Raw genomic sequence first — 72,089 nt, forward strand, 5'->3', positions numbered from 1 at the left:
ATAAATTTCGGCCAAAAATGTGACATTATTGGGTAAAAATTCATATATTTAACCTATTTTACCTCACATTTTCCACGTCATATTTCCTTTTTAACGGTCTATCTGTCCTATGTAGGGGTGGAAACGATTTCTAGGGACCCATAGGCATCTTCCCAGCAAGTTTCAAGAAATTTTATTTTTTGGCCAAATTTGAAAAAAATGTAAGGGGTTAGCCTTACTTTTTTTTTTGATTTTGGCCAAAAAATTGAATTTTCTCCAAATTTCTCAGAATTGCTTAAGGATGCTCTGGGAGCATGATTTAATATTCAGACCGGAAAAATTTGCTAAATTTTGGCCAAAATTGTGACATTATTGGGTAAAAATTCATATATTTGAGCTATTTTGCCTCTAATTTTCGACGTCATATTTCCTTTTTAACGGTCTATCTGTCCAATGTAGGAGTGGAAACGTGTTCTAGGGACCCTGAGGCATCTTCCCAGCAGTTTTCAAGAAATTTCATTTTCTGGCCAAAATTTAAACAAATGTAAGGGGTTAGCCTTCCTTTTTTTTCGATTTTGGCCAAAAAATTAATTTCCTCCAAATTTCTCAGAATTGCTTAAGAATGCTCTGGGAGCATGATTTAATATTCAGACCGGCAAAATTTGCTAAATTTCGGCCAAAATTGTGACATTATTGGGTAAAAATTCATATATTTGACCTTTTTACCTCAAATTGTTGACGTAATATTTCCTTTTTAAAGACCTATCTGTCCAGTGTAGCAGTGGAAACGTGTTATAGGGACCCTGAGGCATCTGCCCAGCAAGTTTCAAGGAATTTCATTTTGTGGCCGATAATTTCGGTCAAAATTAGTGAAAATTATTAATTTTTGTCTCAATAAGTCGATGATTTTTGCCCAAATCTTTAATATGTTTAGTGTTTGAAGGTCGATTGATGATTCTCTTGCATCCAAAGAATTTCTGATTTGTTTGGCGAAAAAAGTCAATTTTTGGCCAAATTTGATCAAAAAGTAAGGCTAACCCCTTGCAATTTTTTCAATTTTGGCCGAAAAATGAAAGTGCTTGAAACTTGTAGGGAAGATGCCAGAGGGTCTCTAGAGCACATTCGAACTGGATTTTTGGACAGATTGGGCGTTTTCAAGAAAATAAGAGTCGATTATTTCGGTCAAAATTAGTCAAATTATTAATTTTTGTCTCGATAAAGGTCGGTGAATTTTGCCCAAATCTTCAAAAAGTTTAGTTTTTGAAGGTCGATTAATGATCGTCTTGCATCCAAAGACATTTCTGAGTATTTTGGAGAAAAGTCAATTTGTGTTCAAATTTGATCAAAAAGTAAGGCTAACCCTTTGCAATTTTTTCAATTTTGGCCGAAAAATGAAATTGCTTAAATTTGCAAGGAAGGTTCCTAAGTATCCCTTGAGCACATTCGAACTGGAATTTTGACAGATTGGGCATTTTACAGAAAATTTGCGTCGATAATTCCGGTCATAATTAAGAAAAATTATTAATTTTTGTCTCAATATGTCGATGATTTTTTGCATAAATCTTTAATATGTTTAGTGTTTGAATGTCGTTAGATGTTCCTCTTGCATCCAAAGAAAGTTCTGAGTAATTTGGAGAAAAGTTAATTTTTGGCTGAATTTGATCAAAAAGGAAAGCTAACCCCTTGCAATATTTCTGAGATTTGAGATGTCGGGCTGGACTTTGTGCAAAAGTGAGGCAATTGTTCTGTTTGGACAGCCACTGCAGCCCATCGCCAAGTTTGTATCCGTGTCGTGACACAAGACACTGTTTAGGGAGAGAAAAACAATATTTCGTTTAAATCTTCTGTCTAGTTTGTCTTCTTTTCATGACGAATCATCTGGCCACAATTCGATTCAATGCTCCAATTAATTTTTGAGATAGCATGTCGACGTGAACTATCGTTCCTGTGCAAAAAGTGAGGCAAATGTTCTGTTCGGACTGCCACTGCAGCCCATCGCCAAGTTTTTCTCCGTGTCGCGACACAAGATACTGTTTAGGGAGAGAAAAACAATATTTCGTTTAAATCTTCTGTCTATTTTGTCTTCTTTTCATGAACAATCATCTAGGAAAAAAATTCAATTCAATGCTCCAATTAATTTTGGAGATAGCACGTCGACGTGAACTATCGTTCCTGTGCAATTCAATGCTCCAATTAATTTTTGAGATAGCATGTCGTCGTGGACTATCGTTCCTGTGCAAAAGTGAGGCAAATGTTCTGTTTGGACTGCCACTGCAGCCCATCGCCAAGATTTGCTACGTGTTGCGACACAAGACACTGTTTGGGGAGAGAAAAACAATATTTCGTTTACATCTTCTGTCTATTTTGTCTTCTTTTCGTGACCAATCATCTGGCCACAATTCAATTCAATGCTCCAATTAATTTTTGAGATAGCATGTCGTCGTGGACTATCGTTCCTGTGCAAAAGTGAGACAAATGTTCTGTTTGGACTGCCACTGCAGCCAATCGCAAAGTTTTTCTTCGTGTTGCGACACAAGATACTGTTTAGGGAGGGAAAAACAATATTTCGTTTAAATCTTCTGTCTATTTTGTCTTCTTTTCATGACCAATCATCTTGAAAAAAATCCATTCAATGCTTCAATTAATTTTTGAGATAGCACGTCGTCGTGGACTATCGTTCCTGTGCAAAAGTGAGGCAAATGTTCTGTTTGGACTGCCACTGCAGCCCATTGCCAAGTTTTGCTACGTGTTGCGACACAAGACACTGTTACGGAGAGAAAAACAATATTTCGTTTATATCTTCTGTCTAGTTTGTCTTCTTTTCGAGATCAATCATCTGGCCAAAATTAAATTCAATGCTCCAATTAATTTTTGAGACAGCGTGTCGTCGTGGACTATCGTTAGTGTGCAAAAGTAAGGCAAATGTTCTCTTTGGACTGCCACTGCAGCCCATCGCCAAGATTTGCTACGTGTTGCGACACAATACACTGTTTAGGGTGAGAAAAACAATATTTCGTTTAAATCTTCTGTCTATTTTGTCTTCTTTTCGAGATCAATCATCTGGCCAAAATTCAATTCAATGCTCCGATTAATTTTTGAGATAGCATGTCGTCGTGGACTATTGTTCCTGTGCAAAAGTGAGGCAAATGTTCTGTTTGGACAGCCACTGCAGCCCATCGCCAAGTTTTGCTACGTGTTGCGACACAAGACACTGTTTGGGAAGAGAAAAACAATATTTCGTTTAAATCTTCTGTCTATTTTGTCTTCTTTTCATGACCAATCATCTGGCCACAATTCAATTTAATGCTACAAATAATTTTTGAGATAGCCTGTCGCATGGTGTACTATAAAGGACACCTACATGTATCTGTTGTCGTCGTGCGTGTGGGGAGCTCCGTCGTGCCTGTGAGCAGGTCCGTCGTGTTTGTGGAGAAGTCCGTCGTGTTTGTGAGCAGAGCGTCGTGCGTGTGACCGTCCCGTCGTGCCTGTGAGTTAAACCGTCGTGCCTGTAAGTTAAGCCGTCGGGCCTGTGAGTAAAGCCATCGTGCCTGTGAGTAAATCCGTCGTGTTTGTGAGTAAAGCCGTCGTGTTTGTGAGTAATGCCGTCGAGCCTGTGAGTAAAGCCGTCGTGCGTATGAGTAAAACCCTCATGCCTGTGAGTAAAACTGTCGTGCCTGTGAGTAAAGTTTAATCACAGGCACGACGGTTTTACTCACAAACACGACGGACCTCCCCACACGCACGACGGACCTGCTCACAAGCACGACGGAGCCCCCCACACGCTCGACGCACTGCTCACAAACACGACGGACCTCTCCACAAACACGACGGACCTGCTCACAGGCGCGACGGTTTTACTCACACGCAAGACGCTCTTCGCACAATCACGACGGACCTCTCCACAAACACGACGAACCTAGTTTGTCTTAAAAGAAGTAAGCCTAACCCCTTGCAATTTTTTTTTTCAATTTTGGCCGAAAAATGAAATTGCTTGAAACTTGCAGGAAAGAGGCCTTTTAAAGGGATTGGGCGTCTTAAAGAAAGATTGCCTCGATAAGTTAGATCAAAATTAGTGAAAATTACTAATTTTTGTCTCAATAAGTCGGTGATTTTTGCCCAAATCTTCAATATGTTTTGTGTTTGAATGTCGATTGATGTTCCTCTTGCATCCAAAGACATTTCTGAGTTGTTTTGGAGAAAAGTCAATTTTTGGTCAAATTTGATTAAAAAAAATAAGGCTAACCCCTTACAAATATTTTAAATTTTGGCCGAAAAATTTATTTGCTTGAAACTTGCAGGGAAGATGCCTAAGGGTCCCTGGAGCACATTCGAACTGGAATTTTTGACAGATTGGGCCTTTTAAAGAAAGTTTGCGTCCATAATTTGGGTCAAAACACTTCAAACACTAAACATATTGAAAATTTTGGCAAAAATCACCGACTTATTGAGACAAAAATGAATAATTTGCACTAATTTTGACCTGAATTATCGACGCAAATTTTCTTTAAAACACTCAATTTGTCCAAAATTCCGGTTCGAATGTGCTCTTAGAGACCCTCAGGCATCTTCCTTGCAAGTTTCAAGCAATTTCATTTTTTTGGCCAAAATTGAAAAAAATTGCCAGGGGTTAGCCTTACTTTTTGATCAAATTTGTCCAAAATTTGACTTTTCTCCAAACAACTCAGAAATGTCTTTGGATGCAAGAGGAACATCAATTGGCCTTCAAACACTAAACATATTGAAGATTTGGGCAAAAATCACCGACTTATTGAGACAAAAATTAATAATTTTCACTAATTTTGACCTAAATTAAAGACGCAAACTTTCTTTAAAACGCCCAATCTGTCCAAAATTCCAGTTCGAATATGCTGTAGGGACAATCAGGCATTTTCCCTGCAATTTCATTTTCAGCCAAAATTTGAAAAAATCGCAAGGTGTTAGCCTTTCTTTTTGATGTATTGTATTGTTTGAGTATTAATTGATGTTCGTCTTGCATCCACAGGAATTTGTGCGCTATTTCGAGAAAAAATATATTTTAGCCAAATTTGTGTAACACTTCAAGGTTAACCCCTTGCAATATTTTCAATTTTGGCCAAAAAATGAGATTGTTTGAAAGTTTCAGGAAAGATGCGTACAGTCTCACTCGATTTGGGGACAAAATGTGCCATTAAAAAGAAACCATACGCTGAAACCTTGGGTAAATTTCAGTCCAACATGTGATTTCATTTCTCGATACATAAATGCTTTTCGCCCGAATCTTTAATTCTACAGGTGTTTGAGTATTGATTGATTGATGAGTAAATATGCAAGGCTTGCAATATTTTTAATTGGGGCAAAAAATTGAAATTGTGTGAAAAAAATGCAGGAAAGATGCATAAAGGGCCCTTAAACACATCCCGGCTTTATTTGGGGACAGAGATGTGCAAGATAAGAGAAAACCTACACCGAAACTTATGTCAATTTCAGTCAAAAATATGATTTTATTTCTTAACAAATCGATATTTTTGCCTATATATTCTATCCCATAGTTGTTTGAGTATTGATTGATGTTCCTCTTGCATCCAAAGGAATTTGTGCACAATTTGGAGAAAAGGCAATTTTTGGCCAAATTTGAGTAAAAATGCAAGGCTAACCCCTTGCAATATTTTCAATATTGGAAAAAAATGAAATTGTATGAAAGTTGCAGGAAAGATGCAAATTAGTGCGCTTTTTTGGAGACATGTAAATTTTTTTGCCGAATTTGAGCAAAATTCAAGGCTAATCTTGCAATTATTTCAATTTTTGGCCCAAAAAATCAAATTGTATGAAGGTTGCAAGGAAGATGCCTACAGGGCCCTAAACATTTCCAATTTATTTTTAGACAGATGTGTCAAAGAAAAGAAACCATACGCTGAAAACTTTGGTAAATTTCAGTCAATAATATGATTCTATTTCTCAATAATATTAAATATTCATTGATTGATGACAGAGACCTTTGTTTCGCTTTTAATACTACCGTAGACCTGCCGAGCAGATGTCAATTTTAAAACTTAACCAAATTACATTTAAAAAAAAGAGGATTAAAAAAAAATCAAAAAGTTATGTGCTGGCCAAGCTTTCGGGGATCGGTCTGAGCCATAACAATGCCCCAGCCAATCCCTTAGTTCTCTTCCGGGGTCTCGGCGTCCCCGACCAATACACACTTCCTTCCCTGTCCATCCATGTAACCCCGGAGGGCCAGGCACCATGTAAAAGCAAAGAGCTAAGGGAGGAACAGGGCGGCCCCTAAGCCCTGATCCCCCGAGTGGACCACATGCCCTGAACCTGTACGAAGGCGCCAACCTGGAACTCGCGGACAGTACCAGCCGCAGTGCTTACCGATTAAGCTAAGGTACAGTTGGTGATTTACGACGGGAAATTAAACATCTTATAATGACTGAATGCGCGCGTTGAACAGCAAAAAAGACACCGACGGGATTCGAACCCGGGCTCCGCGATTCGTGGTCGACGAATTGTACCACTAGGCCATTCGACCTCCTTAGAGTTCTTCTCAAAAGTATTTGTCTTAAATAGTCGGACAAACATGGAACATTGCTGTGTACATGACTACATATGTTTTGGGCAATAATGCCAACTGTTTTCATTTGTTTGCAAAATTGTATACGGTAGCTTCGTTTGTATAACAGCAGGCATGCAACTGGGAAATCACCAAAAAAAAGAGGAAATGCAAATTTTTCCCAGACTTTGTACAGTGTTTTTCTATATTTAATGGCACACATGGGAAGTAAAAAAAGAGGAAATCAGCTGATCCGAGGAAAAGTTGCATGCCTGACTTATCAATACGAACAATAAAAACTATTATTCTGTAGGCTTTTTTGAAAAAGGCACCAGGTGCGTTCAGGGGTGGATGCTGGGATTTTGGCAGGGGGGGGGGGATGAGATGTTCATATCCGATTGTTGCTCAATTTTTTAGAGGAGGTAAACCGGTGACTTTGGGGAGAAATTTATATCAAAAGATGATCACCTGTAATAGTAGTCCTGAAGCCCATCGCCATTTTGAAAACAGACGCCTGCGCTCCATTGCAAAATAGTGTCATTTCATCCAAATTCCACACTCATACGAGCTCGCAGTCCTCTGCACGGTTTCCACCCTTCCTTTTGACAAGCCCTCAAGTTTATGGCACTCAAAATACTTTAAAAAACCATAGAATTTGATGGCATGCAAACCACGATTTGGCCGGCGTAGGCAATTTGGGGCCTATGTTTGGCCTGCAACCTTTAAATACCAGCATTTTTGTTATTTTCCCCAGACACTTTTAGGCGAAGGAAGGATCAAAAAATCATATTTTACAGAACACTATTTTTTTCTCTGATCGGACATCATCTTTGGAATGGATGCATGGGCGTCGCCAGGTTTTTTTTCTAGAGGCGGGCAAATCACACCCCCCCCCTCCAAATCCCTATAATTTCCAGCAATTTCCCGATTTATCATTTTTTCGAGGGTGGGCAGGGACATTTGCCCCTACCCATCCCATTAATTAACAACAATAATTATGACTTTTCGGGGGGACGCCCCTCCCCCCGCGACGCCCATGAATGGATGTCTCAAAATAGGAACACCAACATTTCAAAATCTATCATTGATGAACAGTCACGATGATGTGCTCACGAACAAAAGTGTTGAAACATAAAAGTTAAATAAATGTCTATGGATTACATACAGTTTTATTGGCAATCCCATCTCGATTGTGCATACATGTGATATTCCATATGCACAGGCTATTAGTAGTATTACACTGTATACATAAAAGGTTAAGCATAAAAAGGTGTAACATTGAACAATGAAAACTCAAAATGGTTAACCTTTCTAATTTTCGTAGACTGGACTTCAGAATGCGTACAGGTCACACACGAGATCCATGATCATTTTGTGGATTATCATTTTTGTTTTATTTTTGGTTTAAATTTCAAAGCTCTGCCTAAGTAGAAATTTAACTACTGGTTAAGTTTAAGTTGTGATATTTTTTTCCATGGTTCCCTAGTAAAAAGTACGATTTGATACAGGATAACAAATGCTGGTTATCAATGAAATCTCATAACATTTCACGATTGATTGAAAATTGAAACATTGAAACAAGATTTGTGGGTTATTTTTTTTTTTTCACACAGGCAAGGCTTTAATTACAAAACGAAATAATCAAGACAATCATAAATAATACAAAAATCCCTTAGCCAACTCAATAAAAATTCCCCCCAAAATGAAGTTAACTCTGGTCAACTGCATCTTAGAGATATCGGGGCGCTTTGTTACATAAACAGTTCGACTCAGTCGAACAGTGGCCGTTGAAATTTCACTGCAGAGTTTCTATCCGACCAAATTTTGCTGGGATTATTTTTGGAGTCTCTTTTTTAAATCTTGAGTGCTTGTGTTCTAACACATTACATTTGGAGTGGAAAACAAAACCTGGTGATCAAAAAGAACACATTACTAATTGCAGTGTCACACTTTCATTGCGTTTATTAAACTGACATAACTTTTAACATCTAAAAGAATCACTTTCCAAAATTGTACAAAACAGAGAAAGGATTTTGCATGAGACTAGAGGTCAGAAAGTGACTTGGTACCTATCACTTCTGCGAATTATGTTTGTGAGGTTGCGTTTTTATGTCATTGCCCGAAACTTACTTTACATGATCCAGCTGCTTGTGTACATATCGTGTTTTAGAAACAGATCTGAAAGAGGGGGAGGGGGGGGGGGACGAAACATTTATCAAACGAATACAAATTATGCAGTGCAAAATTACGAGACAATTTTAAACTGGTCATGACAACAGAATGAAAAGACTGCTTTAAAGTTGTCCTGGTGCAGTATTATAGAGAATATTGTTACAAGTCTATTCTCTCAAAAGAGTGTGTTATATCAAGTGAACAAGAAAGCGGTTAATTAATACTGTCCTTCAGCCTTAACAGCGTTAAGCAGAGTTAACAGAGTTAAGCACATCAGTTAAGCACATCAGTTTGTTGACTGCAATGTAGTATATATGGGTCATTATATGCTTCCTGATAGCTCCGATCTTTGTGATATCGTCGTGTCAGTGCAACAAGGTGGTATGTCCATTCTGCAACAAAGTCGTATCTCGCGTGTATATGCTCCGTGCAACAACGTCGTATCTCAACGTCCATTGACTTTGCGTGTACATCCGGGTTATTTTCAGCCACATACGACCTTTTGACATTCTGAAACTTGCGTTTCGCATTTATGCCATTTTAGGAGATACGACCTTGTTGCACTAACGTGATGATATATGCCATTCAAGTATCATTCAAAATGACTTCAATCTCCTTTTTACTTGTTGGATAGCTAGTCTGCTTGACACAATTACTCTTGGAAAAGAAGACATAAAAGAGTGCAGTCAAATAAGCCAGTAATATCTGGTGCCCCTGACTTGCACATTTTAACTTTGAATTCTCCAGACCAAAGTGACTGTTGCTATATCACATGATTCGGGGCAAGCCTTACGCTAGTAACCCCCAGCTCTGGCATGGTCTGGTGTCTGTGCGCCATTCTCACCCATTGTGAACAATGTATTGATGCCGAGCGTCTCTTACGTAACTATGCAAAAGCTTGCCCCGAATCATGTGATGTATAGCAACAGTGCCTTTAATCTGGGGAATTCAAAGTTAAAACGTGCCAAGCATTATGAGCAATTCAGTGTACCAGATATTATTTAAAGTTAACTCTCAAAGGGTATAGGTTATTCGCAAAAGGCTTATTACGAAGTCGTACATGTAAGGAAAGAAGTGGACCCCAAATTTTACCCCCCATGTCCAACATTATTAGGACTAAGCCACTAATACATGTGACACTTTTTAAGAAATTAGGTCCATTAGGCTACCTACATACTTCCCTCTGCGACCATGACACAAGCAACTGCATTGCTTCTCCAAACAGAAAAAAAAAAAAAAATCAATGCTGTTTTGAGGGACTCTGATTCTTAAAAATGAGTGTCAGTGGCCAACTTAATCACTCACAAATGCTCCAGAAAAAATTTTTTGGATGTCTACTTTTTCTTTTTATTAAACCTAAAAGTGTTTCCATAGACAGACTGAAACAATGTTGTGGGTCATCACGGATATCCTGCTCCTTTATGGTTTTTTTTGCAAACATGCCTATTGGACTTGCAGTTTCATACGTCTTTACTTCAATTTATATTTAGAGGTAAAAAAATTGTTACAAGTACTTGAAAAAAAATGTAAGTGCACTGAGTATAGTGGACAATTCACAAGTAGAAAGAACAATGGGCATTGCAAATGCTTGTGACAAAGCTACAAATGACTTTAAAAATGACAGGACTTATTTTTTTTTTAGTAACTTTAGGTGTTACTCTTGGCTTTATATGGGAGTTGACTTCTACTCTTTGACCTTCTCTGACCTTTCCAATGTACTGTGGCAAAGGTCGTGGGTCAATATAACACAGCATGTCTTTTCAACTGGATACAATTTCTGTAGCTAAGCATCCCTCAACAGATCACAAAAGAAGAACCTTATTTAGGGTATTATTACACAGTTTTCTTTCCTATTGTCAAAAACCTGCCACCACATGATCTGAAATCTGCACTACTCTAGTCCCAAAACGGGAACAATGAAACATAAATTCACGTGAAAATTTAGTGTGCTCAATCATGACAATTAAAAAAAAAATTACACAACAAAATGTTTTACTTTAACTCTGTATGACAGAGAGCATGAGCCATTCCTTGCCATTAAAAAAAGAACACAAGGAATGCGCTCACACCAGAGTAATTTTTCATCGTATCTGTGTCTACTTTTTTTTTATACACAATGTATTTCCCCCGCCCCGTTTTGCACCGAAGCGAAACGTTCCCCGACAGCCATTTTGTCAAACCATCATCTACGACGCCGGACGTTTCTCCGAGTATTTCTTCGTGTGATCTTCCGCATTTTTGAGAAACTTCTTCTTGTCTTTTGTGTACTCTTCTGCTAGGTCGCCACGCAGCGGGTGTTCCGGCTCGGGGTCGTGGACGAGGGCCACTAGTGCCTGAATTACTGTGAAGAGGAAGAAAACAAAAAGTACAAAAAAACCACAAGATTATAGAAACATCAACAAAAAGTCTTCTACTGCTAACTGTGTGAACCCATCAGGACACAAAATCAAGGGCACGGGCACAGAGATCACATGCCCATATTAGTCTTTCTTATTCTTAATCTTACTGATCTCCAAATCCGCCCAGCTGGTCGCCCACTGCTTCACTTCAAGGATGTGTGCAGGAAAGACCTAAAGCTGACTGAAATTGACACAGACAACTGGGAGACAATCTCAGATGACCGCGACACCTGGCGCAGAACAGTCAGAAAGGGAGAGGCGAGAAGAAACACCCAACTGGCAGAAAAGAGAAGCCTAAGCAAAGTCAACAGTAGAACCCACCACCCTCTTCAGACTTCACATGCAGTTGGTGTGGAAGAGAATGACACGCCAGAGTAGATCTGCAGAGCCACTAACGGAGTTGCTTACAACAGGATTGACTGCTAAGGGCTACCATTGTCTTTCAAGACAGATGCCACAACAACTGATCTCCACTAGATTAACAAGTGGTGCCCTCAGATAAAAACTGATCAGCCAGTTGAACCAAGCCCTGCAGGCTCTGTGTTCAAGTGGTAAAACATCTGCACTAAAAAGCGGGAAGTCGTTGGTTCGATTCCCACCCGAGTGTTAAGGTTATGATATTTTTTTTCACCTACAAGCTCTCAGATAGTACTGTTTCTACAGCGCTTAATAAAAATTACAAAGGTGAAGGGCTAAACCCACTAGACCACCATTGTAGTTTTCGTCACTGAAAGCATTAGATCAATGATTAAATCTGTGGCTCAACCCGGCAGAAGGTGAAATTAAACAAAAACTGCTCAGACAACCTAACATAATCAATTTTCCACGGTCCAATGAAGACGGTTATATTCCCACACTAACTTGGAATGAGCTTACACATAAATAGACTGAGCACACAATTTTTGGAGTTCAGACAAATATGGTTCATGGTCAGAAAAAGTTTAACCCTAACCACCCCAACTCCATCAAAATCCATCCCCCCATTTTGGTGGATTTTGGGGGACTTGGTCCAGAACGCCTGGCGTGACTAAATATTGATGGAGTATGATGGACTTGTGCCTAATGGCCTGAAACAGTGCTAGGGGTATCCGATTGATTTTGCCTAGCTTCCTGTACTGCTATTGTGATAACAGCCATGTGTAGCAAGTCCATGAATGTCAACCAGTGCGTCAGTGGTGGATTCCATTATGTCATTTACAGTTTTGTATTGGACGCACAGTGATTGATCGATTTTGATGGACTTGGTCCAGTTCCTAGTAAAAGACGCTAGGGAGTTAGGGTTAATGTAAAATCAGTAATTTCAAAATCTTGAAATGGTATTGAAGCTAGGACGAGCCGACACTAACCTTGATCTGTCTTGGTAGCAGGCTTCCAATTCTCCGGGCTGATGATGGGTAGGCAGATCTGACCCTTCTCGTCGATGTTCGGATGATAGATTTTGGTCTTAAATGTGATTTTTGGTGGCTTGAAGGGATACTCTGCCGGAAAGTTGATTTCAATCTTGAAGGCCCCCCTGTTGTAAGGTGGGTTTTCCTGGTGAGCGGAAACAAGGATAAAGAAACACAAGGTGAGAAACACTGACCCTAAACCTCCCGAATGCAACACTGTACAACAGGTGTGAAAGTCTGTGGAATTTTTCTGCATTAAACCATCAACACCAGTGCATACAGCGCCAATTCTGAGACAATGAGAGGTAGTCCCATTAAACAATGCCACTACTGTATCCTGTTGCAGTAGGCAACGACAGACCACGGATCCTAGACACCAGGATACATGTAAACGACTGTTCTGAGTTTTAGAGAGATGTGATGCCGAAACCGATGAAACAAAAGCGACATTTCATTGTTCATCTTATAGCTAAAGATATTGTGCTCGGCATTACAATGGTTATCACTTATCAGAATTAAATAATAAAGACCCAAAACGTAGACTCATCAATATTCAAAAATATAATTCCCTGGCCTGACAGACTTAGATGCCAGATCGGGCGCAGAGCCTTGCAAATCTGAAAGCCAACGCGTGCAGTGGTCTTTGTTGACAAGTATTCATGGTATTTGCCACCAGTACGGGTCGTTATCACGCGTCTAACCAGGAGTTGGGCGAGTCGTTAATCCTTATGTGTAGGATCCGTGCACAGACTCTGAGGCAGTTTGGTAACTGCTTGCAAAATGAAAGACAAAATGAAAGACAAAATGCGTCGCTACAACAGTACTACTGCACATTGTAACGTGCAAACAATTTTCCATTAGTAAAATGCAGAAGCCCACCTAGCATCTATGTGTAACTCTTGAGCAGGCAGGTCTGGCTGCCGTTAAGGAACGCAGCCACCGCCTCCGTGGTATGGACTTGCATGAGTTTGAAAAAGGAAACTTGGGCCGAACGTGCTTGACCTATACATGGTTCTGACCGAGAGTTTGCTGGGGGATCGTCAGCCAGATCACCATGTCTACTCATTCTTTGGGTACTGATTTGTCCCCAGTGACTTATGTGGAGCACATCTTCTGGCAGGCCGCTGCCTTGGAACAGGAGGGGGATGGGGCGGGCAATGCATCTGCCGAGGAGAGCGCCAGCAGCATCGAGTGTCAGCAGCATCAAGTGCTGTGGCCTCTCGGTCTGGCGCAATGAATTCTTGGCAATACTGCAGGTTGTGGGTTCGAGGCCAGCCTTAAGGTTGAGGTGTGTGTGCCCTTGGGCAAGGCACTTTGTAACACTCATTGCTTCTCCCCACCCAGGAGTAAATGGGTACATCTGAAGACAGAGATGGTTATTGTGGTTGATTTTTGCTGTTTACTCCCCAGGGAGCTGAGATTGTCTTTGGAATGTTTCATTGGCCAATGAGCAGGACCATAATGATGTAGCGCCTTGAGCGCCAATAGTGGTGGCTACATTGTATGTGCGCTTTATAAATACACATTACTATTATCGAGCCTGATGATGAGACAGCAGCAGCAGCAGCAGCCGCGGATGTCGAGGAAACAGAACCAGAAGACTCCCCCTGTTTCCCCGAGACGGCGGCTTCGTGGTGTGACACTGCTGCTCGCACTGTCGCACAGAACGAGAGATCTGCGTTGCCAGAGGGACAGACATGTCAACGCTCTCAGCTGAATCATGGCGACAGTGATGATCACTGATGAGAAGTTGTCTTGACACTTCGGGTGTATCCATATCAGTGCCGTGAAAGTTTGTTTTTGGTGAGAATAATGACATTCTGGTGTCCAACAATTCACGTACATCATTTGGCACTGCCTTTTTGGTCGATTTGAAGCAGTCAGGGTTAAACCAAGGAATTCATTATATATTCTGCTTCTAACTGAGGAAAAGTTAAAAAGAGAAGTTATGTAGATACTTACGGGAACTATGAGGCCCTGCCAGTTTAAGATGTTTGTTTCATCTACTTGTATCTCTCGGAAAATCTTTAGATTTGAAGCTCTAATGTCATTTAATTCCTGCAGAATGAAAGGCAAAATAAGAACAAGCACATATTACTGTTAGACACGGCATTTAGTATCAACCCCAACCTTCCCAAATCCTTCAAAATCCTCTTTGCAAAATGAAGGATTTTGCAGGATTGAGGCTATATGGCAAAAATGTGTGGTAGATTTTGGAGGATGCACTGTGCCAAGGTCGTAGGCTGGACCTTGTGTTTATGCTCAGCCGTGCATGAATTAGGCCCAGATTATGCTTGAAATCCTCCGCACTGCTCCCGGATGTCACTGGCTCTGCCTCAATATACATGTATTGACAGTGATTGCTGGAGGAGTTTGCAGGATTGAGGCAGTGGTCACCCCCCCCCCCCCCCCAAGGACCACATTCAAGCAACAATGGAGGAATTTGCAGGATTGAGGCTGTATACAATTTTTGCATGGAGGCAGTTGGAGGATTAATATGCAGATACATGTATGTCACAGATAGAGAGGGCAGGATATTGAATTTTGGAGGGAAATTTAAGGGTAAAATGATGGTGACAACGACAAAACACAGCATGAAAATAAAGATGGGCATCACCGCGATGTACAATGTACCCTGAACGCGCCAAGCGCGCTGAATCGCATGACACCAACCGCTAAATAAAATCGTAATTTCTACCACAAAAGACTGTTCAAAATCACAAAAAAGGGGTCATTTAGAATTGAGAGAAGTCTGATGGTCTGATGTAACGTTAGGTTAAACTTAAAATGGTCATTTTAGTAATGATAAAAAAGTTCCCACCCTTGCTGACCGACTCTAATTTGGTCGAAAGTGACGAAACTATTAGACATAAAATTGAAAGAGGGGCCCGTAGGCGTAACTACACGATCGCCACATTCATGGTATAGGCCTATTTTATTTTATTTGTAACCTTACTCGTCAAATATGTTTTCCTGAAATGGAAACGGTACAGTCTACTTAATGTCATATGGCCTAAGTCAGGAATTGTGGGGGCGCTGCCACAGTCGTTTTCCTAGTTCCGGATTTTTCCTAGTTCCAGATAGCCTTCAAATAAAAACCTACCTCTTTTGGATTAGTCACCAATAAAAAAAATTTCTGACGATGTGCATTTTGAAAAGGAAAATGTAAGCTCCTTGATACACCAAGATTTTTCCGATAAAATCTTTAAACGAGGAATTTTTGCCAGATTTCCGACTCGCAATTTGACATGTTTGGACGATTTGTGGAAAATCACAGGAGCTGCGAATTGACGATAAATGTTCTCCTCGGTATATCACTTGTACCGTGTGATTTCGAATATTTTGTTCATACACTACAGTTGTATAAACTCTGCCATCGAATGCTTGTTGAATCAAAATAAGTTGTAAAGTCTCTAATTTTTTTTAAAATTCGCCAACGAATGACCGTATGCTTTTGCCTAGTTCCAGATAGCGCGTGCACTTACGACCCAACTTCACGCGCGTTAATCGATTTTGTGTGACGTATTCTGTGCTGGGTCAAAGATTTTCGGTCCGTGCGTGAGTTCCAGCCGTTGCGCTGCAGACAAAAGTTTCAAAATCATTTACGTTTTTTCCTCTTTTTAAAATTTGCTGGAATTCTCTTGAATGAACTATTTTTGGTAAATGAAATAATACTTTATCAGAAAACATGCTTGATTCAGTTGGTTCTGGCTGAAAAAAATGATTTTCTCGCGTGATTTTTTTTTTCGCGTGAAGCATTTTTGATCGATTCGGAACTGATTGAACCAATCCGGAACTAGGAAAAGTGACATCAGTACTTTGACGTCGTTAAATCAAAATAAAAAGAGCTTAAATTTTGAATGGTCTCTCGGGGACTCTCTCCATCATATCACTCAAGGTAAACTTTTTAATCAATGTCACTTGAATTTGTGGAGTAGTTGAGCCAAAAGCAGCCTGAATGATGTTTGCTATCCGAAACTAGGAAAACGACTGCACCACAACCTCGTCCCCAGGGTGTCGAGCAGTACACGCCCATCACTACCTGCTCTCTCACCCTGGTATTGGATCATTTGCATGTGCAAGATTTGTGAACACGTATGCAAATGAGGAACAGTCTGGTGCGTGGATATGCGTTACATTACTATTAGCGCTTGTTTTTTTGTATGCGGTGTCTGGGGTAAAAACAGTGTCAATTCGTCGCAGCGCGAGCATGGCGTGAATTACAAAAACACGATTTATTTAATTAAACTGTTACGATCTTATCGAAATGATGCAGTATCACATTTAATAATAAGGTAGTGGATATTTTGCCGGAGGTAACGCCGGCAAACTATCGTTTACTAAAGCTTTGCCGGCGGCAATCCTTATCAACAGAGAGCGCTGTACTCTTTAAGATAGGGCTGAATTATAACATGTATTAAATTCCCACCAAAGTTGTGTAGCACAGTCGGTGCAGTGGTTAAGCAATGGCTCTAGTGAGTGGGATGTCCCGAGTTCGAATCCTGATGCCCGCCACAATTTTAAGGGTTTTTTTTCCCATCCCCAAATAAATAAGAATATTCTTCTTTTATTATTTTAAAATGTCTCAAAACATTTTATTGCAGAGTATTACTTTTTCTTTTTCAGATTTGTGGCTCTGGAGGATATTTTTAAAGGGAAATAAAGTCCGAAATTATAAAATGGTCTGATTCCCATCTTGTAAATACAAAAATACAACGATAATATTGGCATGGAGCCAGACTAAACTTTGTCACCGGAAAATGTTTCAGTACAAAAAACCAGTAACTGCGCATGTTCAGTGCATATCCGGCAAACTAACGTTTACTGAAGGTTTGCCGTCTCCGGCAAAATATCCACTGCCTAATAATAATATGAACAAATTGGAAAGGAATTGAGTATTTTCAAGTAGGGCCTAGCCCTAGCTAGGCCTAGGCGTGGACGAATGATCGCGAAAACACGTAGGCCTACTGCACATTTTGAATAACTACACCAAGTAAGTAGGCCTACACGATAAAAATCCATTTCTAGCCAATTGCGGTATCGAATCAGGATAGGCTACAGGAAGAAAGTTTCCTATCCAGGGCTTACTATCTTGACTATTGGAAACGCAGTTGGAAATAAAGTAAGTACTACTACTGGGGACGAGGTTGACTGCACCAGTACATGCAGTAGCCATGTCCATCATGGAAATTTACATTTTTTACAAGCACAGTCCATGGCAGTCAATTTACACCTGCAACAAATACTGAAAACGGAAAAATTATTTCTGTCAAAAACAGCAAGAGCAACCAGCGAAGACCTAGTTATTTTTTCCTGCATTAAATTTTACTCAATTCTGAAGAAAACTGTCACAAAAGGGAGGAAAACGAGCTTTACTTTACCTTTCCTAATCTCCTGGTGGCTGCCATGATGTTGCAAACCGGACCTAAATTGGGTTTTTCACTGGTTTCCTGCAAATCTTCAATGCGTTTTTTTACCATTGCACTGCTAGCCAACCAGTGAACGCACGCCCTGACAACTATTTCACCGGCATTTTTCTCGCCAAATCTCGTTCATGTGACCAAAAATATTAGCAGGGTAAGTGAATATAATTTTGTTTTGGGGATTATGAACTTTCTGTTTTTTTCTATGGAAGCTGTGAAATTTATCTTTCTTGATATTTTCTTGAATTTTATGCAAGAAGACTACTGTGGTCGTCGTATTCTCGTTTGCGCGAGAAGTTAATACGGAAGTGACTTGTGCAGGTACGGAGCACACAGCGCGTACGTACGATAATGTAGTATGCGAAGTTTTGCGATATGCGAGTCGAGTTACGTACATGTACAGCATGCATGTACGTACGTAGTACGGGTCCGTAGGATTTACACCGTCCGTAGTACTCACTTTGCAAGTACGTACGTCATGTGCATAACGTCTTGTAACGTACGTACGCGTACCGTACATGTACGTCTAGCTAGCTAGCCAGTGCATACAATGTTCGACGTTTGGTGGCTGCGAGTTCTCAGGGTTCTACATATTACTTTATCCGTGAACTGGTGATGAAAGCATTAAAAGGTAGGTCTAGTATTGGTCAAATCATCGAATGATCAGGCACGAGCCATGACACTGAAAGCTTAAGCTACCATGCATACCCAACGGTATTTGATATTTCCAAATGTTTGAAATGTGATGGCACGAAAACGATGGCCGATGGTAAATAACAACTCCACGCACCGGAAGTGTGCAGTGAAGGTATAGCCTGTGCAGAGTGGATGCCTTGTGTACGTTTTGAACCGAAAAAGGAGATCGTGTAGTGAAGGGCCCCACTTTAGTTTTGATATATCATGGAGGAATAAGGGAGCAACTTAGTCCGAGTAACTTGGACCCAACTTATCGCCTTTTTAAAAATTTGGACATGGTCTAGCTGGAGTTACCCAGCCCTGAGTTTTATCATTGGGTTGTCTATTAGGGCTGGAGCGCATTTTTCTCGTAACTTGTAGTATTTGCAAACAAAAATTGGAAAATGTTCAATTTTGTCCCCGTTACACACTAATTGCAACTGCAACTCACCCCAAACTTGCCTGGAATAACCATTACACAGGTCCTTGAAGTAAAAAACGATCCACGATGAAGATTCAGCCTACAATTGCAGTGAAAACAGGAGGAATAACCGCTAACTTGACAACCTTGCTGGATTGGCCAGGACCGCTATTGGTTTTGTGCACAAAAAAAATTGTGTACAATGAATGGCGGTCGATTAACAGGCACAGAGAGCGATCGCTGTCAACTACTCCTTTTGCCGGCTGCGCTGGCTGTTGGCGCATGACGTCACGCGGAAGCGTAACACCCGATGACTGTTTCATGCACTAGTATAAGGTTTACCACTCGCATCACAGCTTTGGTACTGGAACCGCAACCAATAGTGCATGAAACAGTCATCGGGTGTTACGCTTCCGCGTGACGTCATGCGCCAACAGCCAGCGCAGCCGGCAAAAGGAGTAGTTGACAGCGATCGCTCTCTGTGCCTGTTAATCGACCGCCATTCATTGTACACAATTTTTTTTGTGCACAAACCAATAGCGGTCCTGGCCAATCCAGCAAGGTTGTCAAGTTAGCGGTTATTCCTCCTGTTTTCACTGCAATTGTAGGCTGAATCTTCATCGTGGATCGTTTTTTACTTCAAGGACCTGTGTAATGGTTATTCCAGGCAAGTTTGGGGTGAGTTGCAGTTGCAATTAGTGTGTAACGGGGACAAAATTGAACATTTTCCAATTTTTGTTTGCAAATACTACAAGTTTTGAGAAAAATGCGCTCCAGCCCTAATAGACAACCCAATGATAAAACTCAGGGCTGGGTAACTCCAGCTAGACATGGTCTGGCGATAGTAGGGTCCAAGCCCATTCCTCGACCTAGACAACACAGTCACTGACAGTGACAGTCCCAAAAACCAACATTTTCCAACAAAAAACATCAGATTTCACCTTCAAAACGGCCTCCAAATTACTAGATATGTCACTTGAGGTACAAGTAGACATAGATGATTAAGATGGTTGTACTTAAGTTTACTTACGATCTGGAAAAAAAGTGAAATTTTCCGTTCAATTCTGGAGACCCCCTCTGCCTAGGTTGTCGTTGTTGTGCTCACGTTCAAAACTGCATGATAATGGCGTCTGACCTCGACCTCATGCAAATGTCGTGCGGCGCGCTTGCGCATAATGCACTGCATATACACGGCAGATTCCCCTGCGCCGCGCCGACGACTGTTTCCTGATGTAGAGCGCTGTGTAAGTTCGCGGTACGCCTGGGAGTCGTGCTGGCTAGCCAGGCGCATGGCTGGCGCTCTACATCAGGAAACAGTCGTCGGCACGGCGCAGGGGAATCTGCCGTGCATGCAGTGCATTATGCGCAAGCGCACCGTCACGACATTTGCATGAGGTCGAGATCAGACGCCATTATCATGCAGTTTTGAACGTGAGCACAACAACGACAACCTAGGCAGAGGGGGTCTCCAGAATTGAACGGAAAATTTCACTTTTTTTCCGGATCGTAAGTAAACTTAAGTACAACCATCTTAATCATCTATGTCTACTTGTACCTCAAGTGACATATCTAGTAATTTGGAGGCCGTTTTGAAGGTGAAATCTGATGTTTTTTGTTGGAAAATGTTGGTTTTTGGGACTGTCAGTGACTGTGTTGTCTAGGTCAAGGAATGGGCTTGGACCCTACTATCGCCAGACCATGTCCAAATTTTTAAAAAGGCGATAAGTTGGGTCCAAGTTACTCGGACTAGGAGCAACTATAGAATGCAGGGCCACGCCGAAGCAAGGTTTTTTATTGTGCCTGGAGGCGTGGATGGAATAGGAGTAATAGATATGCAAACCTGCAAAAAAGTGCTAAGTACAGCGAAGGAATGCACTGCACTTGTCTTCTAAGCTTCTCATGAAGGATCGGAAGGGAGGGCGTGCTTGTAAATGTGTTGGGGGCACTGTCTGGAGTGGCGGAGGCGCGGAGTCTTGGAGTCGCAGAATCGCGGAGACGCGGGGCACTGGAGTGGCGGAGGCGCGGAGTCGCAGAGACTCGCGCCGATAGAGGGCGCAATTCTCGGCGGAATTTTTTGAGAACGAAGCATCCATACCCATTTTAAATGGGCGCGCAAATTAGGACATGTAGGAAGGGAGGAGGGCGACGGGGCACTGTCTGGAGTGGCGGAGGCGCAGAGTCTTGGAGTCGCAGAATCGCTTTAAATGGGCGCGCAAATTAGGAAGGGAGGAGGGCGACGGGGCACTGTCTGGAGTAGCGGAGGCGCGGAGTCTTGGAGTCGCAGAATCGATTTAAATGGGCGCGCAAATTAGGAAGGGAGGAGGGCGACGGGGCACTGTCTGGAGTAGCGGAGGCGCAGAGTCTTGGAGTCGCAGAATCGCTTTAAATGGGCGCGCAAATTAGGAAGGGAGGAGGGCGACGGGGCACTGTCTGGAGTGGCGGAGGCGCGGAGTCTTGGAGTCGCAGAATCGCGGAGACGCGGGGCACTGGAGTGGCGGAGGCGCGGAGTCGCAGAGACGCGCACCGATAGAGGGCGCAATTCTCTGCGGCTCCACGACTCCACGATCGATTTTCGGAGGTAGGTCGACTGCGGTTCCACGCCTCCACGCAGCCGTACGGAGGCGCGGATGTAGAGTAAAGTGGCCCTGCATTCTATAGTTGTACCGGAATAAGAACATAATTAAAGTCAACAATTTTTTCAACCTAAGGCAAAGTACAAGCAGACTTCTCTTTTAATTCTGATGAGTAACAGAGTAATGACATCATTTTTTTGGGTCATTTTGAACAGTTTCTTGGTGTAGAAAATTGTCTTATGCATTTTACGGTTCGTGCCATGTGAATCAAAGCAGTTTGCGTGTTGCGTTCTGTTGTCTGTATCGTCGTTTTTTAGACCCAGCTCCCCAGTAATTTTTCTGACAATATTTACAGGCGATTTCCTCATTCAGGCCCGTTCATCCTACTCCTAGATCTATGAGGCTCCGCGTGAGCGGAGAACTATGCAGCGGAGCCTCATAGATGTAGAAGCCCGCAAAATTGTCTGCAGCACAAAACACTAATAAAGTACAAAAACGTCCATCAAAATGCAGACATTTCACACAGAACCGCTGCACAGTTTGCCCCTATACTCCGTACTTTACCTCTTGACATACTCACGTATCTTGGGCACAACTAACATAGGTGGATTCTGTCGGTTTTTAGGCCAAAATGATGAAAAATATGCCCTTTCCGCACTGAGCCAACCGAACACTTGAAACGTGCATGCATATGATCGAGCGATGATTTTCGGTTCACTCGGAGCGCGCCGCGGGGGGGTACGGTACATGCACTTGTACGCATGCACATACTATCATTTCGCCTGTACCGTACCCCCCGCGGCGCGCTCCGAGCGAACCGAAAATCATCGCTCGATCATATGCGTGCACGTTTCAAGTGTTCGGTTGGCTCAGTGCGGAAAGGGCATATTTTTCATCATTTTGGCCTAAAAACCGACAGAATCCACCTATGTTAGTTGTGCCCAAGATACGTGAGTATGTCAAGAGGTAAAGTACGGAGTATAGGGGCAAACTGTGCAGCGGTTCTGTGTGAAATGTCTGCATTTTGATGGACGTTTTTGTACTTTATTAGTGTTTTGTGCTGCAGACAATTTTGCGGGCTTCTACATCTATGAGGCTCCGCTCACGCGGAGCCTCATAGTTCTAGGAGTACGTTCATCCAGCGTTTGTAACTCAACAAACTTATGCGGATCACTAGCCCATGTTGGACGACGTCTTTATTGCATTACCCATTGCATTTATACCCATTGCATTAAGACTGATTAATAAAATCTATAACCTTTACATTCACAAGATGTACATTTTCAGATCCGAAATTCTTGTGACAAAGTTTGATAAAAAAAAAAAAACTATTCCCACTCATATGATTGTTTTTATGCCCCGCGGCGAAGCCGAAGGGGCATACTGTTTCCGCCTTGTCCTTCCGTGGGTGGGTGTGTGGGTGGGTGTGTGGGTGGGTGGGTGGGTGGGTGTGTGGGTGGGTGGGTGTGTGTGTGTGTCCGGACAAATCTTGTCAGCGCGATAACTTGAGAAATACTTAACATATGAACTTCAAATTTGGTTTGTGGATTGTTCTTGGTAATCCTAAGAAGCCTTTTGCATTTGGGGCCAAAAGGCCAAAGGTCAGGTTCACAGTGGCTAAAACAATAGAAATCTTGTCAGCGCGATAACTTGAGAAATAATTAACATATGAACTTCAAATTTGGTTTGTGGATTGTTCTTGGTAATCCTAAGAAGCCTTTTGCATTTGGGGCCAAAAGGCCAAAGGTCAAGTTCACAGTGGCTAAAACAATAGAAATCTTGTCAGCGCGATAACTTGAGAAATACTTTACATGTGAACTTCAAATTTGGTTTGTGGATTGTTTTTGGCAATCCTAAGAAGCCTTTTGCATTTGGGGCCAAAAGGCCTAAGGTCAAGTTCACAGTGGCTAAAACAATAGAAATCTTGTCAGCGCGATAACTTGAGAAATACTTAACATATGAACTTCAAATTTGGTTTGTGGATTGTTCTTGGTAATCCTAAGAAGCCTATTGAATTTGGGGCCAAAATGTCAAGGGTCAAGTTCACAGTGGCTAAAACAATAGAAATCATGTATTTATTCTGAGATTATAGGGATTAGGGATTAATTCATATAAAACCTACAGAAGACACTAATGCTGTCAATGAATGTTCCATGTGACCAAGGTACATGTAAGTTGATGTTAAAAGAGTGGTGTTATGTCATGGGAACTGTCACCGTTGCGGGGCATTTGTGTTTGTAAACACACCTGGCTTGTTTTTTTCAAAGAAGGCATAAACGGAGGATCAGTTTTGCTAACTGATTGATGCTGGTATCTGCAACTTGAGGGAGTTTGTTTTAAAATTGTTACATTGTTAATAATTAATGTATCATTCAACATAAAAGGTACATGTACTTGGCACCATACATGTACGTATAGAGCAAGGCACTATGTTGGCCCGAAAGTCATTTGTGCAGCATTTATTTTAAAATCTTCTTAACTCAAATTTCGTAAAATGCAATGGTGCACTATTTGAAAAGCAACAATCCCCTAGCCCGACTGCATCTGGCCGTACAGTACTATCGCAAGCTCTGTAGTACAGCCAAACAGCCAATGCTGAATGCTCCCCTAAACGCTGAACTCTGATGTAGCGATTTTGCTACCGATTTTGATCAAGCTGTACTACAGAGCTTGCGATAGTACTGTACGGCCAGATTCAGACGGGCTACAAATCCCCATATGATAACACATCAAATATTGTCTTAATTTGAAAGTAAGATGACGATGAAAATGCATTGACCATCTGCAGAAAGAAACTGTGAAAATGCGGTGTTCAAGCACTATACAATTTCTTCATAGTGTAAATTCCTATTCCAACATAGTGTAAATTGTTACTATATGTAGTGTCAAAAAGCATCAATACTCTCCAATATTCTCCATTTTTGACCACCTAAACATTTTGGAACCCAAACTTTTGTAAACAATGACAACTATTTTTGTTTTGCATTGTTCAGGAAGTCCTTGGAAATGTGCGGTATTAAAAAGAATTAATTCCTTTGAATGATTTCATGAGACTTTGATGAAAAATTCATCAAACGGATGTTGTTTTTTTCTGTTTTCCACCCTGTCATTAGTCCTGATCAGTCATATGATGTGGACTTTTTTTTTTCTTTCTGATTTCCAAGGATGCCAGTCAGTCCCAGACTGGGACCTTGAGTGCAGAAAAATGTGCAAATCAAAATCAGGCCAACTTTACTCTCCCTTTTAGCTGACAAAATTCTCCAAAACTTTTGGTGAGGCGAAAATAAAAAGAAAAGGTCCTCAGTATTTCACATGCCAAGTTTGAGGTCTCAATTCAATTTTTAAAGGAGACCTTTCTTCAACGATATGCTTCTGAGAGTGTTGCAAAGTGAATTCAATTTTGAGCCTAAGACTCTAGACTGGTACATGTTTAACTTTTTGAACAGATTGAGTAGTCTGGTGGCATGACTATGGCGAGAACGTGTAGAACGTGTAGAAATAGAGACTAGGTACCAGATGTTTCTTTTGACACAGTTGGTTGATGCAGTACTAAAAGGGTGTTGGATTGGTTGTTTTATGGGCTAGTCTATTTTCTTGTAAATTGCATTGGGACTCTTCATACATGTACATGTACATGTACGCAGTGTTGAGAGTCCCAAATGTTTGGACTTAGTCAGTCCCCGCCAAACTGTGTTGAAATGAATCATACTCACTGAATCATGGTCATGATGCTGGTTGCATAGGAAATTGTGAAATACATGTACATGTAGTTCACAGTTCACACAGTGCATGTACCCTACATGGATGTCAACTTTAATTAAGAGCATGCACCACTTGTGCTGTTAAACAAGTGCTGAAAATGTTGGTCATCAAAAATATCAGTAAGCAAAACATTAGCTGATGAGGACCAGTTGCAAGCAAAATACATAAATTGGAGGCCTTTTTGGCTGGTGACCTGTTTTTTTTTGCTAAGCAAATGTGTTGTGCTACAAAAAGCACTTTGAACTAAATAGTGTTAATCGGAAAGAACATTTGAAAGTAGGATATAAACATCCACACAACTATCCTTTAAGAACTTGGCGTTTTTGTGTTATTCCTGTATTATGTGTGCAAGAACGACTTTCGGGGTCCACTTTTGCGACCCCAAAGAGTCGAGCTAGTTGTGATAGTTGCAGAAACCTCAATGTTGCAATTGGTTTGTGTACAAAAAGTTGCCAGAATTTTGGATATTTTGCTGTCGTAAACTTTCTATTCTTTAGTGATTCATTGTTGTGTCAGTACACGGCAGTAAGCCAGTGAGCAAACTTTTCTCACAGACGTTTTCAATGAGCAAATTTTAGGGTTCACAATTTCAACAGAAAACACCTTATATAAACAGTGTCTTACTGAAATGACATCACAGCAACAGCACCCTCATTTGTCAGGAAAAGCATGGACAATTTAAAATGTTAAAAGAAGCGCACTTTTGAGTAAATTAATCAAAAAAGGGTTTCAAATAGTTTTCATGCACTTAAAGAGGATCAGAAAGTAGCACAAACTAAGTTCCTAAGAAATATTCACTTCATGGGCTTAATGTTTTATTTCAACCCAAAACCTCCTTTTTCCCTTTTTTTTGGACGCCGCAACCCTCTCAAGAAATGTTTTGTTGAAGGCACAAACATATATTCGCTTGCGGCGAGTAGACTGGCTCCCGATCCACACATTATTGACACTGATTGTGGGGCGGGAATCAGCCTACCCCACGAGAATGGAATTATTGTATGGCAGCCAATAATTAACAATTGCTAAGTAATAATTCAATTATTAAACATGGGCCGCTTTTTTTCAGTTGATGTCTCATTCAAAAGTGCATAACTTTTGTATTACAAGTTGATGCTAATTTATATCAGTTTAGAAAAGGAATCGGTGTACATGTAAATAGCACAAAAAATATGTACATTTCAAAATGTTAACTTCTAAAACGAAATCTGAGAAATGTTTCGATGTCTTTAACCAATAAAATCATGTATTTTTTTCTCATCCCATCTGACCAAATGCTTTCAAATTATTTTCTTTTGTGGATTTACGGTAGTATGATTTTTATAAAATATTTCTTTGAATAATGTCAGCACTATATGACACACATTTGTCCCTCCCCACAAAAGAACATTATGACGTAGAAACTTGATATATGTACAGGATATTTTGAAAAGCTTATTTCGTCGAAATCTTTGAAAGCCCTTTTCAGTCCGGTTTGTACACGTGCGTGTTTGTGATTGAGGCCTTATCACTCATCTTCTGTCACTCCCAATTTATGTCTGTTGACATAACTTCCTGAAGTATGTAATTTGTAGTATTATTGGCCCGTGTACATGCACGGATATCAGTGACTGCCTGCGCTTGCATTACAATGTGTGTCGAGTGTACAGTGTTGCATGTGAGTAAGGTTCATGCAGTTGTTGAAACACGGCCCCACGTACGGTACATGTATATGGCACTATAACGGCAGTTGTAATTTCCACAGTATAGGCCTACATGTGTACCCTGACGTCCGCCTAACATTTACTTGTATGCCGTGAAGGTCTTTCATGTTCAGGTAATAATTCTAATCCAGTTATAACTTTGTACATGTACACAAATGTATGTTGGGCATGGTATTCGTATTCACAATGCTTTGTGTAGAGCAAAGTTTTGGGCATGTGTTTTGTACAATGTACATTTTTGTACATTGTAAATCTGTGTTACACTGTTAGTCATACACGGCACGCACGTGCACATTGGCAAATTAGTTCGATTTCAACAGGGATTTGAAAAGTATAGTTGAGTCATATAATGTACGTGCTTGCAGAGCAACAAGGTACATGTACGTTATATTAGTATTGTGTCCATGTACACATGAACTGTATACATGTATACATGTACATGTATGTACACGTATGTACATGTACATGTATGTATGTTACATGCAGCTTGTATGGAATGTACATGTTTGTGTAATTTCTGTTATTACATGCTGTTGATGGATGTGATGTGGGACATGTCTTGGTGAAAATGACATCAGAGGTGTACATGTAGTTACACATGTCTATTTTGCCTCATTAATTGTCTTCAACCCATGCCAATGTGCATACATTGTAGGTGTACACTTTACATAAAAAAAAAAATTTCTTTAATGAGCTTTTCTCCCCATTTTGTGTGTGCAATAACAGAGTTACTTGTTGAATGTAACGCTAGGAGCAAAATGGATGGAAGTCATACAATTTGTATGAACTGCGAAAACATCAAAATGGGCATTAATTATTTTCAACCACGGTACAGCTTTTCTCAATAACGCTTCAGTATGCATGTACATGTACTGTACTGTATTAATTTAATGTACCGGTATATTAAAAAAAATGCTAAATATTCTGTACTACTGGGATGCAGTGATTGATTCGTTCAGTGCTGTATTGTAAAGAGTGCTTAGTTTATAATTTAATGGTGGGAGAAATCGGAGATTTCAAAATGCGGTTATCCGAATGTTTTCCAAACCGTCCTGAATCCTCCAATTTCAATACGATTTTGCACACCCCTTAGGGAGTTAGGGATAATGGTTATAATCTGATTTCACTGGAATTGCCCATTCAGCATGTTCAGCACACAGTCACCATGGTCACGCCAACAAAAAGCGGGAAGTGAGTGAGGTGTTGCATTCAGTGCCCTCCATAATGTCCCCAATGATAGGGTACATACATTTGTACATGTAGTTTGTGAGAGTCATTGGCCACTTGGCCTATTTTACAAAAACACACCAGAGTTGTGAAAAAATGGATACATTACATGTACATGTAGGAACTCTCTGTTCAGTCAAATGGGCAGGCTATTCATGAACCAAAAAGAACTAGTGAGTAAATGCAGTCACCATGGAGCAAATCGGGTGATGTTCCAGACATTTTCTTTAACTTGTTTCACACAAAAATGGAAAGCTTAAGTTTTTTCAGGTGGGTTTTGATTATCCGGTCTCCACAATCCAAACCGAATAGTGGGATACAAACTGAACTTCGGCATTTTAATCCCACCGCTAATATAATTACATACTGTACATGTACCTGTATGTGTGTGCATTATGAAGATTTAACTGGTCATTTTACAATGCTTTGTGTTTGCTTAATACTACATGTACATTGTAAGCTTCATCAGAGAGTTCGCTCCATAGATTTTGCTGAATAAAGCCAATTTGATTGCTCAGCAGCGCGTGGCTGATAGGGTTGTCTGCCCAAGTCCAGAACTGTGTATGCTTTTGTACATGTGGCTGTACAAATGCACTGTACTTGTAGTCATATGTACCGGTACCTTTTGATTGCTTTTGATATTTTTAAACATGTAGAAAAACTTGAACAATGCATTACCTTGATACAGGCTGTAATCGTGCTCCGCTCTGTATTAAAAAAAATGATTGGGACGTTTTATTGTTTTGTATGTACATGTAGATCAAGTTTAAATCTTCAGTGCCCCAAAACAAACGGCCATTGTTTGTGGCTACTGCTTTTTTCTTTGGTGCGTCAAAGGGTAACGCAGGTCCATTGCGACAAAATACATGTATTGTTTGTACACAACCCCGTTGATAAATGTCACAGTTCATGAATGTGTACAATTTATGTTTGTTCAAGCCACTAAGTGTACCGGTACATGTATGGTCACTGTACAGAGTTCTGTCCCAACAAGTATTAAAATTATTCAAAGGGGTACATTGTCCTGAAATCGCCAACATTTTTGTGTTTTAGATTGTTTACTCATCGTATTTCAAAGGTCGGGTTGAGAGGAAACTACCTAATGTCGCACCGTTCCTGAGAAAAGACAGGGGGAAAAAATGGTTTTTACAAATGTACTTATGACGTGGCGGACATTTTGCGGCATAAATGCGCATACATTTCCACTTTCACAAGTCTCCTTCATGCCCCCAGCACGTGTCCATGATGTCAGATGATTCAATGTACGAAAATATATAGTACATTTCATGTACCGGTACATGTACAATGTAAATGTAGGTGACACATAATGTACAAGAATTACGAGGAGCGCACCCAAACAGTTTGATTTTGTAGATTTTAAATTTTGACCCCCGATTTCGTTCTCGCAAGAATAACACAAAAATTGCCAATTTTGAAAGGATGGTTGAGTGGACGTTCATTTCCTGCTTTTAAAATGGTCTTTCCAACTAACACCATTTCATTTGTAGCCCAACTTGGCGCTTTCCAGGATGTACACATGTAGTGTCCCTTTAATCATTTATCCGAGAACAACTTTTCATAACACGCACTGAAAATCGTAGGCCAAAATCTTGTCAACATGAAGTTCCAAAAACATTGCTAGAGAGTTCCTGAAAATACTGGTACTCCAAATGCCTCGAATCATCCTTTAAAAAATTGTTGAAATTCCTGGTGGAAATGAAATTATCGGAACATTTTTAGAAATTTACGCACATTGTGAAGTCATTCCCGCAGTGCATGTGGAAATATTTGTACAAAATGTGCTCAGTGTGCATACCGGTATGTACAAAGTACATGCATGCATGGACGTGGACATGTAACAGTACATGTACTTTGTACAATGTACATGTATGAGTACATGTACATGTACAAAAAATGTACATGTACTATGAGTACATACACTGTACATGTATACATGTACTTTTGTGTTGTCCATGGCCAGTAAATGCACACTGTATTACTTCTGCTTGCAGTGTACAAATGTACATTTACATGTTTACATGTATGTACACATGCACAGACATACAATCACAGAACTACGGATAGGACCTGTAGTGCATAGGGGTATGGTACATGTATTTTTTGTACATGTGTATGTACATACATGTACATACACACAGGTTGATTGTGATGATCTGTTGACCAGAAGCACCGCACTCTATATTAGTTATTTCCCTGGCTAGCTTCAACAGGAAAACACAGGCTGTTGGCAAAATATCAAAAGCTTGGATGACTATTAAGGATATGATGGGAGCGTTGCTGTCGGACTGTGGCATGTCTGTGTAGTTTTCATGAACCTTAACAGCCGTGTGCTGCGCGTAGAGTGATACGTCATGTAATACTACATGTAATTCTGATAGACCATGGCATTTTATAGAAACAATTGCCATAATTGGAGGTCGTCTTTTACAGACACCACAGGCGTGAGTTAATATTTGTTCATGTATGCGTACATGTACATGTGTACTTGTACTTGTTGTATGTATGTACAGTACAAACTGTACATGTGTACAAGACTACATGTGCTGGACATACCTTGTCATGTTTGTAAACGTAGGACATGTACACGAATTGAATCCGCGTACAGTACATGTGTGCTGGGGCTGTACACATCAATTGTGCAGTAAAGCCAAGCATACTTGTCATTCCTGATCTTGTCTGCACAAATCCTGCGCACAGGTATTGTACATCATGGCCGAGTGAACTTGAACCACAGTAGTAAACAGTGTTGCTGCACAAAACAGATTTGTGCCACATGCACAAACCACAAAGAGGTTGCAGGTGCATTGTGTACATTTATGCCATATTACACAAACTGCTTGGACAAACTGAACAATAGTGCAATGAAAGTTATCTTTGAGGTGTCAATTTCTTTGAACTTAGGATGCTTACATCACACAATCTGACTAAAGACTTATCTGTTTAGTTTTGACAAATTGAATGGTCAGAAAATGTCTGATGTATGATTTTAATTTCCCTGTTTTTAGCCTGTTTTTTTTGTGGTTACAATTTAAAGTAACGTGACAATAAATGTGCACAGTGTGTACATGAATATGGTGAACTGTACATGTACATATGTGTGTGCTTTGGAAAATTATTCACAAATCATAACACAAACTAGTATACTTTGGAAAGTAGTGTCAATAGATTTTGTCTCAAGCGAAACAAGACAATAACGTTTTTGCAAAGGTGGTTGTTAACATTTCAAAGACCCAATTTTTTTTTTACAGAGCCTTCACGACAAGCGCACACACAACCAGACAAGTTTTATAACTTTTGACACAACCAGACAACAAGTTTTATAACTTTGGGAATGCTCATATGATATCTTGTACATGACAAGTGACACACAACCAGACAAGTTTGGTAGCTTTGGCACAACCAGACATCAAGTTTTATAACGTTGGGAATGCTCATATATCATGGAATAGATGCTTGCACAGTGCAGATTATGCGAAACAAATCACGCCTCTTGACCTTCAGATTCTGACCATTCAGCGGGCGCCTTCTATCGTGTCTTGGTTAACCTGATGTATTAAAAAAAATGGCAGCTATTGACCAATTAACAGCTTTGCCCAAATTTCTGCTCTAACTGATGTCACAACTTCTAGATGTAAAGGCGGCTCTGGTTGGCTGGTGCACGGAGTCACTTAAAATTTGCATGCACAGATACATAAATGTACATGTACCGGTACATGTAGACAATTGTAGTGTGGCTCTGCACATGTGAACGTCTGATCCTTAGACTAATAAATAGAGTACAATCAGTTAAATGTTTGATTTTGTTTGTGTCAAGGTAACATCTACGCTTGTTTCAGGTTTTTGAAGAACTTTCCTCTTTGTCATGTTTGTTGTACAGCACATATAATTTTTTTGGGGAAAATTTTGTATCCTTGTTTGTCGTGACAACAGCTGGGACACAAAAACATGCTGCGTGGAAGAGGAAACCACAAGATACCTGTATTTTGACGGATAATTACCTTCATGATTAATCATCATGATGAGTATGCACATTGTGTGTTTATGTTGGACGTGTATGTTATTTAGTTGTGTGATGTCTGTTCAAGTTTTTTTTTTTGCCAGGATGTGCAATTACCAGTGAGTGATAATGTACATGTGTTCATGTAAACAGAAACATGTACATGTAGGACCTACACAATTTACCTGTACATTGTACACCTGAACGTTCACGTTGTGCAGATGATAAGGCAAACAAATCTGGCGCAGTCACTAGGGTTTTACATGTGTAAGGCGTCATGTATTTTGGGAATAGACATTTTACATTATGATCAACACCTACAAACTACATGTACAAGTAAGTTTAAAAGAAGGTCTTTATGGGTGTGCATTTACGGGTAGTAAGGGAACCGGGTACCCGATTGAAGAAAAAAAAATGTGTACCCAGGTACCCGTTATAGAAACCAAACCCCAAAATTCAGATCTTGAAATTCGCTGTTCAGATTGTTCATAAAGGTCCACACGATAATACTACACGTACTACACTGTACATGTACATTGGTGCCTCAATATAGCAAGATACCAGTGGCTATCTTCCTGTACAGGAAGCTTTATAGCCTTAGGCCTACGGTGTCAAGTGCAACTTTTACAACCAGAATAAATGTGAAATATGTTTTGTTTTCCCATGTAGCCCGGTTTTCATTTTGAAAATTCTCCACAAATGACCTCAAAACCTTTCTTTTTCATTGTCTGAGAAATTTCTTTTTTTAAAAGTTGGTTAACGGGTACTTGGTCCCATAATCTGGAACCGGTTCCTGACATCAACAGTCGGGTACTCGGGTACCCAGCTCCGATTCACAGCCCTAAATGTCTTCCATTTGAAGTTTCTTGAAAGCTATTCAGTGCTTTTCCCTGTTCAAACTTTTTCATAAAAGCAACCATGTACCGGTACATGTACATGTATGTACAATGTATGCTTTAATTGTACATGTTTGACTTGAATTTGTAATCTAGAAATACCTTATATGATGAGATATTACATCAGTAGCTGTATTGAATGTGTCATTTGATTTCAAAGGAATCAATATGCGTAAAGGACACAGTTGTACTGCACTGGTGAATTTTTGTGTGCGATTGCCATGAAACAAGTTGAGCAGATACATGGTTTCTGTGTACATTGTATGACCCAGGTCTACATTTTCTTCTAATGCATCCATAGTTTGACTGAACTTTAATCAGTCGCTCAAGGAAAGTCTGCGTTTGTAATTTTCATGTTTGAATTCTTCCCACCGTTTTTGTTTGAAAGGTTTGACACTTGATATTTCTGCGAGCAGTCTCCAGTGCCAAACTAATGATTGCTTATTTTTTTTTTAATCACAGGTCTGAAAGCACCAGTAACATGCACTGATGTATCTCGTTCGTTGCTTCTTGAGAAGTGTGGATGATGGCTTACAGTGCAGTTGTGTACAGGTATGAAGGTTTTCTTCTTCTTCCTTACAAGTGCAGCCTTCATGGCTGAAGATAAACGCACTGCCAGAAACACCGGGACATACCCCTTCTCTTAGCAAAGGGGTTGCTGGGTTCTTTTACATGCATTATACAACACACGGGACCTACAGCTTTACGTCCCATCCGAAGGACGAAGCAACAATGGTTAATTGTCTTGCTTAAGGACACAAGTGTCAAGACCGGGACTCGAACCCACACTCTGCTGATTAAAAACACCAGAGCTTGAGTCCGGTGCTCTTAACCGCTCGGCCACGACACTCCACTTTTGTTGGCAAATTTCCATGAGTAAAAAAAATCCACTCTAACCCTATGAACACAACGTTATCTAACAGTTATTGAAAGAGTGAAGCCTGATAAATTCAACAGCGAGAACAAAATTTCTTGTTCACTGCTTAGATGGGCAAAAACAAACAATTAGTCACTGTTGGATCTTGTTAGATTAAGCAGGATTTAGGGTTAAGGAATCTTACTTGCTTTCTTTCGTACAAGCCTTGAAGGTCAAGTAAAAGTCTTCCCACAACATTAATGCTGACCAAAAGCAACTTCCATCGTGTCATCCTTTCATGATCATCTGTTTTTTATTTTCTCTGTTTGTTTTAAATTGTAGTAGTGTATTCAGCATCTTGGAAGCTCTGGTATAAGCCATGGAAGACTTGCCTATTGAGCCCGGCATCTGTGCCTCCAGGATCCGTTGCTATACAGAGGGAGCTATACAGCGCCCTGCCAAGTTCCATACCGGTCGCTCTTACCGATCCAGGACTGGAGCGATGTATAAGTCAGCATCGTCCTTACATCTTGTCAAGAATGCTCCGGCGGAAGATGAACCATCATCTACCAAACAGCTCTGCAGGTCGTGCGATCAGCTACAAGTAGGGATCAGGAATGGGCCTCTGGGTAGGACATTCGTGTCTTCGGTGAACATTGCACTTGCAAAGCCACAACCGCCTCGAAAAATGTCGCTTCCCTATCAAGTATCCCATCATCAAATGGACTTGCAAAAGACTGACACTTCCTCAGTGTCAAGAGTGGAAAAAAGTGAGTCCGCAGTTGATGGCCAAACAAAGGACAAGGAGGTTCAGGATTCCTCGGGATCATCAAAAGTGGGAGGTACCGTTACAGAGAAGGACATTTCAGGCGTTTGCCAAGATGAGATTGAGCTTCCGTGGGAGACAAATGATGAGTTCCCATACATTCCTGTCCTTGAGAGAATCAAGGAGTTTGAGAAGCAGACCGGAGCCCTGAACCGGAGTCTCTCCCCAGGGCGGCGGAAGCGCAGGGGCAAACCAAACTGTAAAAAGCTGCCAGGAAGCGTGCACAGCAGCCCAGCACTTTCACGACAAAGCTCAGTGGACGAGGTCATTGTGAGAAACTCGAGGAACTCTTCTCCAGCAATTCTTCACCTGCACAGTGAAGCACAGAAGCGCCTGGAGCTGGACTCGGAGCACAGGGTTCAAGGAGAGGCATCTGATAGTGAGAGGTCCAAAGTACCCACAACATCCGAGTCGGCAGCCATGGGCCTTCCAGCTATCACCATTTCTCCAGTTGTGTCGTGTGGACTGGAATCCCTCGCTAAGCCTGAAATAATTCAAGACAACTTTCTGAGTGAGTCGAGAAATGCAACTGTGCAGGATGCCTTTTCAGAGAAGGCACCTTCTGAAAACAAGCCAGCCATCAACTCGGCAGAGTATGTTGATTGCTCTCTAGAAAATGGTCAGAGTGATACACCAGTTGTGGTCTCTGAAGAAACTGAAGTTGTGCAAGAAAGGACTTACTGTGATACACGAGGAGACACATGCCAAGACCAGCTCCTCCTAGAAAATGAGGCAGGAGAATCACCTGTTGATGTCGTGGGTGTTTGTAACAATGTTGCCTCGCATCCTCTCAGTCTCTGCAGAACCCCTTCTAGCGGTCAGACAGAGATAGTTTATGTTGACACTGCCAGTCCCGGTGCTCAAGACATTGACTCTATCACACATAACAAATGTGTCACAGCTGAGTTGAGCTTTGCCGTAAATGCCAAAATCCACGAAAGCACTGCCACTGACAGAGAAGTCAGAGACCACAGTGAGAGTGCAGTCCTTGTCGATATTTTTGTTTTGGAGCCCTTGAGTGAGTGCTCACCTCCTGAAGACTTTGAGAAAACTCTGGAAGGTGATTCAACTGAAAGTGGAACCTGCCTAGCAAGTGTTGAATTGATGAGTCCTTCTGAAGAAGCTTCGAGGAAGCTTTCAAATAATTCATTTAATGACTCGCTACCTGCCAAGCCTATACACAGCCAAGGTCTTAGTACAGAATATACAGAAGACACAGCCCCTGAACTTCAGGTTGCGTCATTTGAGGAGGTTACCCAAGAAGATAACAAGTGCAATAAACTGAGCGTTGTACAGTGTATGACTGCCCCGACCTTTCCCTGCCCCTCAGTTATTGGTTCAGATGAAACTGATCCATTGCTAGACGAGATACTTGAGGTGGGAACTGCCGTGGACACTGACATCTACAGCCAACGCTGCAGCCAGCAACTTGGCGAGTCTGGATCCGAGTCACCAGTATTACCGAATGCCAAAGCAGGGGATGGTTTAGTTCCCGGACTGCTTGCAGAGAGAAGCAGTCCCTGCTTGAGTGATTGTTGCAGCTGCAGCACCAGTGACGACGAGTCACAAACACCTGATGGAATAAGACCGACTGACTTCAACCCCTGTGCCACAATCGATCACAGTATTGGTGAGAACCAGAATGTATCATGCACAGCTTTGCAAGGTTCCAATCCTGAAACAGTGGAATTGGAGGAGCCCTCTGACGCCGATCCGGAAGAGTATACTGATGATTCCCTGTCCTCGACAAGCGAGAGCGAGCTGTCCGATTCTCTTGATTGCATTAGAGAGGTCTTGGCATCCAGCCAAATGCCTGATCTGTCCTCGTCCTTGGGAGCATGTGGGGGGCTTCGACCCTCAGATGAAACCGCGAACACTGCCCAGTTGGAGTCGGACAAAGCTACCTTCTCCAGGCATATGTCAGCTTTGATGGAAGGCCAGTGGTGTGGCAGAGGCTCAAGAACATCTGGAGATGGCAAGCTCAATGCTGATCAGACCCTATTCCTGTCCAAAGTAAACCATCTCTTGGGCATGATACAAAACTCGCCGCGAGTTTTGCAGTTGCAGCCTCCACCACCCCCAGTCCAGGCACCAGTGCCTTCTTCAAGTCTGGACAAATCTTCAATGAGAGACATTCAAGGTGCATCCGGTGATGTCCCGGAAACAAGACCAGTGTCTGTTTCTCCTTTCTCAAAGGAGAATAAAATGCTGGAGGTGCTGAGCCAACCTGCTGTCAAACAGAAAGCTGTTGTAAGGGAGCCTGATTTCAAGCCCCGCAAACGCTCCTGCCGTAAGAAGTACATCAACCCAGACAAGGTCAGTCACCTGCGATACCTCATCCTCCAGTCGCCTCTGGTTTTGTCAGATGGCGACGACAGTGAGAGTGAGGAGAGTGACGTGGAGCTTAATGAGTTCGGCGAGGTCAAGCAGGACTACCCCTTGGGCCGGCTGCCCGACTACATCGTGGCCCAAATCTTCAGCAACCTGGAAACCAAGGACCTGGCTGCCCTAAAGTGCGCTTGTAAGGACTTCAAATGGCTGATTGAGCGGTTTGACATCAAGGGCCACGACTCGCGTTGGTCGGAGGAGCGGTCATATCGAGAGGACCCCTGCATGCAGTGCGGCAAGATCCGGGACCCCCGGGGCGATGTCTCGCTGTGCCGCTGGCATCCCAAGATCTACTACAAGAACGGGGAGATCGGCCGGCACTACTGGACCTGCTGCTTTGCTGGGGAGGAGGAAGCACCGGGATGTGAGACCGCCCTCCATGACAACAAGTGGTCGGGGTCGCACTCCAGGCTGTGCAAGGTGCCTCGCGCTTGGAGACAATATTGGAGGAGTTATCCCACGGATAGCTGAATGTCTGCCTGTTAGTATGAGAACCGTAAAAAAAATTTGGTCGCAAAGTGACTTTGTACCCCCTGATTGGCAACAAAGAGACAGCTTAGTTGTCATTGTCACCATGTGCCCAGTGAATAAACAAAAACGCCAGGGTTGGTGCTGGTTTGTGCATAATTATCTGCCAAACATGTACATGTATATATACCGGTACAAAAACAAATGTGCCAATACGTCATCTGTGTGCAAACCAATGCACACCCCAGTGTGTGTACATGGTTTGTCACTTTCTTTCAAAATGTTAAATATGGTCAAAAAGAACCATGTAATGTCCCTAAGAGTCCATAGTTTTATATAGAGTACTGAAGTGTGCCCCCTATTCTGGTTCACGCGCATAGATTAAGTGTGTGAAGATATCTACACGCTGCGCTGACCAGCATGTGAACGAGAACAAAGACAGACGTCAGACTTTGGTACTCTATACCTACATGTACATGAACATGTACCATCATGTTTACCATGGGTTATTGACTTGCTTTTAAAATGTTTTGCCTCTTTCAGAGCTAGAGGACATACATACATGTACATGTAATGTTGTGCACGTAGAACACTAAAACAAGGGCTTTTCATAACGATTTTGGAACCTTATCAAGTCATGATTGGCAAATTTGGCTCAAAAGATTTTGTGAGTGAGAATTGATTTATGCCTTTAAATATGCATGCAACGAATTAGGCAGAAAATTAAGTATATAATTGTGTGAGACATAAATTCTTTCAAAAGCAGTCAAACTTTTTTTTGAAACTTTATTTCAGTAGGGATTACGGCACAAGACGTTTTACTCGAAAACCTTCAAACTTTAACAGTTGTTCCGTGTTTTACAAATGTAATTATATTTTCTTCAAGCTTAACATGTTGCCTTAAGAGTATTCGCCAGATATAAGTTCTAATTATATCTCTTTTATAAAGGATCATTTTGCACTGAACCGGCGAAAGAAACCTAGAATGTGTCTAGTGGGCATTAGCGAGCAATTTGACTGTACATGTAGTTACTCTGTGTATTAAGTATTCGATGGGATCAGTTCACCTGAACATGTAGGAAAAAATTATCAGTATTTTTTTTCTACCAGTATTTTGTTTCCTTCACAAAGATTCTTTAAATAGAAGTGTAAGTTGAGTGTCCTTATCGCAATTTTTATCTACACTGATGTTTATGTTTTCTGTACAAGCTGTTGCATCTGTATTGGTTCGAGCTGGTTTACAATTTATCATGTGATTGTTGTATATTTTATCAGATGGTCAGTTAAATTGACCTGTGTGTTGTGTTACTGGTACCTGCCATCAGAAAAATATCCACTTCTTTAATCAGGTTTCTTCTATCTTATGCAATCAGATAATTACAAGTGCCAGTGTAAATGTTAGTTACTGACTTGCTACTTTGCGAAGGTCTGTTTTATTTAACACGTCGAAGTCAAGTATTATGCAGCGGAATACAAAATGTCGCAAGTTGATTGCCCCCCAAAAGTAGTTTTGAATAATGAAAATATGATCACATTATTCCTTCATGTTAATAATGACAAACCTACATGTTCATGTACAAGCCTGCCTATAATGTTTAACACTTGTCTATCAACAGCTACAATACAATTTTAGGATGTAGTTAAGTTGCCACAGGAAGAGTGGAGTTCATCCTGAAATTATATTGTACTTTAAAGACACAACTGTTCAAGCAAATTCATGCACATGACATTTGAGAAATGTTAAGTATGCACAAGAGATTTGAGAAATTTAAAGTGTGCAGTATGTATCCTGACTATAGTCCATTATTGCATAGTGCCTGTAATATGGGAAGCCTTTCATGTTATCATGGCCATTTCTGAAACCTCGGCTTCACTTTACGCTTCATCCCCTTTCAACGTACGTTTGAAATGTGCAGATTAAGCTCCAAATACTTGCGGCTTTTTTGTTTACGTGTGATGTACGAAAAGGCACACATAATTTTCTCAAATCTTTCATATGAGACCTACCGGTAACACTGGGAATCGAGAGCGTGATGAAGACACAGCTGTAATGAAGCCGAGGTTTGAGTAATAGCCCTTTCGTGGATGTTATGATTAGAGTTGTGACTTTAGACCATGTCACATTCGTTTACTTGTGGTAATCACATGACTAACACATGAAATATTGATTGGTTTAAAAATGTTTGTTTCACTGCGCACTAGGGTTAAATGACAAATATAGTGGCAGTTGGGTTCTATAGTAGAGGGGAATTGGAAGGGTGTCCACAGGTCCCCCACCCAAGGCCTGTTGCCCCGTGTTGCCCCCCATATTGCCCTCAATGTCCCCCCTCCCAAACTCAGGAATTTTGGGCGGCCAGCAAGTGTTAAAACGTGCTATGATAGCATTCATCATAGCATGCACATGCTATGGGATAGCACTCCAGTTGGCATGCTGTGATAGCATTCCCAATAGCATGCGCATGCTGTAGCTCATTTAAATAATTTGGCCTCCTGACATGCTATCGGACTGCTATACCTCAATGAATGCTATATGAGAATGCTATTGGAGATGGCAGTTATTCATAGCATGCACATGCTATGCTGAATGCTATGAAAACTGCTATTGGACAGCAGTCATGTTCGGTGTAAGGGGCCCCTTTGTTAGATGGCTGCTTTGCCTATTGCCCACATACAGGTGCGACATTACAGGTGTCATGGTCTATAAGGTGTGGCAAATTTTTACCTTTTACAGAACTTCTAGAGTTGATACTGCCGTTTCTTATTTCTGCCTTCCAGTCATTGCCTGATCTTCCCTAAAAAAATTCTTACAGAGTAAAATTTCACAGAACTGTTTAGGATACAGTTTAATTAAATGCTTGAGATTTGGGCTTGTGCGAGTGGTTACCGGCCAAGTGTGACGTGACGTGTGCTGCCAGTAACTACAGCCCACCAAATTTGTGGAGCGTAAAATTTTCCAGCAGCAATGGCTTTTAAAACTTTCTCGTGTGTTTAAACACGGAAGAGTGTTATTCGCTTCTGTTAAGCAGGATAGTTTTTATGAAAGCCAGTGATTTGATATTATGCATGATTAATTCATAACACTTAAAATTCTGTCAGATTTCTAATGACATTAATTTATAAAAAAATCAAAGCCTCTTATTTTGTTACAAAATAATTACATGTCCAATTACTTCTGCCTAATATAGGTTATCAAACTTAAAAATCAAAGCCTCTTATTTTGTTACAAAATAATTACATGTCCAATTACTTCTGCCTAATGTAGGTTATCAAACTTTAAAATCAAAGCCTCTTATTTTGTTAAAAAATAATTACATGTCTAATTACTTCTGCCTAATATAGGTTATCAAACTTTAATATATACTTACCTCTTTCCCTCGAAAAATAAGATATTAAACGAAAATTGGGTTTTTCTGAAAAATAATCTTTTATGTTGCCTATTCCATGTCGAAGATTTGACTGGTATGGCACCCTGGATCCTTAGCATGAGAACAAGTAACAGACCCTGCCTGTAACCAGTCTTGAAATGCCAACACTCATATTTATATAGAAGTAACGAAGACTCACACATTATATTGTGTAAAAACACTTGTTTATTTCAAAACGAGATTTGTATAAAAAAAAGTATTTTGTTACATAGTTTAATATGTAGATAACGGCATCATGTTCATTTGGAAACAATATTTTGTGCGTTTTGGGTTGCATTTGTATACTTTCTGCTATAAATCTAAACAGCATTATCAGATAATATAAATAAAACACTACCACGTCTTCTGACAATTTGCATTAACTGCGTTCTTTATTCGGGGAGTTCAGACGAAGGATTTTGCACTCTTGGCAATCCAGAGAAGCTGATCAAATATTCACTCATCCCCATTTGTCTTGTTTATTCAAGGTGCTGTTGAGCTCATTTCTTTAAAGGCATATAGAACCATTTGCTTTTCATGCATCTTGTCGGTTTGCAATAATAACACCACTCGAATTTCAAAGAACAATGTTCAGAAACCAAAAGTTCCTGTTGAAGTTTCAGCTCAGTGGATATTACACTTGGCGAGAAAACAGGAAAAAAACATGCAACCTTTTGATCACGAAAGATGATTTTGTCTACATGTATAAAATTACCTCTATTTCCAAAAATCAGTCAATTGACAGATCTTTGGAAATCTCTGGGCCCTCTGGTTTTCCTCCCTCCGGAAAAATCAAACACTTTCGATCTCAGGCTGTGCTCCGTGGTCATATATGGGTCGATGTGCCACAGGCGCCTTTACGTGCCAGCTGCCCGACCACGTTGTAGCTGCGTCCTTCGCAATTCAGCATACCAGCTGCGAGTAAGGATGATTAGCCTCCCAAATTATTATTATTATTATTATTTTTATAACATCAGATTCAAATCAGCCAGCCGACCCCCAGACGCTTTGTGGTCGAGTGGTGAGATGTCTGCACTAGTACGCAGGAGGTCGAGGGTTTGAGTCCCACCTGAGTAATTTTTTTCTCACAATCACTCGGGGCAACACTGAGTACATATACAAGTGTTTATAAAATACGTCGGTGAAGGGCAACACCCAATATTGACTTGGAACACGCAAGCAACAGCCGTTTCACAACCTAAATGCAAATGGAGAGCTTTTTGCAGCAACTGTTCTGGATGCTCAGAGGCCCTGTTAGACTGTCTGCGATCATATATGCGCTCCAACTGCGTCCTTGAAAAATGGCTCGGGCGCAACAGGTCATCTGATGGGCGCCGGAAGGTGGTCTATGATGAGCGCCAAAGTTTCTGAGCATGCTCAAAACAATTGCGACACCTCTGCGCTCTGGCCAGGGTGCCCTAATGACGTAACTCGGGCGCTGTGCGAGCGTGAATCGTGCGACATTGACGTGGCATTCACACAGCCTAGGAGTAAGGCAGTCAATGTAGTCTCCATGAGAAAGTAAATGGCCTGCTATGAACTTGTGGAATAAATGTGAAACTGTACTGCGGATTGACCGTTTTGTCGTGGCATTTATACAGCACAAGTGACGTCACGTGAGCGTATTTTGGTCGAATAGAGAGAGCGACGCGACCTACTAGGACGTATCAACAGCGAGTACAGCGAAGTGTGAGCGCAGTGACAGTGCAGCGGCAGCGACTAGATCGAGTAATTGAGCTTGACAGGGGCGCATAGAGAGCGAGCTGAGTGCATCGTAAGCGTGTGATGAGCACAGTATGAGCCTACATGTAGCTTGAGCTACTTTCTGGCCACTTGAGACAGAAAATTGTCATTTCTTGCGTCCTCGCTGCGATAGTTCAATTTATTAAATATTTTTGGTCGCTGTAAGGTCTCCTATGAGAGCGCATATAATGTGACGGCCCTTAACAAGCTTGCACCAGGGACACATATGCAGAACAGAATGTTGATTGGCATGGGGTAGGTAGCAAATGTTTATGTTCAATTTGCTGACGTCACACCGCCAATGACTGTCTCTCTCGTCGCTTGACATGGTACAGCAGTTGCAGCACGGCAGCTGGGGTCATTCCCTCAATGCGACTGGCTGCTGCTATCTGAAATTTAAAAAAAAAAAACAAGATGAAAGTTACACATAGTGGTCCAAAAATACCGGAACCTCATACTTTCACTACCCTGAGACTCAAACCACATTATACCAATGTATGGAGAATCTTTTTAGAAGAAAAATGAAACCAAGATCGCCCGATTCAGTCCAGTAGTTTTTGTTCTAGAGCCTATTTTGTGAAGCAAGGTGGGGTCATTTTTGTCCCGATCAATTACTAAACCGCGCCCGGGAATTTGACTTGCATTGTAATTGATAGAGGGATTGTTATCTAATAAGATGTCTCAAAACCGCCAAACGCACTGGTTTGACTGGAATCCTGCTGCTGCACAATTTTAACGTGTTTTTAGATGGGGTTACGATCAAGTATTAGCTTTATGTGGCCTCTCTGGGCTCCCATATATTTTGCACTAAATTTAGTCGGGCACCATTTACAGACGATGATGTAATTTTGTAATTGTGTATCTAGGAGCCAGACTGAGGGGGCGACGGTCTGTATCTGGAACCTGTGAACGCTTTTTAATTAGCGCAATATGTAAGGGAGCAGACTAATGACCAGTCTGGCAGCACACGATGTCGATGTCGCTGTACGCAGGTCTGACGTACGTTACCTTTTTCTCTGATTTTTCTCTGGACTATTCAAATTTCCCGAAGAAATGTTCGTGTCGGTCGAGAGAATTCTCAAGCCTTATGGCCTTACTCAGGTCACCTCAAGCTCCACCCTGAAGAATATTTGTGAGAGTTTTAAGGGGATTAAAGCGTTATCTGCAACATCAGCCGACATTATTTTGAAGAAAAAAATTAGGGGAAAAAAAAACAAAAACAAAAAACGCATCGCCGCACCACTTTTGGGGCAAGCTCCATACAAGAAACCGTAGACTTTTTTTTTGGCCTAACATGAGCCAAAGACACTTACTTGATTCGTCAGTCAGTGTCTATAAACATGCTACTAAAGCAGCTACATGTACATGCACTCTGTTTTCAAGTGGGAGCTCAAATTTGAGCATCATCTTGGACAGATACAGATGGATTTCAAATTATCATCATGGAGATGAGGAGCAGTAAAGAAACGGCCCCTGGCTTGGATGCCAATTTGAAATTTTGGATTGCTTTAGAATTTAGAAATACTCACTGTTTGAGGTCTCACTGTAGATAGCTTTGCAATAGCTTCCCTGGATATGTTGATACTATATAACCAATAGACAATTAGAATAGAATGAGTGAAACATGCAGTGAATCCTCTTTTAACGTAAAACCCGAATCGAGCCATTATATTCAGGTTTTCGAACCAGGGTCAAGGATCTCTCTTATCTCCAGATTTGATCTCCTTAGGGCAGTTTTAGCACCTGATGAATGCCTTATATCAGGAGGGACTGGTTAGTACCGATTGACTGAACGACTTTCCGGCATGCCTGAATCGACCCTCAGTGGCCGAAACCCACCTAGATTTTTCACAAATTAAAAAGCCAACGTAATATTCGTTTTTGTCCAGTAATGAAACCATGTTTTCTTCTTTTGGTTCAGTGAAATTGATGCACAAACAACAGAAATCATGAATTTGTTGGACACTGGACTCCTTGAAAGATAAACATCGAAAGCCTGGTAAACAAGTTTTCTTCAATTTCATATATGTGACCGGCTCCACAATAAAGGGTATTGCGTCGCAAAAAAAGTACAATTGAGTTATATACATGTACATGGTTGGAAAGCCATCAATTTAAGCTTTCATTTGGTATATAAAAGAACTCCATAACCCCTCCTGTTCTGGAGATATGACGTATTTGCATATTAATTACTTCCTTGGAGTTCAAATTACACAACTGAGAAAACAGGCTTTGAAATAGCAGGCTTTGTGGTAAAACAACAGAACGATGTACACAAATTGTTGTTTTTTCCCTTTTTGTTCATCAAAATCAACATTTCTGTGAATGAAACCTGAACTGTAGGTACTAAAGATGTCATTTACATGTATGACAAAAAATGAAAATCACATTTTGACAAAATTTTCACCCTCTCAATGTTGAGCAGGCCATTACACAATAATGCTCAGTGCAACTAATACCCTTTTTTGTGGAGCCGGTCACATATCGTATGCGAAAATTGCAAGGGGAAGTTTCAAAATGTTTCATATGTGTATTGGTTCGACTGATATTTCCCCAATTATTCTTCACAAATGAAATCACAAGCACTCCAGTCTTAAGCCAACAGACAAGCTGTTAAAATAACATGTGACAAAGACTTTTATGGTCAATGGAAATAGCCAAGGTTAACACAAATCAAAGCTGGTAACCACGCCCACCTGTCATAGTCGATATCAGCTGGTAGTACCAGTGACTCATCTCGCTTGACTTGATCGATGTCGCACTGCTGTTGGCGTAGCAATGGTGCATAGATGCCTGCAAGCAAATGAAGAAAGACAATTTAATACAAACTGAAGTGAAGTTTACAATACAGTGGAACGTCGCTACACCAAACGCCGCTATACCGAACACCGCAATACCGATCATTCGGCTATACCGAATACTTCAAATTCAAATATGTGAACGTACCTTCCACCTTCAACCTCATTGCAATGCTTTCATCATCTGCGTAGGTCTTCAGGTCAGGTGACACCGCAGCTAGATGGGCCAGGGTCACATTTGGGTACGCCAGCATCTCAAATGCGCTGACCAAAGAAGGGAAACATTACAAGAGTCATGAGAGAAAATCAGATTTTATAGCAAGAGAAATGACCAAAATGTTTACTGTATTATTAGCTGCTGTTTGTGGATCCACTCATAGGCTAGTTTATGTTTTGAGCAAAGAGGTGTGTCTACTCTCAATTCCTCTACAGGGTAAAAAAACCCGAAACCAAAATGTCGGGACCATTGTTTAAGTGAAGTTCTGCATGTAGCACTTTCAAAATCTAGGACATGAAAGCCCAATTCATAAGCTTTCTTTTAGTTCAAGAATCATTGAAATCACTTATGTACTTTTCAAGTTACGGAGTTTTAAACACAACCACCGTTTTAAGGTTCTGTCCACGGATCACAAAAAAAGTTCAGTGTTCTTTCAGCAAAATTGAAAACGAATCACATAAGGATGTATGTGAATTGTTTTTGTTTTGGTGAAAGAAAACACACCTTTTCTGTGATCTGTGGACAGAGCTTTAAAACGGTGGTTGTGTTTAAAACTTCATAACTTGAAAAGTACATGAGTAGTTTGAATGATTCTTGTACAAAAAGAAAGCTTATGAATTGGACTTTCATATCCTAGATTTTGAAAGTGCTACATGCAGAACTTCACTTAAACAATGGTTCCGACATTTGGGTTTCGTTTTTTTTTACTCACCCTGTATACCTTTAGCAAAGATTTGACTGAAGCAAGAGTTGAATCTGTGGCAACTGAAAAACCTTACTAGTGATCTACTCAGCCCTACATTGATGTTTGGGTGTGAACCCACCTTATCTTGCCTGGACTGGCCTCTGTTAGCGGCGTTTGTACTCGTTGCTCTTCCATGCCTTGTCTCCACTTGGACCGTGACAGACGCACTGATTGTAGGACCTCCATCCCTTCCTGGAGTCTGTCGGCTGTGGCTTGGGCTCTCTGGTATCTGTGACAACTCACACATCCAGCTTCATAACCTGCCACAAGGGAATACGTAGTTCATTTATGTTTTGACACTCCACACAACCCATTGGAAAATACTGAATGTGAACATTTCCACCAAATGCTAGGTAAGTGTGTTAGTCGGGTAGACAAACGTAGCAATTAAATGTGGCACTTTAATAACTAACAAAATACAAAAACCTGCAAGGTCTTAAATAAGCTATTAACAACATTTACCTACTGGTTCAATGCCATCCCTGGTAAACAATCACTCCACAATATACGGCTGCTTCGTATTTCGAACACATTTCGAGCAACAACCGCGCGTGTTTGGAACATTTTCATTTTCAACACTGCGCAGTGCGTGTTTGATTGCGTCGCAGTTCTCCTTCAGAGATGGCGGTCATTGAGCTAGCCCTATAGATGTAGTCATAGCTCTGGAAGCCAGTTTCGGACACTGCCTCAGGCTACAAGCTAGGCTGAACACTGTCTCATTCTCTTAGGTATAGAGTTAGAGATGTCTCAGTGCGTGATTGTCCTTTTGACCTGTGAGGTGGGGTCAACATGTGTGCATGCGCATACATCATGCATTTGTAATTGACAATCCATTCCATACTGACAGTGATTGAAAACTAACAAATCAGACTATGGGGAAGGATGAATAAAAATGGTGTATTGCGTCCAATGGGATCCCGGAAACTGTGAGGGCATTGCCCATTATCCAAGAAATAGACTAGAGTGGAGTTTGAACCTGCGACCACTGGAATGATGTACCAGTGCTTCACCAACTGAGCTATCCAGCCCCATGTTGGCTGCAGCCTCCCAAATTGTTGACATCTTTGTCCAAGAGGTGCTAGTCAGAAACCTAGTCTGTACAGACTCAAAATGGCTGATTATTGTGGACAGCCATTATAGTCCGGTACTGGCCAGTGCATCAATTGTCAGATTGACCTATGACATAGAGGTCAACCTGAAATATCTACGCGCACACCAACAGGGTGCTGCATTTAGCATGACAGACGAGGGTGCAGGCGAAGTAGGCCAATCAAATTATGGGGGACGCGGTACAGTCAAGATGCACAGCAACCAATAAGATACCGGTATTTAAAGCTACAGTCCATCATTTGTAATTTGTTCATTTTGTTCGTTTGAAGCAACAAAAGAGTTCAAAATCTAATGAAGGATACTGAGCAACTAACCTGATGAAGTTTCAGCTAAGCTTCAGCTGTACATTCCGAGAAAAACAGCATTCTAAGATCTCAATTTCAAATCAAAAGTTACTGAATCATGTTTTGAATTGTTTTGAATTGCAGCAATACGCGACGTCGCGCACTGATCCGACGAATTATAACAACCGCGCGCGCGCGTGTGCGTCGTTCCAATACTTGTGCGCGCTGCGCTGAATAACAAAACGAACTACTAATTTAAATTTTCCTACGGTGCTTCTTAAGAATCACCGTTGGAAATGCCTTCTTTCGTTGATTACTTCAAAATGACAGCTTCCCGGAAAGAAAAATTTCACAGGGAGTTTAGTTCCCTTACTATCTTTCATCCAAGTTTGTTTTTCAACAATAATTACGACAGTTACTTTTCGGATGGCTGCAAATGATGGACTATACCTTTAAGCATGAGGCTGTTGCCTGTCAGTAGCATAGCCTTTGTTAATTACGTCAAATAGCGCCCTCTACAGTATTGCACAGACCCATGTACCTCTGCCTGTGAGTCTCTGGTCTGCATTGTCTGGCCTCAGCGTCATGCGGAACTCGGAGCGACTGGTGAACATGCGGTAGGGTTCCGAGGTACCCTGGGTAATCAGGTCATCGATCAGGACCCCGATGTAGCCCTCCGTCCGACTGACGCTGAACGCCGGTTGGTTTCTTGCCAGGAGGGCAGCGTTCAGCCCCGCTATGATTCCCTGTTGATGACAGTGATTACACTGATAACAACTGAAAACATGATTCCACTGATTGGAGGAGTATTGCTGGTTACATTGATTTGAAGGATTTTATCATCAGTACCTTGTGCCGGCTTTTATGAATGTATGTTATAACGGGATCAAACTTTAAAACATGGCCAGGTATGAAAATATTTGTCTGAAATACTTGGTTAGTGGCTGAGGAAATCTGTAATCTGACTTAAAACAATCTAACCACAATCAGTTTTACAGATTGGATAATAAATCATACAATCTTTAAAATGTTTAATTTACAAGATAAATAAGGCGGGGTTGGGAGGGGGCTGGGGGAATATTGCAGACAGCTATTAAACTATGGGCTCAGTGCACAAGTACGCCCTCAGTGGTAAGAAATGGAGAGTTGGGCTAGACCACTGGGTGTACATTCAGATTAAAATTAGTTGCGAGTACTTTGCGCTATATGTGCGTGAATCAGTACGCACACGCAGTGGGGTCCTGTCCACTTCGCTCTCAAAAGTTGTAAAAAAGCACCCTCCTTTGTTTGCACATGGAGCTCATAAAGCAACTTAATTTAAATTAGTGGAGAACCAGTCAACTGCAATATACATCACAGAACATTTGGGCTTTGAATTTGTTTTTTGCTAATCAAATTCATCAGTGCTTTATTAACTCTTCAATTTGGAGCTCTGTAGGTCCGTGACAAATTGGCCCCTGGTAACTCCATTGGTCAAAGGGGCCGCAATACTGTTTCCTTAATGACCGGACTCAGTCCATTGGTTCCCCAGATAAATTTTGACCTGTGTCATCAAAGGTCAAAGGTGCCAGACAAACCTGAGCTGCAGCCTCTTCATAGCCTGTCGTGCCGTTGATCTGACCGGCAAAGAACAGATTCTGCAGTCGCTTGGTCTCCAGGGTACTCTTGATCTGCCTGGGATCCATGAAGTCATATTCCACCCCGTACCCTACAAAAGCAGAAAAGTTTCCGTTTGATTATGATGTAAAATACTAGTATAACATATTTTGAGGATGGATAGTCGATTTTATAACACCTCACCCGCAGATTCTGTATCTTGTTTGGCCGAGAGCGAGTCACATGGCATTCACTATTTTTGCTATCTTGCTAAAGTACTATACCCGTAGCAACCAAAGTACTATGCCCGTTGCAACCAAAGTACTATACGCATAAGAACCGGTATGTGTGCAAATGCACATACAGGTGTGCGCATTGAGAGCTGGTTCAAACATTTCTTGAAGGGGTGGTTTGGAAAGTGCAAGTAAATTTTCAACTAATTTCGTATTAAATTGAAGTGATTAAATTTTAATTCTATGTACGTGGAATTAATTGTTATCGCTTGAAATCAAGCAGAATCTGTGGGAGAGGTGTTATAAAACAAATAGTGACTGCTTTATCTCGAGGTGTAGTAAAACTAGCCTCTCTCGGTGATCCATGGAGCACACGTTTTTCCCCTCGGCTTCGCCTCGGGACAAATAGAATGCTTCATGGATCACCTCGGAAGGCTAGTTTTACTATACCACTCGAAGCAGTCAATATTTGTATATTAGCTCCCCAAGTCATTGTAAGTTGACAAGCAAGTTCCCAAAGTGAAGCCAATCTCACCTGGTCTAGTCATGACCACGTTTTCCAGCCCTTTCACCATGTGAATGCATTGATCCTGAAGATCGGCTGGTAGCGTGATTGAGAAGCCTTGCATGTACACAGTGTCTGTGTTCAGACCTGGGAAGAGTAGTAAACAAAATCACAAAAAGTAAGACAATAAAATGTTGCCTGTACGACCTTATTATATTCAAACGGAATTTACGGTAAAGTTTTTTTTTATCATGTCTTTCCATAAGCCAGTTCGGTATTCCAAAAATTGTCCGGTGCACAGCAAGATTTGACAATTTATTTGGGGGGAAAACCATGACAGATAAATGCACACAAGGCTATGGGGGATGTGGTATCCTAATCTGCATTCTGTGCAATTTTCGTGCAATTGAAAAGAGATGGAACTTTCGTTCGCACAAAAGTTTTGACACACAAAGACACCTAAAACACTTCGCTGTCCAAAGTTTTTTTTGGCAAAATGTTATACTTCAGAACAAGATGATCTCTTCAATTTTGCTGGTACTCCGCTATGCTTTTGCACGCATATGATGAAATTTCAATCCCGAAAGACAAAACGGCAAATCTTGATGTGCACATGCGCAGTTGAAATACCGAACTCGCTTACTGATAAGGACTATATTATTACTTCTTTGAAATGACTTGGACATATTTAATCATCTCCAAGCAAACTTCAATCCTTGTTCCTGATTGGTTGATCCATGGCAACAAACCCTGCTACAAGATCCCATGTACCACGGTCAATACCGCGTGTACCGCGCTATTCCAAGATGTGCGCGCCATTCCCACTGAACGCATGTGTAATAGGATTACCGCAGTGTCACAGCGTACTCATTCATCAAGTAAACTGTGCCTAAAGTTTGCTTGAAGATAAATTTGTTATACCACTCGCGCTCAGGGAACACGGAAAGTGTGTCTATGTCCCACATACCACTCGGTCTTCCGTGCCTCATGGTATGTGGGACACAGATGCACTACACTATTCCATGTACCACTTACGCTCGTAGGATAACTTAAAAGAAGCTTTTGCAAAAACTGTACATTTTTTAAAGACTAATGCCATGTCTGTTAAAAAATAATATCACATTCAAACCACATTTATCAACACGTACTGCTACCTCATGTTTATTTTCATGCTACACAAACTTTTTAATATGTCTCCCCCCTCCCTCCCAAAATGCATTGCAGTTTGACAAAGTGCATAATTGTTAAGTCTTTTTACCATCAAATTTCCTGCTTGCTATGACAGACACAATTTTTATTTTCCTTCAAACTACAAAGTTCAAGTGGAAGATTTAATTGCTCACCTTCTGGTTCCAACCAGATCTGGTGACACTTGTCCATGCCAAACCTGAAGATTTTGGACTCAATAGACGGGCAGTACCTTTAGAAGTGAGAACAAAAATGGATAGACATCAATACAAAGAATTGCAGAATCAGGCAATCAATGTATCAGCAAAAAAAAAAAAATACTTAACTCTTTTTTTGTTTTGCACACAGGTTTGGGCCAGTAAACATGGAGACATGCACAAACATGTAAACTTTCATGCAGGTTTAAAACATCGTGAACACAAATATAACCAATTTTGCATGAGTATTAATGGCAAATAGAATGATCTTCAAGATGATCAGTCATGAACTATTTGTAGAAAAAAACCCACATAAATAGTTGATCATTCTTTTTGTAGAAGAAAAGCAACACACCTAAAAGAAGCCGCAGCCACTAAACACTGACCTTGGCCCTGTGACTGTCTCTTTGATGTGCACGTTGAGGTGTTTATTCTCCATGATGATTGGTCCAATGCCAGGCGTCGTGTGTGTCAAGTGACACACCACTTGATCCTCGGGCTGATTAACAAATAATTAAAAAAACCAAGTAAACCACAAAACTGTAGGAATTCAAATAATAATAATTGTAAACATAACTAGAATTGTGTTTGTGGACAAACACATAGCTGTTTCGATTGTTTTAACTAAAGTCCGAAGTTTCCCGTTTTCACGATCACACACTACACATGAAGTTTTGCTCTAGATGTCAACGCACGCACGCGGTAGCCTGCCGGCATTAGGGCATACAGAAAATCGTGCATAAATACATACACGTACACGCATTATCCATGGCATACAATGGAATGTCATTCTGTGATGCATAATTCATGATTGACGGCTTGCCTGTGCACCAATGTGAACCACTGTGCACGCGGTGAGAGCCCAGTAGGTCGTTTAGCAGTTGTGATGTAATGCTGGCGATGTGACACGATCTCAGCTTGTTCCCAAAAACGAATCCCCGTAGTACTGCTGTGTTACCAGTGATGCTGATGTCGCTTCACGTTGTACATAATGTACGTACCCGTTGCGTGCGTTTGGCCATGCAATTGCTTCAGTACCGCGACGATGTGCATATTTGTCGAGAAAGAATTGAAGACGACACTACGAAAACTTTTTATTAGGTTCCTTTCAAGTTTTCATGTATCTTTTTGGCAGTAAATATAGAATTCTGAAAATCCGTGTTGTCCTTAGTTTCCGTGAAATTCCGTCCGTTTTCCGTATCGCTGAGGACTTCAGACTTTAGTTTTAGCAACTACTGCCATGAAGGAATTTCAACCAAGTCAAATATACATGTACATAAACTATCTTTATCACTTCGGTTTTTTTGTAAACAAAAATCAACTCTGTTGATTTGAAATGACTTGACTACTTAGAGTATGCCAACTTAATGCTGAGTAACATAGTTTTGTAGAGTGCTTGTGTGATATTGTGGGATAAAAGTCTCCTTCAGTCAAGTTCTTTACTCAACTGAATACTTTCTCATGTTTGGTTCAAAGGATGACTGTATAATCTTCGTAAACTGATTCCTGATTTCATGAACACGAAAACCATATATGATTGAAATGCACCGCTCATCCTACACAGCTTCCAACATGTGGCTCACTTCAGTTGACACAGGCTCAACTTTTATCTGAAAAAGTTTCCGAGTAATTTCTTGACTTTTTGTTGATGAAGTCGGTTCCAAAATTGTTGTCATACACGCACCTTTATTGTCACCCTGTCGTTCATGAAGGAGAAGGGAGTTGGTTGGGCATCACCCCTGTGCTTCTCTAGTTGGCTGTAGTCAATTGTCCGTCCATCCAGTCTGGGTGGAGTACCTGGAAGACAATGATCATTACAGGAAATATTTAACATTTGCTTTTGCTGTAATTTTCAGAAATTGATGGATTTGGGGGGTAGTTATTTAATAGCAAATATTGTTAAACTGACTTGTTTGACATTTTTGGTTCGTAGATGCTGGAAAATCAAGAAAAACAATCATATTCTTGTAGTCTGGTTCCCTGATCCCACTAATTTATAGACGTCGGGGAATAAGGTCAGGGAATCAGTCTAGCTGGCTTGTACCCGATCACAGGTGTGTAATCAATTGCAAACAAAATGTGAACAATTGGGGACAGTGTTGTAGTACGAGTCCATCACAAGTCACTGACAAGTCGGTCAGTCCCAAGTCAAGTCATCGGCTATGAACTCTGACACCGGCATGCTTTTGTTACTGTTCAGCCCCTGTTACTTATGACTGGATTGTGACTGGACTTGTTTAGGGACCTTGCGATTTAATTTTGATACCACCTTTGATGAATTTGTCATGGTCTCGACTTCGACACTGTCTTAGAATGCAGATCAGTCGTTAGGATACTGATCAGTCGTAATTTGAGCAAGATGTGCCCAGTAGTTTTTGCGTTAGACAAAAAAAGTTTTAAGGGGGGACTCTCTCTTTTGGTTGAGTGTATATGCCGGAAGTTGAGGCAAATGATGGTGTCAAGTTGTATTTTATGAGTCACTTTTATTAAAAAAAACAACATACAATTGGTAAGAAACCCTCTACCTGTCTTCAGCCTTCCTAGAGTGAAGCCAGCATTCTCCAGCGTCTTTGCCAGACCTATCGTGGGCTCATCGTCCAAGCGTCCTGCAGGCCGTTCATCAATTCCAATCTGAATCACTCCCCGGAGAAATGTACCGGTTGTCAGGACTACTGCTCTACTGCTTACATGGCTACCATCCTCTGTGTTTTTGTTTTAAACACAAAAAGTGTGACTAAATGTATTCTCTCAGAAAAGAATTTCAAAATGTTAGTCAATCTTGGACGAATTTCAGTCAAAGGCCATTCGTCTCGTCAACAATGACAGCCACACCAACTCACTCCAGCCCCTGGCCACCGACGCTGTGTTGCTTCCCTTTCAGTTTTTGACCGTTACTACTCTGGTCACTGTTCACAGGAACTGAAATCTATCATGCATAAATCTCAGACCTGCCAACCTTTGGGATCGAAAAACTGTATTCTGAATCTCCAAAAATTGTATTTTTCATAAAAAAACTGTATTTTTCAAAAATATGCATAGACGAGCTATTACGAACAAATAAATGTGGCTGCAATGCTCCATTGTTAATACATCTTAATTAAAGTCAAAAAAATGACCAGAGGTCTCCCTGTGGGTGGTAAACCTAATCAAACAATTTGCATAAGGATATTGATCATATACTTTATTCATAAACAAACTGCTTTAAAAACTATAGTGTATTAAAATTCTAGATACTTAAACCAAAGACTAGACTAAACCCTAAATGTTTGAAATAAATACAATTGTAATGCAAGTGAAACGTTCAAAGGACTTCCAAGTATTAAATTATAATCTAAACTTATTCATGTTTTATCACATGTTGCCGCCAAACAAACTGCCACTTTCAATCATATTTGCACGCACCATGTAGAAATCAGTGTAGGCCTACTAAATGTTAAAAAATACACAGGGATCGAACAGAGTTTCATTTTACAAAACCACATAAAATAAACTTGGCCTACCCGAAAAAGAAATCAATTTTCTTGCATTTGCTGGCTGATTTCTCCAGTTCGGTTTGGGCCGCTCTTTTCGCAGCATTGTTGATTTTTCCAATTTTTGTTTTCATTTCAGAACGTAGTATTCAAAAACGTTTGACAATCGGAACACGTTCACGCATGTTGTGACTATCGTCAACTGTATCGTGCGTGCACTGAGAGAAAGAAAGTCGGTTCACTGCACGTAAGATCTGCCGTACATACTCCTGCAGGTATGTGTGTGTACGAATACAGACATTTGTTTTTGCGGCGGGGGTGCCGCTGCTTGAAGTATCGGCACACTCTGGAACTGGACTGGTTCTAGTTTGTGATACCGTGTACATATGTACATGGTACAGTGGGAATCGGGAAACCAGATTCAGTTCGTGTACGTATCGTTTGCTGCGTGCATGTGTATGTACTGTGCGTTGATTCAGCCAGTTTTATCTAGCATAATTTACACCCACAGCCGCTTTGAACTAGGATTTTTTTCAGGCGTGTCAAAATGGTAAAAACCCGTATTTGATGGGGGAAAAACATACGGTTGTATTTTCAACAAATTCCTGTACGAAATACAGCAAAATCGTACTAGTTGGCAGGTCTGAAATCTCACACAAATGCTCGTTCTACCAGATCTGCCACCAATGCCCACCCTTTCACAGTCTCAATACCTAGTTCTCGCACTATATTCCACTCATCATCCTTCATTGTCCGCACGTTCAAATTGTGGAACTCTCTACCACAATCGTGTTTCGGCAAGCGTCTATATGTGTGCAGATTTATGCAAAACACTGCATCTTGACCTTAACATTCTGACCATTCAGCGGGGGCCTTCTGTCACGTCTTCCGTAGCCCGATGTTGTACAAGAGTAAAATGGCAGCTATATAGCCATTGAACAGTTTTGGCCAAATTTTTGCTCTAAACGACGTCACAATTACGTCACAATGAAGTTGAAATAACCTGAAAGCTAAATTTTTTTAAAAACCTCGCAATTTATCTTACCATTCACTACCAAAAGAATACAAAAACAATTTGTGTATGATCATCAAAGCCTCCAAGTTACTTACTGAGGATTACACCATGGCATCCCTTTCCGGCAGTGGTACCTTCCCGCTCAGCTTGCACATCCCCTATGATCAGATCCTCCACTGAGGAAGCTTCCACTGTGAGATTAGGGGTGTTCAGTATCTCCTCCTGCATGTGTCTCTTGTACAGATCCCGGTCGATTTGCGCCCGCAAACCCTGCCGATAAAAAATGGTTAGTTCTTCCTTTAAGTGATACTGAACTAACAAATGTTGTGTAAAAAATCACTCAGTTATCAACATAATTTTAATCCATTTGTTTCAAAGAAATATGACTTCAAAAGCAAAGTATTTAAAAATTTGAGGAGATTTGGCATGTTTTCGTACTCTTAACATGTATCATAAAAATAAGAATACTGCCTATAAGCATTTAGGTATAGAATTCAAATCTTTTGAAGTATTTTACAAAAAGAAATTGTAATTGCTGTTCATCTCTCCATGTATAACAAATAACATTAAAGGTAATGTAAAACATTTGCAAACTTCAAAAAACAAAACTACCAAATTATTATGAAATGCCTTCCTTGACTGTAAGGGAATAATAGTCTCAAGCATCATATAAAATCATTGCACCTCGTGTGCTGTCATTTTTAAGACAAGAGGAATTTAATATAATTTTTTAAAGATGGTTAGGCCCAACCGTTGTTGGAAAAAAAACCTGGCTTTTCCAAATACAGTCCCCGATTGTGCGATATAAAGTTTCTGCAAAGTTTAGGAAGATGATGACTTGACCAAATTTAGTTAGTTCACACTTGGTTTGCATATCCATGAACGGGCGCAGGCCAGCTAGTCTGGTTCCCTGACCTGACAATTCAATGAGGTCTATAAATTGTTCTGTTTCATCTGAAACCTAAGGTCAGGGAACAAGTCAAGAAGAATAACAGTTTTCTTGTTTATTCTGGCCATCCGTGAACACAAACTTTAAACAGGTCAGTGGACTGATATTTGCTATAAAATGATAACCCCCGATTACGTTCATTTCTGAAAATTACAGCAAAAGCAAATGCTGTATATTTCCCTTAAAGATGTGTCCCTTTATAATGCTTGAATTTGCCTGCGAATTCAGCTTCATCTATTGCTTAAGAATCATTAAAATACCTGTATTGCTGAAACCGTATAGAAATAAATACTTTAAATCAATAAAAAGAAGAGGGAAGAAGCTTACATTATAGGATTGATGTTCCGGAAAAATAATACAGACTAATATTGGGCAAGAATCTCTTAATTTTAGAACGTAAAACTATGAGGCCAGAGGCCGGGCTGGGGACACAACAAATAGCGAGATTCCTTACCCATACTGCAGGTCCCTTCCTCCTATTCAGCACCTTAAACTGAATCCCTGCTCTGTCTGTAGTGAAAAGAAAAGTATAAACTGTTAAAAAAATCTTCAAAATACAACCATGTGCAATATAAATGTGTGTGTAAGAAAGAGACAAAATGTGAGAAAGTGAAAAACACAACCTTATTTTGTACATGAGTACATGGGAGCAGATTAAGGTATTTTAACAATGAGCTGCTTGATATAATTAATAGATTTTTTTTTCATAAAATGTGCAAAGACAGGAACTAGGAATCTGGGCTTGACTTAAAGGGAGGATACAACATTTGCAAACATCAAAAAACAAAATGATCAAATTATCACGAAATTCTTTACTGGACTGTTAGGGAATGACAGTCTAAAGAATCCCGTACAATCATGGCTCCTGGTGTGCTGAAATTTTTAAGTGAAGTGGAATTTTTGTATCAATTTCCAACGCTAGTCGGCTGACCAGTGTTGGAGAAAACTGACTTTTTTTCAAAAACTGCTCAAAATTTCTCATATTTAGTTATTCCGCATTTTCTTTGCAATTGATTACACACCTGTGAAGGGCTACAAGCCAGCTAGACTGATTTTCTGACCTTATAATTCCCCAACGTCTATAAATTGCTCTGTTTCATCTTAAGTGGGTCGGGGAACCAGACTACAAGAACATGGTTGCTTTCTTGGTTTTTCCAGCATCTACGAGCGCAAAACGTGAAACAAGTCAGTTTAACAATATTTGCTTTAAAATACTATTCCTCCAAATCCATTTATTTCTGAAAATTACAGCAAAAGCAAATGTTGTACATTCCCTTTAACCCTTTAGTCACTGTACCCCCCCCCCCCACAAAAAAACCCAACCCTGCCTGCTACTCCCTGTAGTGCCCAAAACCGCCTGAGCACTCTATGGTTTGATTAATTCATCAGTGAATAAAGACAATGTAATACAATGTAGTACAGTTTGAACAAATTCCTATTCGATTCGGATACAGAGTCGCCAAAGCCTAATTCCAATTCTCTAGAAAAAAGATATGAAAACATATTGTTGTACCTGCTATTCTTGCGCACAGTCCATCCAACGCGTCAACCTCTCTCATCAGATGGCCCTTGCCAATGCCACCGAATGAAGGATTGCAAGACATCTCACCTGAAACAAGCACAATCAGTAGGTAATCCTAAAAACCTCCATTTCATAAAAATAATACTGCTCTACATTTTTGAGGAAAAAATGGTACTTTAACAAAGCATCAATTAAATTTATCGAATAGTCAGTGGAAAATTATGACTTTTGTGATTGTTCACGAATGTTGACTTTGGAAGGACTTTTGAAGGTTGGAAGGAAATTTGTAAAAAATAGAATCCAATGCTAAGGTTTTTGGTAATTTTTTTTTTTACTTATATCATATCTTATCAACAAATTGTTCAATTAACCCTCCTACTATTTAAGATAGGTCACAAACAGTCATAATTTTCTTCCTCACCTCCTGGCATACTGTGTACAAACCAATGGGGGTCTTGACCAATATTGACCAAGTAATAACCATGGGATTATGGGATTTTGCATTGGGAGATGTAAATTCCATATTTGGTCTTTGCCCTCATGAATATAATTTCATATGCACTTTAAACTCTGTGAAAAATTTCACAAGCTTACTTGGGTGGTATTCGAACCCACAAACTCTACTGCTGATGTCTTGCCCTTTGACCACCAAGCTTGCCTGGGATTAGCTGGCCAGTTTGAAACGGCCAGCTGACCCTGCAAACTGACCCTGGCCAACCCCACAAAAGCGTCCCAGATCGTACACTGACAATAACAGAGACAATGACCAACGTGAACTAAAACTACTCACCAATTGTTGCTATTTTGTGGGTGAGCAGCAGGGTCTTGGCCCCAGACCTGGCAGCAGCCGCTGCAGCTTCACAGCCCGCATGACCACCGCCAACCACCACGACATCATAGTGGTAGTCAGTGGAACCACAGCTAGCTACAACCAAACGATGTAAACAATGTATTACTAGTGACACGTCAATATATCTGATTGTTATAAAACAGCATTTTATAGCAGAAGCCGGCGACCAGAACTAGAAGCAGTTACTGCAGTGGTGCCACACTCACTCGCATGCTGCATGCATTCTGAAAGACAAGGCTCATGCGCATTTTCGCAACTCTATTGGTCGAGGGTCGCATACTACCTGAGCATGACTCGCGCGAGCCTGGTGACGCCTCATAAAATGGCTGTCACTGGATTATTCTATAGACCACTTAGAGCATGCTTTCAATTCTGTAAACAAATGCCCTCTTCAATGGCTAACGCATTGTGCTATATCAGGTAATCCGGCACACGGCAGTTGCTTTGTTCGATAGCATGCAGAATGATTTCTCCATTGAAGGGGGCCTCGTGGGCCATGTACATGTACAGTGATCATGTGCCTAGATTATCTATAGGAGTGACGCCTCGTACTTGTATACAGCTACATGTGCAAGATCAAACAAAGCATTTTAGGAGAGCGGCAATTTGCAACATTTAAAGGACCAAATATTGCATGGCTAAGTGAGAAACAATTTTGCTACAAATGCAACATCAACATTTGTGAGCAGGGGCGGATCCAGAAATTTTTTTCAGGGGGGGGGGTTCATCAGCAAATCAAGCTGAAATGTAGACAGGTTTTTTGTCAGGACACTTGGCTCGGGAAAATAAATAGGTGGTGGTGGGGGGGGGGGGGGGAGGGGCACGTACCATAATTTCAATGGGGGCACTGTTAAAATCAGATGATTATTAACACTATATTACAGGATAGTGTACAAATAACCCAGCTAGCTGTCCGTATTTTGTGCAAAGCTGTATATTAATACCAGCATAATTGTTTTGGGGTGTCTGAGCGGGGGGGTGGGGGGGGGGGGGTTGCATTATTTTGTATGGATTTCTATGGAAACAAAACTGATTTTTGACAGAGCTGGGGGAGGGGGTTGACTTCAACACCCCCCCCCCCCTCCCCCGGGGAGACACAATTTGCAACATTGGTAAGATCGCTAGATGAGCAACAATTCTTTTATATTTTAAAGACAAAACAGTTTACTGCACTTCTTGAAGGAAACCTTGCTTTAGTTGCAAGATCAAAAATTGAAGGTTTCAAGAAAGTGGTGTGCTGCGCTAAGTCTGGCAATGCTGTGTTCTACAATGTATGTCTTGGAAAGATTTCCATATACAAAGTTCACTCATTTTTCTCTGTATTGACTAACAAGCCCCCAGATAGCAATTTCATGTCATCAAAGTCAATTTGAGCAGTGAGAAAATACAAGCATTTTCTTAGAAAACACTTAGAATTTTTCAGTCCAATCTCATAGGGTTTGTACACAGGGTGTTGAGTGAACTTCGTATTTGGAAATCTTTCTGTATGTCTTTGAATTTCTATGGTCTATGGTCTAAATACCTGAACCATTCGAGGTACAGCAGTACCACTGCTGGAGAGTTTCCAAGAGCCTCCTAGTCTTCAACAATGACTGCCGACACCGGTGACTTGCTCTGTGGCACAACATCACTCGCCATCAGCACAACATCACTAAATTGGGTGGAGAATCAAAATCCATTTTAAGATTGTTTTAACATCTCATTTTAGCATCTCATCGTCCCAAAAAGTATGAATTGTCTTCTTTTACTGTTATACAAAAATACAGTGTACATGTATGTAGGCTACTATTTATTGCAGAGTATTTGGAAAGAATTCCATATGTCCTAAAAAGTCAAATTTAGCTGGGAAAATATTGTAACATTTAGTGAGAAAACACTTAGAATTTTTCAGACCAGTCTCATAGGGTTTGTACACAGGGTGTCAAGTGACATCTGTATATGGAATTCTTTCCGAGTATTTCCCTGGAGTAGGCCCACTGATTGGGGCATTACTTTAGTTTAGGACTCCTTTTTCGAATTAGGGATTTGGTCTGCCGTACTAGCACGACAGACCACATCCCAAATGTCAAAAAAAGAGTTCCAGCACCCCAGTGTCTAGTCCTGGAGGGGGCAATGACAATGATTAATTTATAGCGCGTGGAACCAGAGGAAGATACGTCACAGTAAAAAAGTCCCCAAAAAAGGGTCACCGTGCATGTTTAGTGCCGTGTCGGTACAATACTGGAAACAATTGGGGACCGGTTCACGGTCAAATATCCACTGTCCTACTCCTAGCCCAGGTGGACTCCCTACGTTACGGAGTCGTAATGCAATGATGAGGGTGTCCAACCTGGGCTTATCCAATGCCCCTCGCCCTATACGGGTCCTACTAAAATGCGTCAACAAGTGTCAACAAATTTTGTATAGGCTTTTGAACATTAAAAGTAGCTTTATATGATAGAAATAGCAATAAAGAACATCTTCAGCATATCAATTAAAGTTATCATTAGTAAAAATTAAAAAGTAGTTTTTCAATGCGTAACCTACGACGTGTTTGTCAGTTTAGTATCGGCCATACTACGGCTACGCATGCGTGAACTGTACCATTAGCATATTAGAGGTTTCTTTTTGCGAAACGCTTAGTAATACCTCGTTTGGTTTTTGCATTGGTCATGGTACTTTGCTAATTAATATGCCTACTGATCATGCTGACACTGTTCAATAAAATGTAAATATAATTTGTTCTTATTCCTCCATGGTCCACCCAAGCAATAAATGGAATGGTCCAACCAGAGCGACCAGTGTCAATGCAAATACATAAACCGACAAACTCGTCGAAGGTTTCGCGCTGGAAAACAACTTTTTTAAACTTTAACTAATTTTTATTTTAATTGATATGCTGAAGATGTTCTTTATTGCTATTATTACCATATAAAGCTACTTTTAATGTTCAAAAGCCTATACAAAATTTGTTGACGCTTGTTGACGACCGTTGAATAGGACCGCCCTATACCATCATGACCATGTATTGTTGATGTACCCTAACGTGGCGCGGCCCCTAACGTGGCGCACTTTGATTTTTCGCCTGTAGCACCTAGCTAGTGCAAAAGTTTTAACTGGAATTTCACAGAAAGTGAAATTTCATCAAGTTATAAACACTCCCGTTCATAAATCGCGAGTTTATTTACCCACTACAAAGTTAAAAGAAAAAATTATTTTGGCGTGATTTTCCGATTTTATTTTCAAGTGCAAAGTGAACCCTTTGAAAATGCCCCGAAAAATAAGAAAATAATTTTGTGACAAACGTCTGGCTGGGTATGTAGGTAGAAATAATAATGATTTATCAGAATTTATCAAGTTTACAGAAATTCTTAAATGTTAATTTGGAATTTTCCGAGATTTATTTAAGTGCGCCACGTTAGGGAACACTCCGCCAAATTGTGCCCAATTTCCGGACGCCACCGTTTTTAAATTTCGGCTGAAATTTCATAGAACCGAAATTGTTCACAGAGGTTAAACAGCAAGCATTAATAAGGTAAAAGTACCAGTATTTCACTGCATGAATTTGAAGTTTGTCAACAAAGAGGTTTGGCAACACTAGTACACGAGGAAATTTGGGTAAGCTTCGAAGTGCGCCACGTTAGGGAACACGACTATATACAGAAAGAGTCTGTCCGAGAATTGGGCATCTCCAAACCATGTCCAAACTAAGTCGAAGGCAAGGTTATTAAACTCGTAACATTATATTTATTTCGAGCACTATGTTACTGACTATATCACCATCATTTAGCACTTACATGTTACAAAATTTACACCTAAAATTTGGGTTAAAAATCTTGACAAATACATCCGATCCCCGTCCCCGTTCTCCGAAGTAGCAGCATCCACTAGTCGGGCCCCCTTCTATAATATTCATTTCTTATAACGACGTGACGTCTAGTAAATACAGCAACCCACGCGTGAATTCGTGAATTTCTGACTAGTCGGGTGCTCTGAAGCGATCTATATGACTTTTACATAAGCGAGGTCTGGAGCACGTCCAGCTCGATTACATAATATTTTTCCCCGTGAAAACTTTTAGCCAATAATATGAAGACTTCACATGGGAAATCCCCTTACATTTGAATTTGTGTGAAAATGCGAGCAGATGTGTAGCAAAGAATTGAGCCATATCTATAGTCAGATGATGAAAAAATAAAGGGGGAAATCCCTTCAAATTTAGTTAAAAGTACTTCAAAAAGGGGTGGGGGTGGCAGGGAATTGCCAGTTTCAAATGAGGGCGCACTTTAAATAAATGTCAGTACGTCAATAGAGAACAATAACAGCGTTACTAGGATTGATGTCGAGTTACTAGAGAAAAAAAAAATGCAGAATTTTGGCTAACTTCAGGAACCAGGGACCAAAGTGGGGAATTCAACACAGAAAGTCAGTCGTGTCAAGATACACGTATCATTCAATTTACCTTTGAAACCACATTTTCATTATTTTAATTCAACAAAATTTCAACCGATACCAAAATAATATTGTACATGTACAAATCCAGTACAAAAATCCTTGTTTCAAACAAGTGTTCATTAATACTTCGAAATGCATGTAATGCTGATTTCTTGAGCAAATTTCATAATAATTGCATATAATTGGGAATGTCTTTTCATTTTTGGTTTACTTTGATGAACAATTCATGGAGACCACGATATACAATCACAAATTCATACAAATTGTCATCACTACTTGACAATACTACTGATTTCCAGACAAAAAAATAAATAATTACTATATTAAGAATTTAGTAATTGTGTGTTTATAACACATTAAGTATGTCATGAATTTTTCTTCATTGCAAAAATAGTGTATAATTATCATCTTAAAAATAGGCAGATATATATTTTTGTGCATAAAAGTACTTTGATAACACTATGTGCGATAGAATTAAATTGTTCACTCAAATACCTCACTTTTCTTTTTAAATCAAAAATAAATATTTACATTCTGAGAATACTTTGCTAATTTTATTTTAAAACAATTCAGAACATTTCCATTTACGTATGTATAATTCAGAAATCCAAAAAGTTTTTCAACCCTTAAACTTAAATCAAAATCAATTGTTTTTAAAGCATAAATGGCAAACTTCTCAAGAAAGGAAGTGGTTGTGACCTAAGAAAGAAAACAAAAATTACATTATTTAGTTTTACCATGAAACACAAACCTTTAAAGAGTTTGCCGAACTGGCAGATGACTCGTTAATTTACCTTGCCATGTTCACAGTAAATTTTGCTGTCAAATTGTCTGGCAAGACTGTTTGCTTACATTCAACTTAACAATTCTTAACACAAATGTGATGCGATCAAGCTAAATGAATCGTTTGTCGACCCTGGTCAATTTGGTTTATTACAGATTTGAAAAGAGCACAATCTCAGCATTACTGCTGTGAAAACCGCATGCTGATCCCATCTTTAGTTCAAAAACTATGGAAGTCGGAACACCAAAAATTGTGATGAAGTGATGTGATGAATTGGCCCTATTTTAGCCTGTTATCTCCAAATAAAAATTACCGACAAACGACTCATGTAGCTTGATCGCATCACAAATGCTACTTATTAAAAAAACAAACCCAAACTTTAAATGAATAGACAACAAAAGAGTACTGTTTGTACGAGGGTCACATGGGGTCCGGAAGTGTGACATATTTTTGTATCCCTGTTACACCTGTCCTATAAATTTACCGTGCAAGTATCATTAAAAATGCCTTTATAGGCCTACTATTTTTTCATATGTTTGGCAGATACTTCGCTTTACATAATCACTCCTGGAAATAGAAGGCAGTGTCCTGCACCTGATTTCACGAAGTGCTGTGACGCGTCGCAACACAAGCTACGACGTGTAATATGTCGCAACTCGTCGTATGATCCATTTCATGAAACTTACGACGCGTCGTAAGTTCCTTGACAACGGCTTAAAACACGTCGCAAGTTACGACGTGTCTGGTGGTCATCGCAAAATAAGAAGCATTCTTTTCTTAGCCAGTTTTATGCCAAAAAAGTACATAAACGAGACTATAATACTGAGACAATGTGTGTAATATGTAAATAGAAAATTCATTGAATAATTATGAATTAGCGTGGAATATTGCAGTTGAAATTTCAAAGTAGCTAAACAGTCCACTGAGAGCTTGTTTTCCTTTAAAATTGCATCACACTTCCACCATTTTGTTTTAAGTTTTAAAACTTTTCAAGAGGAGATCCGACGACTCTTTGTTGAATATCAGACAACTATTTACTGTACGCTGAATAAATACTTTTAAAACAGTCTCTGAGTTGTGCTATAAATACACCTACAACGCGTCGCACTTACGACGTGTTTTGTGAAATGGATCGCAGGATGCGTCGCAGCTGTGATGCACCGTAGGGATACTACGCATCGCAGTGCTGCGATGCATCATAAGTTACGATGAGTTTCATGAAATCAGGTGCTGAATTTACAAAATCTTCCATCAGATGTAACAGGGACACCCAAATAAATTTGGACCCCAAATATTTGGAATGACCTATTTAGCAACACTCCGTGAAGCTGCATGATCATTACGTTGACTGGACTTCTGGCAGGCTGTTCAAACTCTGACTGACCTCCCCTCTCATTCTGTACTGTTTGTTGCTGTCCCTGTTGAACTCTCCGGAGGGAGGATGTCCACAGCATAGCACAGCTTTTTGCTCTTGACCCAGCTGAAGCTGTTGTCAAAGATGACTACATCTGAGAAACAAAAACCAATCCCAATGATTACAAAAAAAGGCAATTTAAGCTTGAAAAATAGAAGGAGAGGATTTAAAGAAATTTTCTGCAATAGCTTGAACAACAAGTCTTAAAGCAGCCCCATGATACTGGTTCGGCTCCACAGCCCAATTTCAAAGCACTTCTTATAAACGCAAGTACTAAACTGGTACTAAACACCCCGTGAAATTATTCCGTCTGGCTTGCTGTCATTTCGAAGGAATCACAAAATGTAGGTGATTTCCAACGATCAGTCAAGAGACTGATTTTGGAATGAAAGAAAGCTATTGATGAAATTGTCTTTCATGATCCAAAGGTTGTGCATGGGTTTTTCACAGTTTTCTCAAAAAGTGTAACATCCACTGAGCTGCAAATTCAACAGGTTAGGTTTTGAACATTCTTCTTTGGATTTTGAGTGGTGTTATTAGGCCAAAAAAAGTCTCTGGTTTCTGGTATGAAGCTTGCCCCCAACGTGGTGCGTTGTTTTTTCCCCCTACTTTTTTTTCTTCAAATGTCGGCTAATGTTGCAGATTACGCTTCGATCCCACTTAAAACTCCCAAAAAAATCCTTCAGAGTGGAGCTTGAGGTGACCTCAGTAAGGCCATAGGCTTGAGAATTCTGCACCCACTTATGATCTTGACCAACACGAACATTCTTCGGGAAATTTGGATAGTGAAGACAAAAATCAGAGAAACGGTAGTAACGTTATAACTTAGACCATACAGCGACATCGACAACGTGCATGAGCTGCCAGGCTGGTCATTAGTCTGCTCCCTCAATATTGCGCTAATTAAAAGCGTTTACAGGTTCCAGATACACGACCATCGCTCCCTCAGTCTGGTTTCCAGACGCACTATTACAAAATTACAACACCATCTGCAAATGGTGTCCGACTAAATTAAGTGCAAAATATATGGGAGCCCAGAGAGGCCACATAAAGCCTATACGATCGTAACCCCATCTGAAAACTTGTTAGAATTGTGCAGCAGCAGGATTCCAGTTAAACCAGTGTGTTTGGCGGTTTGGAGACATCATCTTACATTGAAAAAAACAAAACTTTTTAATTTTGCCGACACGCATGGCTACGGCGACACGCGCGCATACCAGAAACCAGAGATTTTTTTTGGCCTTATTGAAAACCAACAGAAAGCATGGAAAGCAAATGATCCTATATACCTTTAAAGGGTTAGAGCAGCTCTGTTAGCATAGAATGGTGATCATAAGCACAGAATTATGAGGACAGCAGAGCCATAAAATTGGGCAAGGGTGTCAAAAGGTGAAATTACAATACTCACAGGTTCCAACTTCGGGGCACTCCACCACGCCACTCTCAGGGACTAGTTGGGATGAGAAGCGAGCACTGGGCAGGATCTCAACCAACTCGGTGGAGCTGCCGGACGGCTTGCGATACACGCCAAAGCCGATGTCATCCTTCTCAGTATGAAACTCCCACCTGACAGGGAGATAGGGAACAAGACTGATGTTTTACATTCAACTGTGTAACTTTGAGGTTATCAGTCTATTCTAGTGGTTTTTCTTGTACCGCAAGTCTGATTGATGCCATTTTGGATGAGGCAGAAAAACAAAAGAATTGTCAACATGTTGAACACGGATTAAGTCCAAATTCATAATTTTGTCATTCTTAGTGGTATATCGAAATTACAGGCAGAGTTTGCTCCTCGAAACAGTGAAGAAAACTGAAGAAGGAAAAAAAGTGTCCTTAAGACTCATTTTGCAAGATTCAGTCACAAATGGGCAATTACAGAAGCGTGAGTTTGTGTACAATACCGGAGGGCTGAGAGTGGAATTGTGACTTCCAGAGGAATCTGTAGCTTAGCACCATAAGCGACCGTTTCCTTCTTAAGGTTACTGGAGCCGGATAACTGTAGCTCCTTCAGGTAGTAGGACTTGGGCACTTTGCCTCCATACCGGATCTGCAAGAGATGAGAAAGAAGGACAGAGAACTTATAAATCATCAGTAAAGAAGGAACATTTTTCTAAACTTCCCCTGTTTTAGAATATTTGTCTTAACTTCTCCCGTTTTAGAACATTTTTCTTAACTTCCCCTGTTTTAGAACAGTTGTTGGTATAAAGTGAACTTTTCAATCCCTTAAAATACTGTGACATGTGGTTTAGTTGTGGTCTGATCCCCTTGACCCCCTTATTTTATGTGAGAACTTAAAGGGATATTTCGGCCTGGAAAGCACCCAATTGGGCTACGAAATGCCTTTTAAACAAACTGATGTTATAAAGAAAGAGCATTTAAAAGTAGAATATCAACGTCCACACAACCATCCTTTAAAAATCAGCATTTTTGTGTTATTATTGCGAGAACCAAGCGAGAACAAAATTTTGGGGGTCAAAATTTTGTCTCTGAAAAATCGAGCTGTTGAGTGCTAGTTGTAATCCAACCGCACAGTGGTTCGCATTCTGCGGATGTGTGAGAAACAACATTTGTGTATTGGTGCTGTGTGTATTATGTACCACACACACACAACGTGTACGGTATATTGAATATGCATGACTTGAAATACGCATGGTTATGCAACAAAATGTCCGTCCTGTCCGATGTAAACAACCGTGTTTTTTCGTCTTTTCCTGTAAGACATTAGGTTTGTTTCTTTTCAACCAGACCTTTGAAATAGTACATGTATAAGTAAACAATCCAAAACATGAAGTTAAATTCACTGGCTTTTCTAAAATCAAAGGCCAATTTTTTTTGACCTGGTAAACTTATATTATCAATCCCACACCATCATTACTCAAATATATCTTATCAAAACCAACCTAGAATTGTTTTATTACAGTAAAAAGAAATCTTGAATGTTCACCTTTTCACTGCACTTTGGGTCGCCATTATCTATTGCTGTACCACCATAATGCTGTGGTAGCTGGTCTGCACTAATCACCTCCAATAATTTACTCTTGTAGTTGCCTAGAAAAGGGGAGACAATAAAAAGTTGTTGTAATCATATAATAACAATTTATGTGTATTTGTAAAGTGCACGTATCCACCAGTATTGGTGCTCAAGGCACTTTCATTATTACATGTACCCTGCTCATTGGGCCAATGAATCATTCCAAAGACAATGTCAGCTCCCTGGGGAGTATACAGCTCGATGCTGCCTGTTAGGTGCAAGAAGCTAATTCAATCACAATAACCATCTCTGCCCTCACAGGTACCCAATCACTCCTGGGTGGGGAAAAGCAATGAGTGACAAAATAGTGCCTTGTGTATATTAGTGCACTCGCACCATAACCTCAGACTGGACTCGAACCCGTAACCTGCAGAATTACCTGCAGAACATGAAGTTCAATTATGCTGAAAAAAAAACACGAGGCCACAGCACTCCACAAGGAAAAATCCCTTATATCACAGTTAAGGCTGAGAATTAGCTCATTCCAAAATCAAATAATGCACATTGTGGTAAAAAACAAATTTGTAATTGAACCAACCTTGGATCCTGCCATTATCAGAAAAGCAGTCTTTTAAATTGATTTTCCCCCCCCCCATGCATTTCACACTTTGGAATCTTAGAGTAAATACAATTTTACATGGAGACACTGACAGGACTCGTAGCAAATACATTGAAGTTAACTTGATAATTCTGATAACTAACCAAACCCAAGAACATACCATGTTTTTCATTGCTTCAGCAATCAAGAAGTACTTTTGAAGGGGGGGAGGGAAGGTTCGAAGAGTCAGTTTAAAAGTGACTAAATGTGAGGCTGTCTGGCAAAATGGGACGGAATTGGGCACAGGCTGTAGTGAAGAAAATTGCAAAAGAAAAACAAATGGGGGTGAATTTTTGTTTGTTTGATTTTCAGATTTATTGTTATTTGTAATCTTTGATATGTCTACTACACACAGACACATATTTGGAAGAAATAGTACGAAAATCATTGAGTAAAAAAGTGTTTTTAAGGAAAAACAATTGCCATTGTTCATTTTCACGACTACAAAACTCAAAACTTTAAATGCCTTTTTCTCAGTATTTCATTTCTTTTGACATGCCAATAAAAATTAATGCAAACCTTAAAACCCATGACTTGTCAACAAAATGTCCAATTGAAATGCAGCAAATAGTATTGTAAGGAGAATCTTATATCTTATCATATTTTATATTTTATATATCATTTTTATACATATTGCCTAATATCCACAAACCCTTATTTCTCATTTTACCAGAACACCTCACAAATAAGAGTTCAACCTTACCTCCAAAGAATCTGACCTTTGTCCTCGTATCAGCGCTGAGGAAAGGCTTGAAGAGATTGTAGCCCACTGACACCATAGAAGGAGCTAATTGGAGAAATGGGATAGTTACTGTCAAGGATTGCTGTCAGAATAAGTGGTGAATCTGAAGACACACATGCAGGGGTGTGGGGGACTAGGTGGCACTGGCAGGTCCTCATAAGCTTGAGGGGGTACAGTGGAACGCCGCTATACTGAACACTGCTATACCGAATATTCGGCTACACCGAACATCAGCCTTGGCTCCCGGTTTAAATGCACACAACGTACCGAAAATAGTTGTTAAAAAAAGTCAACAGATTAACAAAAAAAATTACCGGTTGTACATGTTTTAAACACTATTTGGGCCACTTTAACTTCCCAAACATCAAACGACCCATAGTTACATCATGTTTGAATGGTCAAGAGCGATAGATGGCTATTATTTCCCCAAGGAATAGAAGGGAAAACCAACCGTTGCTAAAGTTTCATGACGACTCCTCGTGCGGCCGCAGGATGTTGGAAATGTCACTTCATTATTGGTCAAAAGAGGGTACCAGCGGCTCAAAATCACCAAACCGAACGATCGTTATTATGAACACTTTCTGTGGATCTCACGATGTTCGTTATAGCAGCGTTCCACTGAACTATGCATTTGTTGATAGTCTCAAACAACGAAAACTTTTTAATAATAAGTTTGCGATTGCAATTTGTTTACGGAGATTTTTTTTAAAATTTATGTGGTTCTGAAAAGAACCAATGGAATATACTCAATATTTTGCACAGAGTGCTGATCTGCATGTCCTCGGGTGTCCCATATGGATTCCTTTGGGGAACTAACCCACCGGTCTTTACATGTATGTGAAACCTCTATGAGAGAACACAGCGAAAAAATCATTAAAAACGGGCCCTTTTTCACATCTGTCACCACCACTTCATTATTCGACAGAGTATACCTTAGTTCTTACTACAGTATGACCCTAACAATATACTCTTTCAGAAAATGATGTTAAACACTGCAGTTTTAGTCAAAAATCTCCCTGTTTTGTGTGTAAACCATGCGTTCAGCCAAGAACTGGTCCATTTACATCATCACAACGTTGAATAGCGCCACCTGGGAGCTTAGTTCTCTCGAGTCATTTTTTCTTCGTCTCGTCAGCTTTCCAACAATATAACCCTTATTGTGATTGGTTGAGGTTTAGGCTCACGTGTATTCATTTACAAAAGAATTGTTCATCTAAACTCCAATAAAATTTGCCGTCGCTCATGGCTCAGCGCGTAGGGTCTGTTTATTGTACACGTGCTAGGCAGTGCTAGTGTATATACACAGAGCCCGGGAGCTGTTATCTCTATGTCCAAGGTCATCTGGCTGTGCGCTTTTGGCCGGTTTACATGGGGTCCTTTTGACCACAAAGGATTTGATACGCCTGACATTAGGCAGAGCATATTGTTTGAGACGTTGAGTTTTCTACCATTTCTTCTCAGACCCACAGAAACTCACAAAAGATATTTCCTTTCACATAGTGCAACTGCAAATTTGCTCTTGTTGCTGACTTCGGGGAACAAGGGGGGGAAAGG

At 40.6% G+C, this 72,089-nt stretch overlaps 4 protein-coding genes across 5 annotated transcripts in view; 1 reads left to right on the top strand and 3 right to left on the bottom strand.

The window, feature by feature from the left end:
• Positions 1-10,653: 10,653 nt before the first annotated feature.
• LOC119728084 (ubiquitin-conjugating enzyme E2 L3-like) lies at positions 10,654-17,977 on the bottom strand. The gene is made up of 4 exons (XM_038200161.1): positions 17,855-17,977; positions 14,436-14,531; positions 12,432-12,618; positions 10,654-11,027 (listed from the first exon to the last, which is right to left on the bottom strand). Exons 1-4 carry the CDS (start codon positions 17,951-17,953, stop codon positions 10,873-10,875), a joined length of 537 nt encoding a protein of 178 aa, XP_038056089.1. The 5' UTR covers positions 17,954-17,977; the 3' UTR covers positions 10,654-10,872.
• LOC119728065 lies at positions 17,971-41,483 on the top strand. Of its 2 annotated transcripts, none has more exons than XM_038200150.1 (3): positions 17,971-18,050; positions 33,631-33,720; positions 34,367-41,483. In XM_038200150.1, exon 3 carries the CDS (start codon positions 34,404-34,406, stop codon positions 37,707-37,709), a length of 3,306 nt encoding a protein of 1,101 aa, XP_038056078.1. In that variant the 5' UTR covers positions 17,971-18,050; positions 33,631-33,720; positions 34,367-34,403; the 3' UTR covers positions 37,710-41,483. The 2 variants fall into 2 exon arrangements, with proteins under 2 accessions (XP_038056078.1, XP_038056072.1); XM_038200144.1 differs by lacking the exon at positions 17,971-18,050 and adding an exon at positions 18,096-18,527.
• Positions 41,484-43,143: 1,660 nt separating this feature from the next.
• On the bottom strand, positions 43,144-59,610 carry LOC119728095 (protein MTO1 homolog, mitochondrial-like). Its single transcript, XM_038200171.1, has 16 exons — positions 59,473-59,610; positions 58,674-58,769; positions 57,615-57,670; positions 56,307-56,481; positions 54,252-54,428; positions 53,411-53,523; positions 52,113-52,225; positions 51,685-51,761; positions 50,372-50,488; positions 49,585-49,715; positions 48,549-48,753; positions 46,693-46,873; positions 45,800-45,915; positions 45,550-45,646; positions 44,383-44,437; positions 43,144-43,242 (listed from the first exon to the last, which is right to left on the bottom strand). The coding sequence occupies exons 2-16, from the start codon at positions 58,762-58,764 to the stop codon at positions 43,144-43,146; spliced, it is 1,803 nt and encodes a 600-aa protein (XP_038056099.1). The 5' UTR covers positions 58,765-58,769; positions 59,473-59,610.
• A 6,164-nt stretch (positions 59,611-65,774) lies between these two features.
• The window catches only part of LOC119728115 (SEC14-like protein 2), a 15,010-nt gene continuing 8,695 nt past the window's right edge, over positions 65,775-72,089 (bottom strand). Inside the window, exons 8-12 of the mRNA XM_038200194.1 lie at positions 70,497-70,580; positions 69,109-69,212; positions 68,066-68,211; positions 67,573-67,730; positions 65,775-66,258 (exon numbers count right to left, since the gene is read on the bottom strand). Of these exons, the coding sequence (XP_038056122.1) occupies positions 66,143-66,258; positions 67,573-67,730; positions 68,066-68,211; positions 69,109-69,212; positions 70,497-70,580 (608 nt within the window). The 3' untranslated portion in view covers positions 65,775-66,142. The remainder of the gene's footprint in view (positions 66,259-67,572; positions 67,731-68,065; positions 68,212-69,108; positions 69,213-70,496; positions 70,581-72,089) is intronic.

The sequence above is a fragment of the Patiria miniata genome, unplaced genomic scaffold, assembly GCF_015706575.1.
Source record: "Patiria miniata isolate m_02_andy unplaced genomic scaffold, ASM1570657v1 HiC_scaffold_1, whole genome shotgun sequence".
NCBI classification, from domain to species: domain Eukaryota; kingdom Metazoa; phylum Echinodermata; class Asteroidea; order Valvatida; family Asterinidae; genus Patiria; species Patiria miniata.

Coding starts and splice junctions, on each gene's coding strand:
- LOC119728084 (XM_038200161.1), bottom strand. CDS start 17,953: ATGGTAAAAAAACGCATTGAAGATTTGCAGGAAACCAGTGAAAAACCC. Junction 12,619..14,435: donor GGCAGGGCCTCATAGTTCCC/GTAAGTATCTAC, acceptor TCCGCTCACCAG/GAAAACCCACCTTACAACAG. Junction 11,028..12,431: donor TGCTACCAAGACAGATCAAG/GTTAGTGTCGGC, acceptor TCCTCTTCACAG/TAATTCAGGCACTAGTGGCC.
- LOC119728065 (XM_038200150.1), top strand. CDS start 34,404: ATGGAAGACTTGCCTATTGAGCCCGGCATCTGTGCCTCCAGGATCCGT.
- LOC119728095 (XM_038200171.1), bottom strand. CDS start 58,764: ATGTCTTGCAATCCTTCATTCGGTGGCATTGGCAAGGGCCATCTGATG. Junction 52,226..53,410: donor ACGACAGGGTGACAATAAAG/GTGCGTGTATGA, acceptor TTTGTTAATCAG/CCCGAGGATCAAGTGGTGTG. Junction 45,647..45,799: donor AATGAGGTTGAAGGTGGAAG/GTACGTTCACAT, acceptor ATTTGCTTGCAG/GCATCTATGCACCATTGCTA.